Source organism: Cyprinus carpio, chromosome B3 (assembly GCF_018340385.1).
Source record: "Cyprinus carpio isolate SPL01 chromosome B3, ASM1834038v1, whole genome shotgun sequence".
Lineage (NCBI taxonomy): Eukaryota > Metazoa > Chordata > Actinopteri > Cypriniformes > Cyprinidae > Cyprinus > Cyprinus carpio.
In genome coordinates, this window is record NC_056599.1 from 45,248,457 (window position 1) to 45,320,545 (window position 72,089).

Genomic DNA, 72,089 nt, shown 5'->3' on the forward strand with positions numbered 1-72,089 from the left:
TTTTGAATTTCCCCGGCTCGTCGCCATTGTCGCTGACGCTGGCTTGTGTTTATGTGGTAGTCAGAGCATGCAGTGAGACAGCGTGAGCAGGGCACCGCCCACCCAGCCAATCATCGCATTTGCAACGGTGTCATCATCCCCACCCCTGCTCTCTCCAGGCAGCTGATGTGCAGCCAAAGCGTGACACCTCGCGCTTTATTCAACCAAATTGTAGTAACGCGACACTTTACATTCTCAGTAAAGATAACGGCGTTGCAACGATGGGAAAAGTAATTAATTAGATTACTCCGTTACTGAAAAATAAACTCCGTTAGTAACGGCGTTATACTTAAACGCTGTTACTCCCAACACTGCCCACTTTATATAGTGTCCCTAATACTTGTGTACTTACATAGTAACTAAATGTGTACGTAGTATGTAACCACAGTGTAAGTACATATTGGTACATAGTATCTACAGATTTAATATTTCTGTAACTACTAGGGGTTGCACAGACTAGTCGACCGGTCGACTTTAATGCTCTGCCATGACGCTTTTTGACTGACGTTGACTATTCGTGCTGCGTGGATTATGTGATTTGGACATGAACAACATGGCAGCCTTACACACGAGGATTGATCAGGAACCCGGTGGGTCATTTCAGCAAAGCAGCAGTGGCATATCAAGTGTGTGGAAATAATTTTTCTAAAGATGAAGCTGGTAAAAATGTCACTTGCAAAATATGCATGTCCGTCCTGAAGTACAACAAATGTACAAGTGTGATGCACACTCATCTGAAAAGGCATCCGCTAACACTAGATGAGGAACAACGCAAATCATCTACACAGCAACAGTCAATTAAAGATTTCACCAAATGTCCTCCTGTGAGTGCTGTGTAATGTCAGAAAGACATACTGCAGCCAACATTGCTGACCGTCTGTCTGAGATAATCAAGGAATGGGGCATACAGGTGTTTTGCAAGGTCCACGATAATGCCAGTAACATGAACTTAGCCATGGAGCTATATAAACTGTTTCCCAATGATCTGAGTTGAACCGGACACACACTACAGCTGGCAATAAAAAGCGGCTTAGTCTTACCTGACATTGCTAAGGTTTATTGATGCAGCAAGGAGAGTCGTCAGCCACTTTTGCCACTCAGTGGTGGCCACTTGTGCCTTAAAGAGACGGCAAGAACAACTCGGCATAAGAGCCAAAAAACTCCAGAATGACTGTGCGGTCTGATGGACTTCCACATACATAATGCTGCAACGGCTGTTCGAGCCAAGGATTGTGGTGAAGTCTGTGCTTGCAGATGAAACAGTAACCAAGCCATCCATCCAAAAGTCACTTGCCATGAGAGCATCACAGTGGGAGCTGCTGGAACAGCTGATTCCAGTTCTGCAACCTTTGGCCAAGGCCGCTGAAATAATGTGTGGTGAGTTGGATGTAGGACTGTCTTTTATCTTTCCAGTCCTTTTCAACCGTACCAGAACCACTCTGCGCATCGAATCATCTGATTTGACAGCTGTACGTGTCTTTAAGAACATGGTTCGACAGCAGTTGGAAACACGGTTCAAACTCCGGCAATCTGACGCAGTTCATCCACACCGTGGCGTGTATGCTTGATCCCCGGTTTAGACATCTTAATTTCATCCCAGAGATTCAAAGAGATGCCACCAACAGCCACCTGAATGGCCTGATTCAGTGTGAGGAAGAGCTGCTTGCAACAGAAGGTAGGTTCGCCGAATGAAACTGTCCTCACATTATTGAATTTAACACTAGAAAATAATTTAAATGTTATTATTCTTATGTCAGCATCAATGCTTCACATGAACTTTGAGTGAACTTTGAATCGTCACGCAGGTGTCAGCCAGTTGGATCGCCCCATGCAAATACCCTAGACAAGATGCTAGCCAATTGTGTTCACGCAACACTGGAACAATAAAGTGATTTGCTGTTGTCCTCTGCGAAGCATTGACGCTGACACATTTTATGAATGAACCGTAATGCGCAGGTGTGGCAAACTTTAAAGCTTGTGTAAATATCATCCCAGGTGAACTTGGTGAAGATGTACGCAGTGAGGGGACAGCTGATAACCAAGGTGAGCCAGTAATTGGGAAACAGGCCCGACTTGAGCAAGATTTTGAGCAGCTTTTTGGGCCACACTATCATAGCGGGAGGTAAACGGGACACACCACAGCAGCTGAGGAAATACGTGGATATTTCTCAACACCACATATTCCCACCATGCATAACCCCTTGAAATGGTGGGCCTGCAAGCAGGACAATTTTCCCCGTTTGGCAACTCTTAGCATAAGCTACCTGGCTGTTCCATCTAGCAGCACCCCAAGCAAAATAATTTATTCACTGGCTGGGAATATGATAACCTGACAGCGTGCGAGCCTGTATCCAGCACATATCGATGCCCTCATTTTCTTGCACGCAAACCAGGATCAAAAAGTAAAAGATGTGACTGAGCAGGACAGTGAGTAGGCTTATAGCCTTTGTCTTTCATGAGTAATGTTGTTATGAAATCACTTGATATGAATCACTGTTCTATGTGCTAAAAGCAGTATGCATTACTTTTGCACTAAAACTATTTATTGTTACATTCTTAGTGGAACGTGCAGTGTTCAATGCAAAGCAAAAAAGTTAATGAAGAATTGCTCATCATCCCAATTGGGAGTTATTCTGATGTTGTCACGATTTCGCTACAGTGTGGGAACACGGAGCAAGGAGTCCAGGAGTACAAAACCAAGGAATTTATTCATATTGCGGGGAATCACACGTAGCACAAGGAGTAGGTTTTAACAATACCGGACAAACACTAACTGAAAGGACTGGGGTTTTTGAGCACAGGGTAATGATGGACTAACAATTAGACACACCTGGATTCAATGAAAACAAACGGGGAACACCTGGAATGAAATCAACATAAAGATGAAAACTGGGTCAGAGGGAGCAAAACATACACAAAACATGTAATAGAGTCTGACATAACACCCTCCTCCGGAAGGTGTGTCCTCATGCCATACAACATCCAACACATTCGGGCCACCATGGCAGATCTCGAGACTCAGGAAGCCATGGCAGAGCAGGGGACTCGGGAGGCCATGGCAGAGCAGCCTACGGGCTTTACTCTGGGCCTGGAGCCCTCCTTGGGCTTAAGATATATATATAAAAATAAAACACTGCTAAAAACTGAGTTTGATTACACAATGAAAGTATAATGGAAGTAAAGATCAAAGTTTGAAAACCCCAGCTGAATCATTCACCAAAGCTGTGGAGAAACTGAAAAACCTGAGAGATGAAGTGACTGAGAACGCTGGAGCAGACATGCATACTTGGGATTGGTTTGATTCACTTTTTGGGGCTTGGGGAGAATGATTAACCAAAGTGGGGATCATAATAGGCATTGTCGTTGTTGTATTTGTTCTGTTGTGTTGTGCCATTCATCAGATCAATGCTGGCCAGTGCTGCAGCCAAACAGATGATTAACATGTCAGTAAGACCAAATGAAATTGACATTGGGTGTACCAATCGTGCATACAGTGGGACAATTTTATTTTGGCATATGCCCCTTCCTGAAGTCATTTACACCTTAAGTAATTTATTCCTGAAGTCATTTATCTTTGAATCACTTATTCTGAAATTGTTTATTTTGAAAATCATTTATTCAATTAAATCAAATGTAAAATGTGATTATTTTTGGAAAGAAACGGGACGCTGAAGGTCTTAAGCAGGTCATTGTCCGTGTTACGAGGCAATGCAACGATAAAGAAAGATTGCATATTCACTTATTATTTTAAAGTATTTATCATTTAACCTTCATTTATCAATATATAGGCTGTCTCTTTTTAACACTGGAAAAGTCATCAAAGTATGAAAAGAAGAAAGGATCGACGAGCAGCATGAGTAGATTCAACTGGAGGTTTAAAAACCCACTATCTACTCCAACACCAGATAGTGCTGTAGGTCAATGAGATTTGTCTGAGAGCTCCTCTGGCAACAAAGGACAGCATTACCAGATAGCGCTCCAGGCTACCGGAAATGCTTGGGAGTTCCTCTGGCAGTGTGGGATAAACCAGTGCATCATTTATTGCATTACTTTGTTTTTTATTAATTTAGATTTTTGATCATTTTAATCATTTGACTGATCATTCTTGTATTCTACATAACCATGACAACCATGGGCAAGGCTAAGACATCTCATGCACATGCTTTAATACACATTGCTGATTTGTTTTGACTCATTGTTTATTGACCCCCAAGAGTGTATAGGTAGGGAAGCGGATTATTTTACTCTTCTCTAGTCAGTTGTGAGGAGAGATGTTTGGATCTGACTTCCTCTGGAGTGCAGCATCATGAAGAAGCCATTTGTTAAGAAGTAATGGTGGACGATTATAGGTTCATGGATTGCTTCTTGAGCTTTTTGGCCAACTTCAAAAAAGACAATTGTTTGTTCCACGACAATAACGGTTTTGGGTTTTCATAATAAAAAGTTGTTGTGCTTCACTTGCAGGTAACTAAAGATTACAATGTTCAGGAATAAATGAGATTTGAATGTATATTAAAATAGAAAGTCGTCATTTTACATCGTAATAATTTTCACAGTATTAATTTTATCAAATAAACACAGCCTTGATGAGCATAATAAACTTCTTTAAAAAAAAAAACTTGCTGATTTCAAAATTTTGAATGGCAGTGCTTGCATGTGTGTGTAATACACACATACATACACACACACACACACACACACACACACACACACACACACACACATTTTCAGGTGATTAATTTTGCACAATAATGCAACAAGTTACCCATTGACTACCTATTGATTGATGTTTTTTTGTTTGTTTTTTTTTTAATAATCTGTCCCTAATAAAGTTTTTTTTTTTTTTTTTTAATAATCTGTCCCTAATAAAGTTTTTGTTTTATTGACAAGCCTTGTATAAATTATAGTTTTTTGCTATGACACTGGGAAATGCATCAAACAAAAATGACAAAAAAAATCTCTTGTTTTTGGAAGAGAATAAAAGGAAAAAGTTAGTGACTTTTTGTACCCAAACATGAATGAATGATCTATATTTCACCAAGAATAAAATTCTGAATACATGCGTTTCATTATCTGTGTTATTATTATTTTAACATTTAGTGTGTATCTGTATGTAAATTTCCATGCATTCAAATTGAATGGGACTTTTATTTTGGTCTGGTGGTGTGACGTCATACGGCTGCGCTGCGCTCCTGTGTGATTCAGAGCAACGAAGGTTTGTGTTTATAAACCATTTCAAATATATAATTAGATGTAAACCGTTAATTTTATATGATAGATTTACAAGCGATGTAAAGTTAAATAATTATTACTGAATGCAGCGTTGTAATGCTCTATCTAACATTAATCTCGTTGTTTGTGTGAGTAAAGCGCGTCCACACGTGAAGACTCTCAGATCGTGAATCAGTTTACATTAAACACGAGTTCAGACACTGAGAAACTATTCAAGGGACTTCTTATTGATGTGATTTATTCGACAGTTTGGGTTTATTAGTCTCTCTGTTAATGATTCTCGTCTTAAACAGACAGAAAAGCTGCTGAAACAGCTGAGATTCATGACACATTATTATAAAGATGGAGTTTATTAAAGAGGAGACTGAAGATGTGAAGATTGAAGAAGCATTCAGACTGAAACAAGAAGATACCGAGGAACAAACAGGTTGGTTTTCCTTCTCAAAGCTGAACTCATTTGATCCGTATTAAAATATCAGTCTCTACAGAAATTAATATTTTTGAAGAATGCCATATGAATGTTGTTATTAAAGTGGTTTTATTTGTCAAGGGTTAGTTCACCCGAGAATGAAAATTCGTTCATCTTCTACTCACCCTCGAAGCATCCTTGGTGTATGTGACTTTCCTCTTTCAGAATAATCCAGTCTAAATTATATTAAAAACTGTCCTTCCAAGCTTTTCAATGGGGGTAAGCGGGTGTTTGTCAACTGTTCAGAAGACGTGAAATAATGTAAACGTCCCTCACACGGCTCTGGGGGATGAATAAAGGCCCACTCTACCGAATCCATGCATTTTTGTAAGACAAATATCCAGATTTCAAACATATATAATTGGAATAATTCAACAATTCTACTCCCATAAACAATAATGGTATATGTGTTAGCCAAACACAGACATGGAGTACTGATAAAGCACTGCAGTTTGTAAATCAGCCTATCATGACTCAAGGCAGTGGTTCTCAACCCGCGGGCCGCATGCAGCCCGTAACAAATCCAAATGCAGCCCACCATGCTGAACACATTTAAAAAATATCTTCCAGTTTTACAATTCATTTTAGTTTTTACATTAATTTAAAAATGTACTAAACAAATATAAGATATAATGTTTTTACGTAATTTTGTTGTTCATATATTATTTTCAGACATTTGCAGACCTGTGTACTCACGTAATTAATGTTACGCATTTAACGAACACAAGCGCGCACTTTGACAGAATTCAGTTCAACTAGTCATCAGCAGCAGTCATTAGTTCAGTAAAATTGAGCATCAGAATAGACAAATTTGTTATTAAGGAAGAGAAAAAGAAATGTGGAAAATGCCAGCGAAGGAACATATACAAACAAGATTAGTCGCAGCATCAGCGGTGAAGGGAGGAGAATGCTGGACTTTCAGCATCAAATTTTGGTTTGCTCTGCCACTCACTTGAAGATGTTCAGGCAAAAGGAAACACTCACACTACGCGACAATCATCCTTAATTGCAGAAACATGGCAACATCTCTGGAGAGAACCTTAGATTATTAAATTCAAAACATCCAACCATACATCTAAAAAAATATGCCAAACTTTCTAACTCACATTTTCTGCAATGTCGCGCATTAAGACACGCTTCCGTGCATGTCTTACAGACTGCAACTTACTATTAGGGATAGGCATTTTCCACAAATATTACATTCGAATATCTGAGCATATAAAAAAAACTTATTTGAATATTTATTTAAATGAAGTTTAATTAGACAGATGTTCTTTTTCAGTAAAACTTTTTTGGGGTATATACATTACACAACAAGCTAATAGGCATACATTAGGCTACATCCTGTGTTTTGTTGCTGAAAACAGTAAACAGTGTGTGCAAACAAGAAAAAATCATTTAAAGGCAGAGCGCACCCCCCCAAAAAAACACTAATGAAGTAACCTAGGCTGCCGCAGATATTGTACTGAATGTACACATAGCTTTAAACTCTGTCGGCATGTATTGTCTTTATTGTTTAACAAGTTCTTGTTGAGGAAAACAAGCATGTCAACATGATCGGGTGAAAGTCGGCTCCTTAGTCTATTAACAATAAGGCCGGCTGCAGAGAAAACGCGATCCACCAGCACGGACGTTGCCTGGACACACAAATAAGGGTGCACTTAGTGACTAAGTTTCTTGAAGCGCTTTATGTTTTCGTTCCACCACTGAATGGGATCCTCATGTAGTGGAATCCATAGCTCCAGCAAGAACTGTTCTCACTCGTCTCTGCTAGACTCTCTGTAATCATCGCCGAAGAACTGGCTCAGCCATTTCCAACGAGTGGGTATTGCCTCATCATCTTCATCGCTGGTTGCGGTGGCTGCTGCATTCGTGACACTCACATCAAGGGAAATGCTCCGATATTGTTCAAAAACTTTTTTTCTTACTGCTTCTCTCATGTTTTCATCAAGGAACCTGAGGTGTTTGTGCCGAGGATCTAGTGCAGATGCGAGAAGAGGAGTTTTCCCTGCGTTCTCCATGTTAGCGTGTTTACTCATTGCTTGAGAGATGCCACAACAGTGTTTTTGTATTCAGTCACTTTCTGTGATTCTCTGCTGCACATTTGAAGGTGTCTGTAGACAAAGATAAATGAATAAGAATTGTGGTCTTATTCCATATTGCCTATTTATAATTTATTTTGTAAGTAATATTTTAAATAAATACTAAAACATTGGACGAGTTCATTAAATTAATTTACATTTTATTTGTTTTTGTGACTTTATATTTTTAAATGGAAAAAAGAGATTAGTAATCAAATGAACCTTAACTATGTCATTTGAAATTCATTCGAACTAGACGAACCAGCATTGAAGGCTTTGCAAAAGTGGATACACCATGGAGACAGACACGTAGTTTTCGCCACCCAAGTGCTTCATTTGCTGTTTTCAGAGACTGGAAGACAGGTAACATCTCCTCAATTGTCTGCCAGTGATCATCGATTAGCTCCAGAGTTTTAGTGACCTGCAGTTTGGTTAAGGTTCTGTCAGAGAGCATGGCGGTGATGGCCCAGCGCTGTTCATGTAAACGTGCAAGCATATCAGCGGCAAAATCCAGCGTGTTTTGTTGTATTGCACAAACTTATGCGAAGGCAATTCTAACTTTCTTTCTGCTATGGTGAAAATGTCCTACAAGTCTATTACATGCACCAATGAGTCTATTTATGCTTGCAGCTTTAAATCCATCATTGATGGCCAACTGAAATGTGTGCGCGAAACAAGGTACAGATTCCCAGTTCACGTCTCTGTTTGCATCATATTGTTAGCGGTATCGTGTACGTATGCGACCAATTTGCCGTCCAGGCCCCATTTAGGGGTGGGAGATACTGACAAAAATGAATATCTCGATATTTTTTTTCAATATCTCGATATCGATATTCAGACAATATTTTTGCAATCCTTCAACTAAATGTGTGCAAACTGGCAAAGAAGGTCCAGTTGGTCTTTTTACTTAATTAATATTACATAAAAATATAAAAAATTACTAATACAAAAAAATAACAGAAATATTAATAATTAAAATTACAAATAACTACACTAAAAAATATTTAATACAAGAACAGTGCTTTTTCAGTACAATATATGTATGTAATTAACTTTGTGCTTTGCAAACAGTACTCTATTAGTAATAGACTAACAACAATGTGACTACCTCTTTAAAAAAAAGTTGTGTTTTGCAAAATGTAAACATTAGAACACAATATAACATTTTTGCACATTATATTAATATAAAAGATGAGGATAAAAAAAGACAAAAGGAACAAAATAACACAGACACTGCTCTGCAGGTAAAATGTGCAATAAAGCAAACATGCTTTTGAAATTACAAAACACTTCTTTGGTAAACACCAGTGTAAACTGTAAGTGTAAACATGCAGTACTGTAGAGGTGGTCAGTAACAGTAACAAAGTAAATTTACTTGAAAGTTTTTTGTTGAGAACTGATTACTTTTATGCCTCTATATTTGAAAGATTAATATAATACTTTCTACTCTCCTACATTTTTTCCAAAGGTTCCAAAGTAAAAAGCATGAAAGTATTTTCTACAGCAAGTAGAACTAGTTGTACTTTTACTCAAGTATTAAATTATGTACTTTGATCAACACTGGTAATAAGTTTAGTTATACTGCACTGCCTGTAACATAATATGAACATAAAGACCAAAATGTAGATGCCTATAATATAAATATAAATATAAATCTTAACCTTTTACTTTTAAAATTCAAGTATTATACACTTCCACACAAAAAACTAAAGCAGCCAACTGTTTCTTTGACTTACATTTTCTTCATATTGTGGGACAAAAACACCAGCCTGTCCACAGCCTCTGGCTTCAGAGAAGCTCTCTGACATGTAACTACATTCCCACCTGTGCTGAATGCCCTCTCTGAAGGGCTGCTTGAAGCAGGGATGCACAGATACTTCCTGGCTAATTTCCCAATTCTAGGGAAATTTACCTCTTGAGTTTTCCACCAGCTTAATGGATCTGTCACTGTCTATCTCAGATATCATGAGGTAGCTCTGCATTTCCTTTTCAGCTGCACTTTGGAGAGACTCCTCTACCCTGCTGGCTTGCTGTCTTTTTTTTTTTAAATAACTTCCAAAAGATTTCTTTGTCTTTTTTGCAAGCAGTGTCTCACTGTCACTGGTGCCTTCTTCCTCAGGTACTGCTGTAGTGGAATGAGATGCTGCCGCCTCTGTTGCAGCCGGCTTGTCCTCCTCATTTCCCAGGGCCATAAGCTCAGCTTTAAGCGCACTCTCAATGGCCAGGATTTGCTCATCCTTATTGTAGCAATGTTTGAATCGAGGGTCAAGTGTAGATGCCATCCCTAGCAGCTCCACCACGTTGTCTCCTGCAAATTTGCTGTTCAGGTATGTCAGAATGGATTGTTTGATGTCTTTGGTCAAGTCTGTATCATCCGACTGAACTGCCAGGACATCGTTGTTGAACAAGGACAGTACAGGTGTAATGTAAGAAACTGTGACCTGTTGCTCACCGGACAGAGCATCTGTGAACTCCAACAAGGGACCAAGTGCTTTGTAGACTGATTCCAAAACTTCAACATCTTGCCATGTAGGAATCAGGTGCCTGTGCTTTTTGTCTTCAGACAGTACTTGTTGTATGGCCTTGTGCTGCTCCAAAATCATTTCGACCATCCGCTGCCTTGAGCAAAATATAATAAAATATTATTCAATAAAGTCTTTATTGCTCTTTTATATTTTTAACCTGTTAAGCTTCAAACCCACTTTTGAAAAATCCACAGAAATGGCATACCCAAACTAAAACAGATACAGTTCATGAACCCTTGGTACTAAAAGCACAAGTATTCATTTGAAAGCTGACACTTTGCAGTTTGTTGTAAATTTAGAATAAATTATTGCCATAATGAAAAAAATAGTTATAAATATCTTCAAAGTTTTTGAAGATATGGCAATAGTGGCAATTCACACTGTTATAATCCCTAATTTCTTTTATCAAAGTGCTCGCTTCACAGTTGAAACTGTATCAACTGAAAACTAAAAAAGAAACATTTCAGTAAACATCGCTATTATTTTATATATATATATATATAAAAATTACAGCTAACTTAGGTGGCAGATGCATCTGAGGGCTAGGTAGCATGTTAGCTTAGCACACATCAATACACGACAATTTAGGAGATTAAAACAATATTTTTGCTGCAAACTTACTTTGTAACGCAAGTCGAGTGTTTTAAATAACCTTCTTTGATCTGATTTGGCTTCGGATAAAAGCATTTGACTGAAAATATATTATTTTATAGTATTCTGCACAATGATAACGTTTATATCAATTAGCGTTACATTATAAATATAATCTATAAATATATAAATATAATATAATATAAAAATAATTATAGTAATATAATATAATTATCATATAAACATCTCAACAACAATAAAATTTAACTTAAATATCAATAATTGGTTATAGTCCATTTCAAATTTAAAAACTTACCAATGGCAATGTGAAGTCTGTGGCCAAAACATGGAAGTAGCTGCCAGTTGTTGATCCTCAGAGCACTGACCACATTAGCCCCGCTGTCAGTGGTCATGCTAACCATATGTTCATCGTCAAAAGACCATGAGGACAGGGTATCTTTTAGACCTTGAGCAATAAGTTCACCGGTGTGGTCCTCTGGGAAGTAAGATTTCTGAAGGCAAAAGCTCTGTAGTTGCCATTCTTCATCAACAAAATGTATTGTCAGAGACAGGTACGGCTCCGAGGTTCTGCTGGACCACAGATCGGAGGTTGTGGCATAATAGGTGACCTTCTGCAATTTATGGGACAGCGTTTGTCGACAAGACTTGTACAGTTTTGGTAGAGCTGTTTCACTGAAATATCTCCTTGAAGGCAGATTATATCTGGGATCTAAAGTCTGTAACATTTCTTGAAACCCATCCTTCTCGACTGATTGAATTGGCAACATAGACCTTGCAATAAAACTTGTTACAGAGTTTGTAATCATTTTTCCACTTTTTTTGTCATATGGTGTTTTCTTTGTGAATGTTTCTGCCAAGGTCTGTTGTGTCTGTTTTTTTTTTTTGTACCGTGTTTGTAGCAGCAGTGCTGTTTTGTTCAGCACGAAGCCTTTCATACTCTTCAAACTGTTTTGTGCGTGGTACGGAGATGATGGAAGAGGTTGGTTGTGGCGCTCTGTTTTACGGCGATCTGCTTGCGAAAAATTCTACAGATAGGTGACGTTTGTTGCTCGTCTTTTTTGTCAAAACCAAACCATCTCCAGGCTAAAGAGGCTGACCCACGTCTCGCTGTTAGCTCTTCTGGCACTGGTTTTGAGGATGACTGTATTTTCGCTTTCTTCGCTCATTTTTGTGTTGTTGCGCTCGAAGCTAGATAGCAAGTGACTGATGAGTAACATACGCACGGCACACTGTAATGACGTAAGACGTCAGGGGCACTGAGGCATTATGGGCAGTTCCCCGTATTAATAAAAATGTTTTAGTTTGTACTAAAAAAAAGTTTTTCTAAAAGTTAAAAGAAGCCCTGTTCATGTTCGGAGGCTATTTCGGTGGGTCTCTTGGGAAAATGTATTCCATCTTTTGGACTCATCATTATACAATGCAATTTTCTAATGATGCAATCACGAAGCTCACCACTTAAGGACGCCACAGACATTTAAGAAAAACTTTTAAAATACAGACTTCAGTTTTCCGCAAACAACGCATATTTTGCCTTTTCTAGCAGCTATTTTATTAATCGTAGATCGGCTTTACTCTTTACGTTTTTGGATTGTTGCTTCAACCTAAGAAACGTCATAACACACAGGTAAGAACTCCGTAGTTGTAAATTGCAGTAGCAGCTTACTCTCGTGCAATTGAGGAACGATTGTGATTTTGTACAAAAAAAAACAAAAAAACAAAATACAGTCAAACAAACCCTACATTATTAAAATCGCTACATATAATTGCTTAGAAGGTTATAATGTGCGTTACTTGTTTTCTCTTTAACTTCCTTAAGCTCTTTTCATGTTTGGAGGGTCTGATTGTACAAATTATGAAATATTTGATATCCCAATTTTGCATATCGTCTAGACAACAATTTGGATATTATCGTCTAAACGATATATCGCCCACCTCTAGCCCCATTGCTCTGCAGATGTCATCAAATAATACGCCAGATTGGCAGCCGATTGTCATTTTTACAATGCTCAGTTTGCAGAACTTAAGGATTCCTCGTTGTAGTGCTATTATGAAAACTTAGTTTCACCTGACTAATTTTGCACGACATGTTGATCATTTTGATCAAAGTAATTCCAAACTTCGCTGCGCTTAGAGGCAGAGGATGCCATTTTGTCATCAAATACAATCAACTTGTTTCCACTGCGTGCTCCACATCTCCATTCAAAACATATAGGTATAACTGTTAGTTATAGTTTGTGTGCTCAGGTTTCATTATGGATTTACTTCATTTATGGGCTAGCAAAGCAATATTTTATGAAAATCGAATAGTGTTTTTATTTTTTGAATAATTATTGCAGAATGAATATTCGACTATTCGTGCACACCCCTACTTACAATCACAACTTAATTCTGCTGTTACTCCTTTCGAGCTGAATTTCACAAAATTGGTCAGCTCCTGACAGCATCAGTTGTTTTATTAATGGTGAATAGAATTATTTATTTTAATAAATGTAATCGTTTGGATATCATAATATTTAGGCTATAATATCATAACTCTGGTTGGATTTGTTTTGCTCTGGAGTGACGCTAATAAACTCCCTCATGAGGTCCTGAACATTAATGCGATCCAAAATGTCTCTGTGGACATTTAGTAATGCCGTATGAGTCAGTCTCTTCTGAGTGATAGAGTTACGGAGCCAAGTTTTCAGACGGCGAAGCGCGGAGAAGGATCTCTCGGAGGAAGCAGTAGACACAGGTAAACAAAAACACAACTGGAGCAGCTTCTCCATCTCCTTAAAGAGTCCTCTTGATTGTGGTTGAAGGTTTGACACATAAAGTCCAAGTTCCTGGACTGTACGGAGTGTTTCTTTTTTGGTGAGGTCGCCCAGCATCCTTAGTTGCAAATGTAGAGACGCTCTGTCCATGTTACTGGGAAGCTGAAACTAACCCAGCCCTCCCTCCACACACACCCCCCCCTTTGCGGAATCCATGAGAATTTGCTCCCGCTGTGCGGCAATAGTCATATCAGCTTGGTCAAACCTGCGCTCGATTTCTGATGTCACTAGATCAAGTGCCTCATAATATTCACGTCGCCACAGTAATTCACCCTTTTCTGACACAATATCCTCCACCGCTGTTGTGCTGTGAAAACGAGCTGGTGTCCTGCTAGAGTCCGGCAGTAACTTCAGGTTGTTCGCTGATGCACAGGTTTTTGTTTTTGTCAAAATCTCCTCCACAGCTCTCTCATCTCCTAGTGCGCATATGCATTCTTTGAGTGTATATATGCACTGGAGCGCACCAGAAACACTTGCTTGTGCACTCTGCAGACTTCTTGCTACGGCCTCGCAAGGCCCAAAGACCGCCTCACAGCAGAGAAGCCCAAAAACAGTTCTCCCCTTCTTAGCTTGCTTGAGAAGCCCAGCTACTTTTGCCTGTATCTCACCACGAATGCCTGGATCCTGCTGCAGTGTAAATAGTGTTTCCAAAATTGGGCCATAGGCATGGCAAATCCTTGATATTGCTTTTGTCCTCACACACCACCGTGTTGGACACAGCCCAAGAATGTTGCACACAACATCTTCATCACCAAAGAAAGACCGGTACACGTTTTGGCGTTTAGCTGACTCTCTGATGAGTGTGGCAACGCTCTGCACAAAGTTGAGTGCATCTGCTACAAGACGAACATCCCGTGCTACCTCTTGCAGCGCCAGGTCAAGAGCATGGTTGCAGCAGTGTACATATAATGAACCAGGGCAAACCTCCTTAAGTCGTGCTTGAACTCCAGAGAATCGACCAGACATGTTACTGGCCCCATCAAAACAGTAGCCTTGGAGTTTTTCTAAAGGAAGGTTCAGTCGACAGAAGATGTCCTTAATGCAAAGAAAGAGGGTTTCAGATGTTGTGTCAGGTGGATTATAAAATCCCAAAAATACACTCTGCTGGGAAAGGTTTGGATCCACATAGTACAAATGACAAGAGAACTGCTCAGATGATGTAGTGTCTGTTGTTCCGTCAGCGGTCAGCCCGTAGTAATGAGAGTCAGATGCCCCAGCTACTGTCTTGGGCTGAACAGCATGTGCAAAGCGTTCAAGTATTTCATTTTGCAATGTATCTGACATCCAATTCTCCTTTCTGAGCAGCCACTCGCGTGCTGCGGGTAGGGATGATGTGCGTTCCAGCATAAGTTGCCATAACACTCCGTCACGATGGGAGTGGCCTCTCAGAGGTAGCCCTTCGCGGGCTAAAAATTTGATTGACTTGAAAGCCAGCTCGAGAACCATCCGAGCAGTTTTTTGTTCTTTTGCCACAATATCAGACATCAGAGCATTAATTGGTGTGCTGCCTAACGCCGCAATCTTGTTCATAGATTCAAGATGAAAAGAAGATCTTTCATGCTCTCTAAATTTTTCCACAGCCTTTCGCCAGTTTCTAAAACCTCCTTTCACAAATGTGGCGTTAGCTCTTGTACGGTCCTCAATAATTAGCTTCTTTGCAGAGCAACATGTAAAGCACAAAGCTTTATCCGTTTCTTTCACATAATGAAGCCATTTCCACCGCTGAAACCAACCTGAGTTGAATGATCTTGCGAAGCTTTCAGTCCCAAAACGTCTGGATGGAAAGTTAAAATCATTTGGCTGAAAAGGGTCCACAAGTAGGCCTAGGCTGACAGCGGTTTTAGCAGCTCCATCTGCTGGCACTGTAACCGCGGAGGTGGGTTTGACGTTAGCAGACTGGACAGCAGGACCAACGTTGACAGGGTTGCCAGTAGTGGAGCTGGACACGGAGTTGGTGGTAGCTAAATCATCCTCCACGCTCGTCCTTGAAACTTTAATATTTTTAGGGTTTTTGAAAAACTCAGAAATTCTCTTTTGCGACATGCTCAAATTCACACAGTGCTTCGCGTGTCTAACTGTCCCTCGACGTAATCTTAGTTATGCATTATAATTGGCAACAACAAATCTAATTGGTTAATAATACACATCTTGATTTGAATAACTTAACTCATACATAACCAAATTTCTTTTCATTGTCAAATCCCAAATATTCCTGTGTGTGTATATATATATATATATATGTGTGTGTGTGTGTGTATATATATATATATATATATATATATATATATATATATATATATATATATATATATGTATATATATAATTTTATTTTTTATTTTTTTTATTCCGAACAGTTAAACAGGTGCCCACATTAAAAAACAGGGGGTGCTGCAGCACCCTCAGCACCCACATACACCTCACAAGGAGGAACACACAAAATGAGACCAAAGGATGTCACCACAGACAGGTCACAAGGAGGAACACACAAAATGAGACCAAAGGATGTCTAGATACAACAATTTGTATTTTCTTCGTTATAAATCCGTTCAGTCAAATTTTGTTTTATAAACATCCATGACAGCTTTTAACTTAACCATTCTTGTGAGTAATCATGGTCTAACTCTGTGTGAACTATATAACTACTTGTAATACAATACCCGAGGGTCAACCATGTGAATAGTAAAATGATCACAAACAGAATAAGTTTGGGGGTCAGGATTAATATAAACACATATGTGAAAACAGTTAAAAAATCAGGTATTGTCAAAAGACCAAATCGATGCATTAAGCCTTGCAGTGTAAATAGAGCCAGAATTACATCCATGCACTTTGTGAACAAATAAGGTGCTACTGCCAGGCAGAATGGAAGTGACCCTGAGGAACTTCCTGTGGTCTTATACAGTATAAATGAGAAAGTAATAATCTCTCAGATCCACCACGACAAACCATAGTTTGTGTGGGTGGTGGCTGGACCAAAAACTGTTGACAACCACTTGTCTAAAGGACAAGACACACCAAGCCGACTTCAAAGAACTAGCAGCAACAAAAGCAGACGGTGTTGTCACTTTGTGTTGGCAACAGCTTTCCATGCATCAAGGGTTGAGGCTCTAGCTTTCTTTATTCTGGCTGTTGAGAGTTCTAACATTACTATATCATGAAACTGAAGAAGCCATTGTCGCACAAATAAAGAATGTGAAGGGAGCCATCTTTGTGCAATTATCTTTTTGGCAGATGTTAGTCCTGCCAGCCAGATCTTTCTGTGTAACTCTGTGAAACCTAACCTGGAATCATCATTTAGAAGGAGCACAACTGGTTGCACTGGTATATCTTTTCCTATCAAATCAGACAGTATTGATTAGATTTTTTTTCCCCAAAACTTAAAAACTTTTTCACATTCCCACACCATATGCATGAATGTTCCCACTTGTTGGTAGGGACAAAAGCTACAGTTGGGACTAGGAGATGATTTAATGAGAAAACGTTTCTTTGGTGTCCAGTACAATCTATGATAAAATTTGGAATTAATTAATTGGTGGTTTGGATTTTTTGATGCACAGAATATATTTTTCCTGTACCGCCTCCCAATCAACCTGGTCCACAGATAGCTCCCTTACCCCTTAAGTTTGCATAAAAGACTTTAAACTTGCTGATGCTATCTCTTATCAAACATCAAATCTGCAAGTGCATTCATGTCTCCTCCAATAATGAGTGCATACTCATTTTAAAAGCAGCAACTTGCGTGTTAACCATTGAAAAAAGTTTAGACAAAAGCTATTTTCTTACCTGAATATTTGTACAGAAATAGCTCAATCTACCAGATTTATCATTACTACATTTTTCAATAACAAGAGGAAGGTTTCGTTTAAGTATAAGAGGCTCCTTTGTTTTTGTGCCATCACTGGATGCAGCAATGACTTTATTAAATTTGTTTTGTATACGAGCAGCATTGGTTGTTTTTAAATGAGATTCTTGGACTAAAGCCACATCTACGTAGCGTCTGCGTAAACCAGCCAGAAATTTAGTTCTCTTTATAGGGCTATTTAAACCTCTGATGTTGACAGATCTAACTGAAATCTTAACCATTATCAAAGAGACTGTATACTTGAACTACATTAAAGGTCAAATAATAATTTGTTTTAACAAAGTTCTTTGATTGCACATTTCGTTACTAACATAAAAGAGAAAATACATGGCAGGACGAAACTCCCTCCTCCCCCCGACCGCTGACTGTTCCCCCACTTGTGTGTCGAAACCGTGACAGCATCATACGTTCCACTGATCTGAGACTCACCCTCTCCCCCTGTGTGTAGACATCAAAAACCAAAGGTTAAAAGGAACCATAATGCTATAACTTGCACTTTCAACTGAAAGCACGCCTTTCTGCGTCAAATACTTTTAAAACTAGTGGTGTCCGTTCGGAACAGAAAAGCAACCCTGAACAGTAATACCAAACTTAACAACAGTATGACATTAGAGATGAAAGCATTTAGCTTATCGGTAGGTTTATCCAAAGTAATGTCAAGTATCCTCGATCACACAGTTTCATAGACAGGCCTACCAGTATTGATGGCTGGTTAATTATTTTGATTCATGTCCATCTGGTATGGATTGACATCAGTCAAGGTCAGCTGCTGTCTTGCACGCGAAGTATCAGCGATCGGTTGTTGGAACTCCTCTGCTTCTTGTGGCGAAGAGAAAGACAGTTTCTCACCATTGTACATAATGTGCAGAATGGCTGGGTAAATCAGAAAAGACTGGATTCCTGCTGGCCGCAACTCCTTCCGTATTTCAGCAAAGCTTCTCCGTTTTTGCAAAGTGTAAGCACTGTAGTCAGCGAAGAAATTCAGCCGATTTTCGCCATCCAGAATTGGTCCCCTCTTGCTCACCACTCTAGCCCCGTCTAAGATAGCCAGTCGGTCTTGATATCTCAGCTCTTTAAAAATTATAGTGCGACCCGTCTCCGTAGACCTCTGCTGGCCATAGATGCGGTGGGCTTGTTCGATCTCTATCGGCCTGTTTGAGAGCGAAGGGATCCACTTTGGAAGCATTTCTTGGTGAAAGCATATCGTGTCACCTCCTTCACAGTTCGGTGAAAGACCAACAATCTGAACGTTATTGCGTCTTTCTCGATCTTCCGATTCTGCCAGCTTTACTTGAAACTTAGATCCGATTTGCAGCCGTTAGCATCTTGTTCCAGGACTCTCGTCTCGCTCTGGAAATAGTCCACCTTGTCGATAAGCCTGCGCACGATGGTCATCTGTGATTGAAATTCCACAGTTAAAGACTGTATGCATTGTGTCACAGCTTTCATCGCAATATGCACTGTCTTGTTGCTTCGTTAATGCCGCCGAAATGGTGTCCGCCATGTTTTCGCTGCAAGTTGAGGACTTCATCCTTTTTCCAGTCGGGGTTTTCACAGGCGACGGTGCAGCTTTCTTGTTGATATTCATCTTGTTGAAAGGTATATTTAGAATGTTCAATTTGAATACTTTAACCTGTTGAATGTTTATAAATAAGGGAGCGTGCCAGGAGCTCTAAAGATCTGCAGCCATCATGTACGAAGCGTCACGTGATCATCTTTTCATCACTTTCAATTTAATTCTCTGGCAATGACTCCTTCGAGAAACTAGGCATCCAATCAGAGTTCTTACTCATGCTGACGGTCCAGACTCTGATTCAGAATGTTCAAAAATGCCGCTGACGTGAGCCCGATAAGAATTGATGTGAGAAACACCAGACAAACTAGCCCAACAGATGCTCACTGATGGCCTGACGTTGACCGACGGCTTGGTGTGTCCCGGACTTGTTTTGATGTCTGTTGTTTTTTGTCATTACTAACTTTCATTTCTCTGTTTTAACCCTAGACCTGATGCCGCTGAAAGAGGAGAGTCAAGAACTGAATGAAAAGGAAGAACAAAGTCTGTATGAAAATTTAGATTTCACAACTGGAGAAAAAACTTTTGGTTGCTCACTGACTAAAAAGACATCCACACAAAATAGAAGCCTCTCCTGCATTCAGTGTGGAAAGTTTTTATCTAGCCATGCATACCTTGAAGTCCATATGAGAATTCACAAAGGAGAGAAGCCTTTTACATGCAAACAGTGTGGAAGGAGTTTCACTGAAAAAGGAAGCCTTACCAGGCACATGAGAATTCATACTGGAGAGAAGCCGTTCACCTGCCAACAATGTGGAAAAAGTTTCTCTGATAGTGGAAACCTTAACGGCCACATGAATGTTCACACTGCAGAGAGACCTTTCACCTGCTCTCAGTGTGGAAAAAGTTTCAACCAAAGAAGAATACTTAAAAAACACATGCAATTTCACTGTGGAGAGAAGCCTTTCATATGTCCACAGTGTGGAAAGAGCTTCAGGCAAAAAGAAACATTTAACTCCCATTTGAGAGAGCACACTGGAGAAAACATGTTCAAATGTGGTCAGTGTGGAAAGAGCTTCAGACATAAAGTAACATTTAACACGCATTTGAGAGAGCACACTGGAGAAAACCCATACGTATGCGGTCAGTGTGGAAAGAGCTTCAGATGTAAAGTAAATCTTACAATGCACAAAAGAGTTCACATTGTTCACAAACCAGACGGACCTGAAATGTCAGTTGCAATCCCGACAGTAGCATACTGTTTTCTATTAAAATAGTAATATATTGTAGAAAACGATGAATTCTGGGCATTATCTTCCATTTTCTGTGATGGCAAATTTACTGTGAATTAAAGGGAACCTATTATGCCCCTTTTTTTACTAGATGTAATATAACACCGGCTTCCCCAGAATGTGTCACTGATTCAGCTTAAAATACCCCATAGATTATTTATTATATCATTCTGAGAATTACCATTATTGAGCGGAAGCAAAAACATGCTATTTTTGTGCATGTCTTTAAATGTAAATGAGCTGTTGTTCCCCAACCCCTTCCCTGAATAAGGTTATGCCTTTACAGCTTACGTCTTGGATAGTCTGTCAAAATAAAACACATATTTGGTTTTGATTATCATGGGTCTATTCTTCATACCTCACTTAATACATCTGAGATGATTTGACAGATGCCATAATGAACTCATAAAGAACAGAAGTTAAGATCAAAATGAACAAAAAATACACTTGGAAGACGATGTCTGGAAAAGATTAAACTTTTCTTCAAATTCTGGCTACAGTACCACTTGCAGTCTGGGCTTCTTGAAAGGCTGCTATGGAAAGTTTTCAGTGTGCGAATAAGCACACAAATGCATGACTTCCCTTGTGACAAAATAGTATATTTAAGTACAATTTATTCATATGTACATTAGTATAACTAAATATGTGTGTGGCACACTATAAATTGGTAAACTTAAAGTCTGCTAAATTGCAACAACTAATTTTTTACTAAATGCATTTTAGTTGTGCAAAAGCAGTGCTGAATTTAAACTAATGTTGTATTAAATATACTTGTTTTCTGCTAAAGTGGAACTATTGCAAATATACTAAAGTGCACTTTATATAGCCACTCTTTTATTTAATTTTTGATATGCAGAATTAATTCAGCATACACTTCAAATGTATTTTGGTGACATTACAATTGTAATTCAATTACACTGTAAGAGTTACACTGTAATAGTGTTGAACATACATTAATATCACACTAATAACAAACTGAGGCCATACTATCCCTTACTTTTAGTGACTTTAAAATGCATTGCAATTGTATTCCAAGTAAACTTAAAGTGTGCTAATAAGACAATTATTGTGTGCTTCTAATGCAATAAATTAACCTTTATAAATCAAGGTCAAGGTCAAGTTTATTTATATAGCACCTTAAAAGCAACGAGTGCTGACCAAGGTGCTGCACAGCCAAAACATCAGAAATATCAACTAACAAAGCATTAAGACGATATAAAAATTTGAAATCATTAAATAATTCAATAAGTAATGCAAAACATCACCAAAAAAAAAAAAAGCATATCAAAAAAATATAAAAGCAACAGGAAAAAACATATAGATAAAGGCACAATCAATGGATAAAGGCAAAGAGTTCCAGAGTGTAGGACCAAGAACAGAAAAAGCTCTGTTCCCTTTAGATTTTAAACAAGATTTTGGTACAATCAATATCTTCTGAGAAGACAATCTAAGCATTCTCACAGGTGAATAGTAATGGAGATGATCTGAAATGTGAATTGGGGCAAGACCAAAAAGTGATTTAAATACAAAAACTAAAACTTTAAAATCAAATTTAACAGGTAACCAGTGAAGTGAAACTAACACGGGTAATATGCTCCCTCTTTTTTGTCCCTGTCAAAAAACGAGCAGCAGCATTCTAGACCAATTATATATGTGATACTGAAGACTGGTTAATTTCAGCATAAAGAGTATTACAGTATTCCAGCCTGGTTAAAATGAATGCATGAATAACAACCTCTAAATCATTAAAACAGAGAACTTTTTAGCTTGCGAACCCCCTTAAGCTGCAAAAAACTGGTTCTGACTACAGATTTGTCAAATTTCAAAATAATAACTCCCAGACTTTCAACCTTTTCACTAATGTTTTCTTCAAAAAGACCAGAGTAGGTCTTAAATTATGTACAAGTTAAAAAGGGCCAAACAATAAAACTTCAGTCTTTTTTTGATTCAACTGTAGGAAATTGTTTTCCATCCAATTCTTGAGCTCCTCTAAACAAGCCAGCAAGGAGGGCACTGAATCAGAACCTAGAGGAAAATAAAGCTCTGTCATCTGCATAAATGTGGTATGAAACTTTCTCAAACATAAAACGAAGAGGGAGCAAATACAGGGAGAATAAAATTGGACCCAAAATAGAGCCATGGGGTACCCAATAAGTGATGGGAACTGAGCTTGATAAAAAAATCACCAATTTCCACAGAAAAACTCCTATTTGTGAGATACGATGCAAAGCAGTCTAATGCAGTACCACAAAAGCCAACCATTAATATAAAAACAATATTAAGAACAGTGAAAAATCAATCAAACATAACCGCACTCAGGTCCAATAATAAGAGAATAGTACAGTTACCAGTGTCTGCAGATAACAAGAGATCATTTGCTACTCTTAAAAGAGCTGACTCAGTACTATTTTTTGCTCTAAAGCGAGACTGAAAAGGATCCAGAATATCATTAGAATTTAGGTAGAAGTAAATCTGGTTGAATACAACCTTTTACAAAACTTTGTGCAGAAATGGCAGTTTTGAAATAGTCCTATAATTATTTAATTCAGTGGGATCAAGATTTGTTTTTCTGAATAAAGGCTGGACCACAGCATGTTTAAGGCAGGAAGGGACGATGCCTGTCTTTACAGAACTGTTAATAATAGAAAGTAAGCTAGGCAAAACAGAGGGCAGAACATCCTTCAGCAGCTTTGTAGGAACAACATCACAAAAACAAGTAGTTGATTTCATATTTAAAATGTCTGACAACTCAGAAAGTAAGATAGCTCGAAAGTTAGAAAACACAGAGGAGTTAGTAATTTCATATTGAAAATTCTGAGATAAATCACAAGAAATCTGCAGAAATAATGGCACAGCTTAAGAAATTGCCTTTTATTAACATCCCCCAGCATACCAGCCAACTTAATTATCCAGAGAACATCAGTGGAACATTGGACACAGACATATGAAAATTGGTTGAAGGAAAAACTGCAGATTGGATTTGAACCCGGGTTGCTGCCAATCACGTGTACTCGCTCAACCATATGTGGCGCAAAGCAGATGTGTGGTGATAAACTGCGGTTACTTTGTAGTCTTTCTATACTGTTACAAATACTATTATAAGTAAACAGTTTTTCCCCAATCAATGACAGCACAAATTAGGCTATGTGAACTTAAAGACTGCGAATCACCGAAGAGTCTTAATATAGGCGCAGTAAGCAGTGCATGGAAATTAACGTGAAACGGCCTGTATAGAACACAAAAGTATGTTAAACTTGAAGCTGTTACAGTCAGTAGACACCTCATTTAATATCATCTGCAGAATGTTTTGCTTCCCTTTTACCTGACATGATCTGTCATTAACGCTGCACTAAAACCCAACAGTTCCATTAGTTCATGGAAGAATGTGAATGTACAGCTTATGTTTCAGTGCATGCGGAAGGAATAAAACCATCCGTAACGTATCTGCCCATTGTCTCTGCACGTTTCAACTCTCAATGCACTGCATAAATGTTAATGTAAAATGCAATGAAATGTTTTGGCAGTATGATGGTCTTGCAGTACGCTGCGGACTTATATGTGACGTATGAATTGAAATTATTTTAATACATTTTGTTACTTTTCATGTAGTAAACACCTGAATTTATTTGACATTTTAACTTTTTGTGTAGTTTTGAGGGCTGGTCAGGATAATTTTAATAATTAATTTAATAATTCATAAAGGGCTAAAGTCCACATTTCCAAGTGCAACGTTGTTGTTGTCCGTACAGGACATTAAAGAACCATTAATGGAAGAAAAGTGTGTTGGTACAGGGGCATTGGAGTGTATTGGGAATATACAAAAGTAATAAACCTTATGATCAAGTTCTATATGTGACCATGGACCACAAAACCAGTCATAAGGGACAATTTTTTGAAATTGAGATTTATACATCATCTGAAAGCTGAATAAATAAGCTTTAGATTGATGTATGGTTTGTTAGACAATGTTTTGTAAGTCGTTTTGGATGAAAGCATCTGCTAAATGACAATGTAAATTTGGCTGAGATACAACTATTTGAAAATGTGGAATGTGAGGGTGCAAAAAAATCTAAATATTGAGAAAATTGCCTTTGAAGTTGTTCAAATAAAGTCCTTAGCAATGCATATTACTAATCAAAATTTCGTGTAGTAGGTGTATGGTGTCTTATGCAACTCAGCCTTGATCTTTTGTAGAAGTAGCAAGGATGCAAATTCATTCTGAATTTCTGCACTTCCCTGAGAACTGTGGCCATTTTTTAGTGCTTTTGCAACCAAGGCTGAAAGTGGCTGCTACATATAGTGACAACTTGGGACTCCTGCAGTGTGGCCACACTGAGCTGGGCCAACCAATGCGACCAGTCCTCATTCAAGGATATTTTATTGGTAAAACCCCATTTCATCGACAGCCCATCTGGCTCTGGGTATGAGGGCGATGTAGGCCTTCTCGACTGCTCGGATAAAGAGTAAGCCAATCTGTAATTTTAGCCCCTTATTGCTACTGCTTCCTTGCCCCAAATGGGTCACCTTCGAGCAACTGCTTACATAAACATTGAATGGTCCACTCTTCAAAATGCTTCAGACCAAGAAACGGATGTATATGATAGAAAACATTTGGGATCCCCTTCCGGGCTTTTTTGTAGTTTGATGATTTAAAGTTGATGTATTTTTGAATCTTTTGTTTTTATCCAAGTAAAAATATTGCTGGACAGTAATCTGCATAAGATCACGTAGTGTCAATGTGTTATTTGGTATAAGTAGACTAAGCAATATAAAGTATTAATACATTTATATATTTATATACATAATACATTTTCTGATGTATGCCAATAGTGCTGTAGTAATTTGAGATTTAGTTGGCTAGAGTGGGTTATTTGTTTCTAAGACATTGCTTAAAATGTCATTCTTTTTTTGATTTTCTTTATATGATTGTTATTTCTATTGGAGTTCTTAGTCTTCCCAAAGAAAAAATGGATGAAAAACTAATTGTTCATAATCTGTATTAAATTAAAACATACACCCAGCTAACATTCCTAAATAATAAATATAGGCCCTAGATAGGTTTGTCCACATGGGCCCTATATGAATTAGTCCATTTGAATCTCATATGGAACCTAAATGAGGCCCAACTGGGTAACATACATAAAGCTTGACATTGGTTGCACTTTATGAAGCCCATTTGTGGTTTATACATGCATGAAAGAGGAGCTATTTAAAAAAAAAAAGAAATTAAAATGTTGTAAAAGTATATCAAATACTTTATTATAAAACACATTTTCAATAAAACTTTTCATGTTTTTGTAAAGTGTTAAACACCAACATTCCAAGTTTAATTTAAAACAGGGTGATACAATCCCAACAGCTCATCTTACGTAACCAATCTTGTTACATTTAAAAAAATAAAACTAAAACAAAGATAAATCGACAGCATCTGTAAAAGCATAACAGCATAAACATGCCTTGATAAAATAATAACAATTAAACCTTAAATTAAAAAACCAATTACAAATAAAACGTAAAATTAAAAAAACATTTAAAAATAATTTATTAATGTTAATATCCTGTGGATGTGAACCTTAATGTAATGTGAACACCTGTGAACCATTTATTAATGAGTTCTGAACATCAATTACCTGTGAAAGTGAATCTTAACATGAACACCTTAATTTATTTATTAATTATTAATGCACACACAGATGAAATTAAACAATTCAGAAAACAATCAAGTATTTCACCATACTATGCAAGAAACATCTCATAGATGCACTGGGACGTATCCTTAAGCCATAATAGGGCCAGATACTATTAATGCACTTAGTCCGACTAAAAGATGCCAGACCACGTGAGACAGTATTTCAGCCGACCCGGACTCCAACCGATTGTGCCGACACTCTGTGCTGTGCTTGCTATCTGGGTGGTATTAAGGAGAAATCTTGAACAAAGTTGTGTCCTTGACTCTTCTGTAGAACCTTTGCCTTGACATTCACCTGCATTGGGGAGGGGTTAAATTAAGTTAATGTTCAACATGCATGCATTTTACTTTTTAACAGTTTTTGCACTTACTCCCTGGTACGAAGTGTTCATTTCTGCTTCAAAGTATGGCTGTTTTGATCCTTGTATCAGTTTAGTTGTGGATGTAGACAACTACTGACTGGGGGACAGTGTTTTTTGGTTTGCCTTCCATCGCTAAAGAGCATGAAATGTTGAGAAACCTCAAAATGTTTGGGGTATCTAGTAAATTCGAGTTTAAAATGAATAATCTTTACCTTTAGTAAACTGGAGTAAGTTTAGAATGTCAAGGAAGGTCTGCAGAGGACACGACTTTGAACACAATGGAACCTTTCTTCTGAAGAGTGTGGGATTGGTGAAATGGTATTGCTGAGCCTAGCTGAATTGTGCAAATTACTAAGACTAAACAGAGGGAAACTCCGCAAGTAAATGACAGTTTAGTTTTTAGTGGATGCATTACCTGCTTTGTCTGGAGAGCCAAATTGGGTCTGCGGTGTCTGGACAACTAAATGGGGCTGCTTGGCATTGATGAATCGTGTAGAAGAGTAAAATTACACAAAAAGGAAACTTGCTAAATATAGCACACTTTGGTTATTTGTGAATGTAGTACCTGCTTTGCCTGGATACTCAAACGGGGGCTGTTTGGCCTGGACGAATTGTGTATAAAATTAGACAATGAAAAATTAATAAATACATAAAATACAAAAAATAAATAGTAGAGCAAACCATTTGTGGATGTACTACCTGCTTTGACTGGAGAGCCAAATGGGGGCTGCTCTGGTCAGATAAATTGTGGAAAAAGTTAAAATTAGACAATGGAAAATAAATATAGCACACTTCAATAATTTGTGAACATTTTACCTGCTTTGCCTAGACAGCCAACTGGGGCTATTTTGCCTGGATGAGTTGTGTAGACGAGCAAAATTAGACATTAATAAACTCAGTAAATACTAAAATTCAGTTGTTTATGACTATACTACCTGTTACATCTCGACACATAACTGGGTGTAATGCAGAGTCAGAGATGTTCGGATCCATATGCAGTAGTTTATTAAAGAATGGCCAGACAGGCAGAAATCAGGAACAGCATCAAGTGTGTCAAGGGATATCCAGAAACAGCAACAATACCAGGCAGAGGTCGGGCAGGCAGCAGAGAATCACACGCAGTATAAACAGTCCAAAGTCAGACACGGGAGGAACAAACACAAGGTGAACCACATAAAATTGACAGACTGGGCTAGAACAAGACTTCACAATCATTGAGAGTCCAAACACAGTATATATAGGGGAGTGGTAATGGGGAACACCTGGTGGTAATTAGCCCTAAGCATGGGATTATGGGAGATGGAGTTGGAAATGGAAATGGACACCGCATGCAAGAGTCCTGAGTGGAGTGCCCTCTACTGGAGTTCATGAGCACTCCAGCTGACGATCGTGACAAACTCAATTCCTAGACTACAACAGGGGTGCCCAACCCTGCTCCTGGCGATCGACTGTCCTGCAAAGTTCAGCTCCAACCCTAATCAAACATACCTGAAGCAAACTAATTAAGGTCTTCAGGCTCACTTAAAAATTAAAGGCAGGTGTGTTTGATTAGGGTTGAAGCTAAACAACGCAGGACAGTCGATCGCCAGGAGCAGGGTTGGGCACCCCTGGTCTAGATCATTGGTCTCAAACTCAATTCCTGGAGGGCCACAGCTTTGCACAGTTTTGCTCCAGCCCTAATCAAACACACCTGATCCAGCTAATCAAGGTCTTTAGGATCACTAGAAACTTCCAAGTAGGTTTGATTTGGAGCCGGTTGGAGCTAAATTGTCCAGAGCTGTGGCCCTCCAGGAACTGAGTTTGAGACCAGTGGTCTAGATAATCAATGGTCTGGTGTAACTGCACAGAGAGAGTAAATGCAGACATTGGAAGACATTTACAGTTGAAAATGTAGGTTTAGTAATTGCTGGAAGTTTTACCTGGTTAGTTAGGTAAATCTGTATTATGTTGTCACAAGGGGGTTACTCATCCTAACATTTAAAGTGCTTCAAAACATCAATTCATTTTTCAAAGCAATTGGTTCAACTGATTCAATGCTTCGTTTCTCACATCACTAATTAGAAGCAGAAGAGACCAAATCCTTACAAATACAAAGTGTTGTCTCTTTGTAAATCATTGTTTCACTATAAAAAAGTGAAAAAAGAAATAGCATCAACACAGAGCACATCGATTTAAAATACTCATTCAGTAACACTGCACTCACATTTATGCAATTCTGTTTTCTGTCCTTCACTTTTAACATTACTAACCATATTTTATTTTTTATTCTGCCTTACTACTAACATAAAGGATATCTGTCTAGAAATATAGAAAAGAATATTGCAAATACAAATGACAACGAAAAATTTAAGCATAAAAACAGACATTTGATGACACCCATCTTCTTCAACAATTACAGGTAAATAACTACACAACATCTAAATATAGTTTGATTTTATAACTACATTCAGAGCAAATAATTAAATTCTTAACATGTTATAGTTTTATATGTGCAGTAATTGTGATCATAAAATCTTCTTTGAATAGAAAGAGTATCACAAAGCAAAAAATTGTTTCCCGTGTATAGCTATATCACTTTATATTTCTACATTGATTTACAATATCCCACAAAGCTCACGATATATACTAATTATATTAAGTATTTAGTAGTATCTGTTCTTAATTTTTAATTATAAATTAACTATAACTAATTTAATCTGCAAAAGATAAATCACAAAGGCGAATAATGTTATAAAAAAAAATTGTAGCAGGAAAATTTGATAATGGTTCTCATCCTTTTCCCTCACAGAAACATTATCACTTCAAACATCGAAACAATCATTCACACGAACACAGAAAAACACAAAATCACTCTGGTCAATTTAACATTTTCTTCAGTGTAGCGCAATTTTGGCAAATCTAAGCAGTACGCAGGCGGCGTACGCTCTTCTGTGTCTGCCGCACACAGATTTGCCAAAATGCCGCTACACTGATTTAGAGAAACACAGAGAAGAGGAATTGTTAAATAAAGTCGTTATTTTTGTTTTCTTTGTGTACAAAAAGTATTCTCTTTGCTTCATAACATTACGGTTGAATCACTGATGGCAGATGGAGTATTCTGACGATGCTTTTCATACTTTCCTGGATCTTGACACTGTTATTTATTTGGCAGTCAATGGGACAGTCTCAAGGCTACCGGTTTTCATCCAAAATATCTTAAATTGTGTTTCGAAGATGAACGAAACTTTATGGGTTTGGAACGACATGGGGGTAAATGAATAATGACAAAATTTTCATTTTGGGATGGAGTATTGGATTGGTTAAATGCAGAGCACAAATTTCAAGTATGAGACACCATACTTGGCCACACGTCACGTCCTTTCCTTTTCCCTTTCCTTAAGCCAGTGGTTCCCAATCCTGGTCCTGGAGAACCCTCAATACTGCACGGTTTTGGTGTCTCTTATCTGACACACACATTTGAGGTCTTGGAGTATTCACTAATGACCTGATGAGTTGAATCAGGTGTGTTTGAATAGGGAGACATCTAAAATGTGCAGTTCTCATAAAACTCCATAAACACTAAAATTAACCACTGCCATAAGCATTCTGTGCAGGATCACAGCATCGTTTGAATATTCAGTGATTACTATGGTGAATGACGTCATGTTGACCACTACAATATGGCGGACGGCTTATGTATAGCACCCATAGACCCTTTTTCTGTTAGTAAACATTGTGATGTTTTTCTGTGGACAGAGCTTAGGTGGAGGCAGAAAGACTAATGCTAGCTATGAAGTTAGTTATATTGTTTTTTTTAACTATGACTGGAAGAAATCTGGTTTTCCCTGCATATGTAAGGTCACTAGCTGTCTGGGACTGCAATTGTTTTGAAAAATGTAACTTTAATGGAGGAAACCAGACTGACCGACACGCTCACAATGGATGGACGATCTGACAGGATTACCTCAGGTTGAGTGACAAAAAAGTAAAACATTCAATGTGATGGATATATTATTTGAAGATGTATATACAGTGCCTTGCAAAAGTATTCAGACCCCTTAATTTTTTTTTCACATTTTCCTGCCTTATTTTGTGTTAAACTGCTTTAAATTAGTTTTTTTCCCACATCAATCTACACACCATATTTACAAAGAAAAAAAATGATTTGTAACAACTACTTAAATTTATTAAAAAGAAGAAAAAAACCTGAAATAAGTGCATTGCATAAGTATTCATACCCTTAACTAAATATTTAGCTGAAGCACCTTTACAATCTCAAGTCTTTTTTTGTTTGATGCAACAAACTTTGCTCATCATCATTTGGCAATTATCTGCCATTCTTCTCCTCACCACTTCACCTCTCAAGCTCTTTCAGGTTGGATGGGGACAGACACACATTTTCAGGTTACTCCAGAAATATTTGATTGGGTTCAAACCCAGGATTGAGCTGGGCCACTCAAGGACATTCACAGAGTTGTCTATAAGCCGCTCTTGCTGAGTCCTGTTGGAAGGTGAACCTTCTGCCCAGTCTGAGGTTCTGAATGCTCTGGACTGGGTTTTCATTAATGCTATCTCAATATTTTCTTCTACTCTGAGTCCCTCAGTCCCTGCTGCTGAAGAACAGCCCCACAGCATGAGGCTGCTACCAGCACACTTTACTTTTGGGATGGTACTCTGCAGGTGACGAGCAGTGCCTGATTTCCTCCAAACATAATGTTTGGAATTGTGGTTCATCAAACCAGAGAATATTGTTTCCCACAGTTTGAGGGTCCTTTAGGTGCTTTTTTGCAAATTCCAAGTGTGTGTTCATGTGTCTTCACTGAGGAGAGGATTGAGTTTGGCCCCACTGCCATAAAGCCCAGATCGATTAAGTCCTCCACATATGATCATGGAGCTTAACTACACTGTAAAACCTGACAAGTCACAGTAACTCAAACCGAGTGACCATTAGGATCTTGGTCACCAGTCTAGACAAGGTCCTTCTCCATCTGTTGCTCAGTTTGGCCAGGAGCCCAGGTCTGTGAAGAGTCCTGGTGGTTTCAAACGACTTCCATATTAAGGGTAACAGAGACTGGATGCTTCTGTGAGCCTTCAATCCAGCAGAATTTCTTTCTGAACTCTGAAGTAAAGCTTGTCATGGAGCAGCCAATGGGGTTGTTAAGTCTGATGTCACGCGTCACCGCTTCCGTGTCCAAACGCTCTATTATATACCACAAGAAAACAACCAAAGTTGCTAATATACACTCAAATTGTGGTATAATACTACCAAAAAAATGATAATCCTAACCTTTTACTCCATAACCCGATAGCCAGACAATGAAAATATAAATATAAATAAAGAAATATAAACATTATTTGTGTTTGGGACGCTGTGAACATGGAGACTGTATTGTACACCATAAGTTTGAAAAGGTTTAACTTAAATGTTTAATATAAATAAATAGTGCTCATAAACGGCTGCTGAGATAGTATTCTCAAGTGAAGCGAGTTGAGGCTTGGACCCGGAAACAGCTCTTCTTACGTCACCACTTAACAACTCCATAATTCCTAACAACCAACAGTTCCAGCATTGAAGCCCATTCATTTCAGTGCTTCTCAATCACACTCGCCAGAAAGTTGAGGAAATTACAGCAGTTTTTGGCATTTGACATTAGTTTATCTCTCGGAAATCTGGCCAGTAGTTGGATTTTATGAAATGTGTCATAGTTTGTTTATTTTTAGATAATAGGCAGTTATGCTATATTTGCACTAAGATAACGCGAGAAACACCTTAATAGCGTTCATAACCAAATGCTAGTTATCATATTTTTAAGTGTCTAGTCTTTCTGCAATCTTTCTCTTATAAAAAAATGTAAATGCTGTCTCTTCATTACTCCCCAGAATAAAATGCGATTGTAAAACGTAGTCAGCGTCAATACACAATCATTGCACATGATGTGTTAATAACCACTAGAAATTGCTGCAAATATAGTGAAACTGCTGCCTATCCTACTTAAACATATTCAAACATATTGACAGCGCAGAGTTGTTTGGAACTACTGAGAGCTCCATGAACCTTGTGACCATATGGCGGTGAGATCAAAGCGTGTCGCAACTCTGATTCTCAACGGCTCTGATACAGTACATTTAAAGTATGTGAATATTTTCTAGAAATAAAAATTCCAGAAACTGCTAATTTTTTACTTTATATTTTATTATTCTTTCTTACCAAGTTCTTAAAAATTCCAGTGACAATCAATCACAATGTGAATACAATTACAGATGATTATATAAATTGTCACATGCACATAGACATTATTTTATGCATGACATAATCGTGAGATGCATAAAAAAAGTAACAATGCGTAACACAAACCGTAATCCATTACAACAAAAGACAATACTTTATTTACCCTTTTCTTATAAATAGTGTTCGCTGTAAACGCAAGCATTTTTGACGATCGTTTCTGTCCAATCTGCTAATTTTATCGCGTGGCAGCAGGTATGAGTTAAAACGTCAAACTAGAGCCTGTATTACATCGATTCTGGTTCGCAACATGAAATTTTAAGCTCCTTTTGTAGTCAAATCTGTGCTGGTTTGAATTTACTGCCTCCAGTTTTCCCTTTGTTTTGCCTCCAGCTAGCGCAGACACGTAACGTCAGCACAAAAAGTGTCTATAAAAAGTCGCTAATGAGGCATCTACGTATACATGTCTATGCATTAAATTATCTACTCACAACATCGTCAGTACGTCCTCTTAACGTCATAGTATTACCAAGATATGTACTCTATTCATAAAATATATGACTTACTGGCAACGTAACTGCAATGTCTCATGCACTTGATTTCATCACACATTAACTTTACATGCCATGATTACCAGAATTGCTGCTGGCTGTTAAAAAAAGTGTAATTAAATGTCAGACACAAGACTGAAAGTTCCCTTAAAATAAAATGTTTATTTTCATCCAGTCAGAATATAGATGATTGCTTAATATATAACCTAGTGCAAAACAAAGATATACTTTTGTATTGAACTATTTTTGAGTTTACCATCAAAAAATGCTGTGAATGGGATTAAGCTGATGACACTTTCCATTCATTCCTATGGTATGACTGAAATTCAATGACGTCAAGACTATAATGTAGAGCTGTAATCGGGCCTTAAAAGTTAGGTCCGACAGGACCCAAGCCCAACAGACTTCGGCCCGAGCCCAACAAGTACATTTTGATTGACAGCTTTTTAAAAGCCCAAACTCGTTTACAGCCCAACATTTTTCAAATGTGCGCATGCACACAGCTCTTTTGCCTTTTGTCAAGAATCAGTCATTTATACATGTTTTAACATAATTTATTCATTACTAACGTAGGCTATAGGCCACTTGGAGGTCAGCACTCTAAATAGGCCTAGGCATACAATTAGCCTATAAATAGGCCAACGCGCCAATAAAAATGAGTCTTTCTTAAATTAAATTAAGATAAATTCTAAATTAAGATGGGTATTTGCCAATAATGAAATTAAGATAAAAGCTCCGTAGGGTTTTGCTTCGCCACCTCTCTTCACACCCCAGCCTGTATAATTACCATCTGTATGTTCGTCCATACAGATGGTAATTATACAAATAGCACTAATAACACTAATAACTGACCATAGACTGCATTCACAATGATAGCTGTCATACAGCAAGTAATCACACGCTAATTATCAGTATTACAGATGGTAATCATACAGTGACAGCCACATTCCCCACAAAACATACACACATATATGTAAAAATGTACAAAAAAAAAAATTTATTTTAGACAAAGATTTTACTTATTTGCTAAATATGGAAGAGTGCAGAAACAAACAGTGTCGCCACCCATCCCTTAAAATACAGAATTGTGCCATATTTAAAGGAAAAATTACGCGTTCCATATCAAATCAATACAGGACGCGATTTTTTTGAATGTTGTGCCTGTATTTGTGCTGGAAAATAAACCAGCTCTCCTTTGGTCAAGCTGATTCACAAAGCATTTGATAACTACCAGGTTGAAAGTTTAAAAGCAAAGAGTTTCTGATATAACAGAAAACACCTTTTTCAGTAAATTTTGATGTCCTCTTGTTTTTGATGCCTGTTTCTTTGTGCCATTAAACTGGTTTTATATTGTGTTTTTTCACTTTAGACCTGACTGAGGAGAGTCAAGAGCTGAAGGATTTGAATGAGAAAGAGCATATTGAAAAAGATTGTGATTTCAAAATTGAAGAGAAATCCACACAGATTAGAAATTGCTCCACTCAAAAAAAGTGTCCAGCAGACTGAATCTAAGAGCGTTTTTACCTGCCATCACTGTGGAAAGAGTTTCAATCGAAAAGGAAACCTTAAAGTCCACATGAGAGTTCACAATGGAAAGAAACCTTACACTTGCCAACAGTGTGGAAAGAGTTTTTCTCAAAAAAAAAAAAAAAAAAAGCCTTTCAGTCCATGTGAAAAGTCACACTGGAGAGAAGCCTTACACCTGCCAACAGTGTGGAAAAAGTTTCGCTCAAAAAACAGGTATTGGAGTCCACATGAGAATTGACAATAGAGACGTCTGAAACATTACAAGAGGTGGGGAATATATTTGTAAAGAAAAATAGACACAAACTAGTATACCACAATCAAAGATTACTGTTAAATATAGGATGTAAAAATAGGTTTGTAAACATTTAACCTAAAACTACCTTTTAGGACACGCTCTGAGAGCACACAGTGTAAACAAGTGCTAATCACCACAGAAAAAGCAGACCATTTTACATTCATATTTTTTTGAAAAGCATCTTACATACCCTTAGAATAAAACCGACTAATATGTAAATCTCTTTCAATGAAAAGAAATCATTCTGTTGTGTGTCTTGAGAGGCTTCAGATATTCATTACATATTATTCAGTCTCCTTCACTAAAGTGGTGCTGATATAACTGCTAAATAACTTCCGAAAATTAAACATGGTTTTATTATAGTAAACGTGTAGCAACCATGTTTTTAGCGTATTTATTACCATTCAAATAAAACAATTTTATTAGAATTTACACAGTTGAACTATGGCTAGAATAGCAAAACCATGGCTACATTTGTAAGGGAGAATACACTATGGATAGATCTCTAAACAGTGGATGATTTATCATTATATATTAAGCCATTTTAGAGGTAATAGAATAACTTACTATAAAGTTGCTTTGAAACTATGTGTATTGTGAATGCTATAAAAATAAATAACTTGACTTTAATGAATCAAGATGAATATTCCTTACTCTTAGAGATGTTGAACAAGGATGCAAGAGATCAAATAAATGAATAAGCTTAATACATACAAACAAGTGGCCAAGTATTAACGAGCTGCCGCAGATAACATTTCCATCTATGATTTTTTTCTTTATTTGTGGTGTGAACGCTTACAGTTTAATGCAAATCGCTGTATCTATAATATAATAAATATACAAAAATCAATTATATGGCCACATTTTATTTTAGTTGTTTACCATACTGAGTTTCAGTATAATTTTCATAGTGAATGTAGACATTTTATATTATTTTATGTTTATATGACTCAACAGATTACATCGGAATGATTAATGCTTACTGTATCAGTTGTCATAGCCCTTATCAATGTCTGCATGAAATACCATTTCTGTTGCTGAAAATGCAAATTGCTTTGGCCATATGATACAGTAAGCCTTAACCACTTCAACGTGATATTAATTAGAATAATATAAACACTAAACACATAAAATTAAGAAAATAAAAATAATGACTTTATCAATTTGTTTAACAATTCGTTTATTAATGAAAATAATGAATTATTTAGCAATAATTCAATTGTATTTCGAAGATGGATCTGACCTTCGTCCCAACCTCCGGCTTACATGACAGTCCATCATGTCCCTCATCACTGCTTTGAGGTCAGATTCTGATCATGGCTGGGAAAAGGATATCGAGATGCTGGTGTTTCTGTACTGGCTGGCCCATGCAGCATCATATCATGTGGTGTCTCTGGCCTTTGACATCCCAAAGTCCACGGTGCATGACATTGTGCACAGAATCAGCAGGGCAGTCATCTGTATTTTGAGGAGGGTGATTGCTTTCCCAAACCCTGGATGACCTGGAGGCAGTGGGACCTTTTGCCCAGCTGGCTGGGTCTCCAGTTTTCTACATTGTAGCTGGTGCAATAGATAGATGCCACATCCGGATCAAGTCACCAGCAAGTGAAGCCCTATGCTACTTTAACAGAAAGCTGTTCCACTCAGTCCAGCTGCAGGCCATCACTGACCACAAGGGGAAGTTCGTCGACATTTTTGTTGGATATCCCGGGTCTGTGCAAAATGCCAGGGTGCTGAAGAACAGCCCCGTTTACACTGGCCGCCTTTATCCACCTGCGGGAAATGCATCCTTGGAGATGGTGGTTATCCCTGTTTGAGTGTGCGCCCATCTGCCTCATCACACCATACAGAATCCTGTACAGTCTCGCTTCAACTCCAAGCATGCTCGTGCACGTAACATTGTTGAGAGAGCCTTTGGGATGCTGAAGACACGCTGGCGCTCAATCTTCATCAAGGCCCTGGAAGTGAGTCCTGCCTTTGTGCCAGATGTTGTTGCATTCTGTGCGGTGCTCCACAACCTCCGTCTTCAGAACGGGAACATTGTTGATCCAGAGGTTGTGGAGGATCCTGTCAATGACCCACCTGAGCCCCAAAACACAGAAGCCAGCACAGGAGAGGATGTGCGGGACAATCTGGCTGCAGCTGTGTCAGCACCAGACAACTGTGCACCTGCTCTTCAAGAGCATGATTACCTGTGAGACAGTTTAACAGGTCAAGACTCTGCAAATCAGTTCATGTTCTCAGATTCCCATTGTTTAAGCTTGTTAGCTGGTTAATATGTGAATAGGTGTGTGCGGGTGTTGTGATGTGAAAAAGTGCATAGCAGTAGCTAGAGAGAAGTGGAAGTGCATAGCTACACTGTAAAAAGTGAAACATTGGATTAACTTAATAAAATTGAAGTAACCATTCACAATAAAGATTTTACATTGACCTAATGTTCAGAAACCATTCAGTTCAAACTAATTTTCTGCATTTCATGCAAACTCTTTTCTGAATTTGGTGTAAATCAATATTTTAAATTGGCTTAAATAAAAAAAAAAGGTTTTTAAAAGCATTTATCTAAATTGAATTTTCTTCAATCTGAAATATGTATTCATTGCAAGTAATATAAAAGGCTTCACAATTGGCATAATCTAAAAAAAAAAAAATTATCTTTATATAGTTCATAATAATTTTATATATATAAAATATATATATATATATATAGATATATATATATATATATATATATAGGTATCTATATATATATATACATTTTTAAAATGAGTCAGATCAAACTTTCTTTTTAAAGATTTATTCAATCTTGTATGAAAACAACCCATCACTGTTTTTTTGATAAGATTAGACTTTTTTTTGGCAAAACAAACAAACATTGTTTTTACAAATGCAAATGTAATTGAGAGTGATCAAGTGATCAGTTCATTTCAAGTTGAATTCCATAAAGCAGTATTAAAATGTGAATATATCATAAGAACAAATAAGAACAAGAATAAGAAATAAGAACAAATACCTAAAAACAATTGGTCTGCTTCTCTCAGGAATTAAAATTTTTGGCAGAAGAAATAAATGTAAATCAAATACAAAAAACATAGATATTGCCACATCCAGTAAACAACAAACAACTACTGAACTACTAATACGATGTAGTGGAGACTGGGGTGAAAGCATTTCTGCCATCCTGTGTGCCTGTGTGTGTGTGTTCATCAAAGCACTGAATGGAGGCTGTCAGTCAGTCACTGACTATGCAGCAGAGTGCAGAGGCGACATATCTTAGGGGTCATTTTTCTTGTGTCAAGTTCCATTAAAACTTTCTGAAAAAACTCAAAAGTGATTTTCAGTTCTTTTGGATACTCGACGTTTAGCACATATGTCAGTCCAAATAGCATTGCTACAGCAGCTGCGGTTGAGGGCATGTTTCTGAGGACCTCTGTGCCCTCAATGAGAACCCTGGTGTCTGTCTCACTGATTAAGACGGCCATTGTTTGCTCCAGTCCATCACCTGGCATATCCTGGTGAGACAAAACATAGTAATAAATAAAGAGTGCTGACCAGACCCAGTTGAGTGTGTGACTGACACCCCTGCTGATTCTGCATTTCCTGAACTGAGTGAGTGTGCTTGTTTTGCATTTCGTGAGCTGCATGTATATGAGAAAGACCCTGTTATGTGTGTGTGTGCCTGTGTTTATATGACATCCCTGCTTGAGAGAGAGAGAGAGAGAGAGAGAGAGAGAATAAACAGAAACCTAATTATCATGAATCAACTTTGTGACATGCTGATGCGTGTGTCTTAAACTCTCTCTCTCTCTGTGTGGGATAAAAAATTAGAATATAGTCAAAAAGTTCATAAATTTCAATAATTCAAGGTAAAAAGTGAAAACTTGTATATTACATTGATCCATTACACATAAAGTGAAATATTTCAAGTAAATGTGTGTGTAAATGGAACAATGGTAATATCACTCATATTAACAAGTCATTGTATATGGAGAATTGGGCTCGGCATAACATATTAATTGTAAACCAGCTTATTGACAAGAATGGAAAATTATACACTTACCCTAATTTTATTTAAAAATATGGCTTTTTTGTAAATGAAAAAGAATTTAAAGTAATCAAGGCTATTCCTAGTGGCATAATAATTTTAACCAAATTCTCTGATGTAATTATTAATAATACAAGCCAACAAAATCTCCAACTTTTTGTAAATGGTCTCTCCATTTTTGACAAGCGTTTTAATAACAGTTTTATAATAAACTCTCTTAATGTCGGATCCAGTCCTCCATGTAAATCAAAATGGCTTAAACCTCACTGTATATCTTGGTGCAGCATTTGGATGTTACCATATAAATATGTAATTCCTAATGAAGTAAAAGAAGTACTTTACAAACAGAAAACACACACACACACACACACACACACTAACGGCTAATATTGCCCGTCGAGGGTTGGACGAGGATTCGGTTAGAACTACAAACACGAGTGAAAAGTGTTAAAAAACGACAGACATGGAGGACACGCGAGTCCGGCGGTTAGAGGTTTAGATAAAGGGGTTTGAGTGATTAATTATCAGTATCTTACCTGGCGAAAATGTATTTATTCAATGTTATCTACATTATATTGCATCAACAACTTACCAGTGTCAGCGAAGACTTGACAGACAACCAAAACTGGCACCAGGAACTACATTAGGCCTACCAAGCAGCAGCTTTCCTAAAATTCAAATCCAAACATTAATTCATTTTAGTTTTACAGTTTCAAAGTGTAAATTATTTTTCCTCACATTCATTTCGCAAATTTAAAACATAAAACATATAAAATCCTCGTTCATATTGGCATTGAGCGCCCGGAGCAGAGCCAGTTAGCTTAGCCTAAACTCTGAGCGGGAAACGTTAACTTGAACGTCACTCGCATACTGAGGCGATTCATTTAACGTGACGCCTTAGTCATAAATACAACTTTTTTTTTTACAACATTCAGAGCGAGAAAATATTTTTTTCCTTTCATAATATCCGTTCAATCAGTCTATATAATATTAAGTTCTTGGATTTCCAAGGAAAATCGTTAGCTGTAAAAGGGCACCATGTTATACCGCTATACCGCTAATGTCAAAATTAACGTTATAATAACTTCTAATCTGCGTGTCTGTTCATTAAAATGATATGACGTTAATGCTATTCAAGTATTTAAATGCTAGATAGGTCGCGCTAGCCTGTAAACGCTTATGTTAACGGTCACTGCCATTATCTAACGTTAACCTGGCTATCAGTAAAACTGTGCCAAGGAAGTCCCCTTATAAAAACTGACCTAGTCACCTTATAAAAAATTATAGTGTGAGTGCTGAAATAAAGGGCAAGGATAATGCAGACGTGCAATTTTGGTTAATTCCTCCCACAAGAACAAATATCTGCTTGTGTGCTCAGAAAAATCTTCATACCAATAGAAAAATAATTTTCATACCCCAGTGACAGATATTGTTCTTGTTAAGTATAAACAAGACAGTTTATTCATTTTGCATCTCAAATAAATGTATCTTGATTTAATATTTATATTCAGTATTTGTATTGGGACTCAGGAAGTAATTTTTTGGCAGTGCATGTACATTTATTGCCTTGATGAACTTAAGACTTTCTGCTCTGTTTTAAAACCTTTTAAGGCTTAACATTGTGGAAGGATGAATTAAGAATATTTAACCCTGTTTTTCCTCTGCCAGTGCACAGCGTCTCCATCACCAAGACTCCTGTCGGGCCTCCTCGCGGCTGCACAGGGTAACTGGGGATATCGCAGCTCAGGCTAATCGACGGGATCTCGGCGCTGCAGTGGTCCCCAGAGGTGGCACCCACCAACCACTGTCCCACTGCCTAAGACCGTGTGTGTGAATTTGCATAACAGTGTTTTGACATTCTAGCTATCACAAATGTTACTTGTGGGTTATATTTATTTCAGCTTAATTTTACAAATGACTTTATTCCTGGGGTAATTAAGTGAAGCCCTATAAATGAGATTAGTAGATGATATTACTACATGTTAACCTCAAGAAACTTGAAAACTGTCTGTGAAAGTTACCTGTCTGAAGATGCTGAAGTTCATTTTCCTGGCACCATTATTAAATGTTTTAAGAAATTTCCATTTGGTGTTGCTTTAAACTCTATTATACTACTTGATGCAAAGGTGAATTTGGCCTCGTTTACACTGCAGGTCTTGATGCCCAATTCTGATTTGTTACCTATATCCGATTTTTTTGGCTGTCCGTTTACACGTTCTTTCAATTGTGACCCATATCTGATTCATGTGTTTACACTTGCTACACCATCTGAAACATCGCGCATGCGTTGTTTTCATTTACTGCCTCCACGTGTGCTTCCTCATGAGAATAATGTGACTTGTGCTGCCAAAACGAGTCACAATGCGCAATTAAAATAAAAATAAAAAAGAAATTCTCCATTAAAAGACCTACAAAATTATTTATGATTTGTTGGAATCGGATAAAAAATGAGTCACACCCATTTTAAGTCAATATGTGAAGTCTTCTGTCTTTTCTTATTATTAATCACTATATTTATAATCAAAATCCATTTTTTTTTTATCTTTGCTATTATAAATAAGAACATATGCAAAAACAAAAAAACAGTAGAACAAATAGCCTAGAAAGAAACAAATATTTCATCTACGAAAAAAGAATAATCAAATTTAAAAATAACTTAAGTGTGTTCATTACAAATAAATTGATTATTCAAACTACAAAAGCAGTTCAATGAAGTGCAGCGAGTGATTCGCTCTTTTCTTTTGTTGTTAGATTAACACTATGATAATGATACAGACGTCCTATACTGTAATGCATGGCTCTAATATAATGTTACACATCAAGATGTTTTCCCCCAACAGTTCCCTAAGCATTCACTTAAGACAGAGCAGATTATGTTTGCATGAATTCTGAAATACTGTAATTCTGTATATGTGTGTATTTATCAGGATCGTGTGCCATCAGAAGCGCCGTTATGTGCACACACTTCGGCTCACAGTAAGCACGTGCGGAGAAAAGGTAGCTACTGTAATGTTAATCCTCTCAAAAAATGTACAAATAAAGATCATTTTAGATGTTTAATTACTACTTGGAGCAATTTTCCCTTTTTTGCTCAAAACAAATTTACACTCATTTTGCCAGCACAGGTCACATATGATGTCATTAAACCGTGAAGAAGTACCAAATTGTTGCAGTTTTAATGACGTACAGAACGCAATGCCTCAGAAAATCAGATCTGCCTGTTTACATGACAGTCCCATTGGCACGTATCTGATTTATATCTGATTTATTTCCACATATGAATGAGGCCTGAAACCGATCTCGAAATAACCGAATGCATGCGTTTTTTTCCTGTTTACACCGTCATAGAACAGATCCGATCTGTGTCACATATGAGCAAAAAATCGGAATTGGGTCACATTTAACTGGCAGTGTAAATGAGGCCTTTGTCTTAAGCTTTGTGCTCTTATTCACATTAGGCACTTTACAACTGACAAAATCTAGCTACTGTAAATCCCTGGAAACTAACATTGCAACAAAACTTGATAAAACAGCACGAATCAAATGAAAACCTCAGCATAAATAAATGGAAAGAAAGTGTAGTTTATTAACATTCTTTATTTTTTGCCATGAGCTCTAAAAGCTGAAGAAATCTCTGCTTTGTCTCCCTGTCTCGTCTTTCCTCTCTCTCTCTCATTTCTCGGTCTCTTCTTTCTTCTCTATCCTTGGCCTCTCGTTCTAGTCTCTCTCTTTCTCTTCTTTCCATCATCTCTCTCCATCTTCTCTCCTCCCTTTCTACTGCTTCCCTCTCCTCCATCTTGTGGATTGGCTCCTCTGTTTCTTTCCTCTTCCTCTCTGCTCTTTCAGCTGTTGACCTCACCGAGGATGGTGAGGTTACATCAACATCTGATCCGGATGAGGCAATAATGTTGGGTGGTGTGTGATGGAGGGTCTGCTCCCTAATGCCTCATCCGAGACAGAATACCACTTCCAAGATGCTGCTGTAACCTCCCCATCCTCTGTGCTCATACCATTCTGTGGACATTTAAGATCCTACAAACATTTAAAAGCAAAATACCAAGACAGTCAATTATATTCATTAGATTACTGCATTACTATAACACAGAAAATTCAGTAAGACCTTTACTTGAAGTATTAGTATGTACTACATTCAGTGTCAACAGCACCTGTATAAAATGACATTTTACATCATTTACCATTGCACGATTAATAACATCACAGCATGTCTATTGACTGTTGAATATTTGCTTGTATTTGAGTTTTTGAGTAATCTCTGGCCCTAACAAAAGTTCATTTTTATTGACAAATTAACCATGGTTTTATTATATTAAAAGTGGAGTATTGATTTTGGTGTATTGATAACCTGTTGTATAACCACAGTTTTACTATACATACGATGGTTAAACTTTGGTTAGTGTAGCAGAACAATGGTTAACTTGTGGCTACCATGGTTTAACTATAGAAACCATGTTTGTTTGTTGTTGTTTTTGTTTTTGTAGTAAAAATAGTAAAAAAAAAAAAAAATGGAAAAAAATAAATGGTTCTAAATTCTTACAATAATAATATATTAAATGGTTAGAAAAGGTTCTAGCCAACATTTATTTAACCAATAATTCAACTTCAAATAACTCATAAAATACTGAATAACTGTTGAATAACTGCTTGATTTGTTTAACGTGTGATGGACTTTTATTTTGGTACACCGCTGTGACGTCATAAGGCAGCGTCGCGCTCCTGTCTGTTGTGATTCGGCTGAAGAAGGGTTTGTGTTTTTAAACATTTACACTCTTTACATCAGTGTAAACCGTTGAGTCTTAGTTTTTACAAGCGATAATTCATTAATATTGACTGTAACATTGTACAGCTTTATCTAACGATTATATACACGTTATTTTGAGCGCATCCACTCATGAATCAGTTTAATCTAATCGAGTCCCTTACCAGTGTGCTGACTACTGAACTAGGGATTGAGATTTAGTTTGGATTGATTTCTCTTTGTTAATTATTCTCATCTTAAACATGACAGATTGTCCAAACTGCTGAGATCAACTCCTGAGATCCTCACACTGTTATAAAGATGGAGTTTATTATTAAGGAGGAGAGAGAAGATGTGAAGATTGAAGAAACATTGAGAGTCAAACAAGAAGATACTGAAGAACAAACAGGTTGGTTTTCATTCCCCTTTGATACTTATTAAAAAAATGTCCAGGTGTGTAAAATACTTGAGAAAATTACAGAAAATGTAATTTTTTGGATGCAGTTCTTTCTCTCTTTCTTTCATTCAGTTAAATGTTACAATTCTGCAAAAATTGGATGACAATGACATATTGAGTAATAATTAGGGCTGTCAGTTAATTATTTTTTAATCTAAATAAGTGCATGATTTTTTTAATGAATGAATCCAAACACAAATAATTACATAACAATAATTGTGGAGAAAAAAAATCCTCTAAATGCCCCAAATAAATATTTAAAAGTTAATTCTTTCAGACATGGACATTGAATACACAAAACAAAAGTTGGTCTTTTTAAAACATTTTAATTCTGTCACTCATCATTAAGGGTGTATTCACAAGTGTCCTGTTTGGTTTGATTTAATCAAACTCAAGTTAATTTCCCCTCTTAGTGCGGATCTTTTGGGCAGGTGTGAATACAGCAAACAACCGAACCGAGAACCAGCTCAAGAGGTGGTCTTGGTCCACTTCCAAAATAACTGGCACAATTCGTTTAAAGCTGCAGTCTTGCAAGTTTTAGCGGTAAATAAGCAGAACTGCATGCGTCTTGCAGAAGAAGATTGTAGCCAGAGCTACTTCTCTCTGTTTATGTCTATGACGAGTCACGCAGGTCTGGTCTACACTGCAGTGGTTCCTACTCGAACCAGTCTAAAATAGTCTGAATATAAACACTTATTATAGGTGTACCGTAGTGATTCAGGACAAGCCAAAAACACGGTTTGGAAAATGGATTCATGGTGTATTCGGTTATGTAACATTTGAACACAAAGTTATGGACTGCAGCTTTAAGGTCCCCCTCGAAAATGAGATGGAGCATTTCAAGGGGTTTTCCCTCTAACAAATTAAAATTTAAAGTATTAACATCAGTGGTGGACGAAGTTTACAAATCAAGAACTTGAGTAAAAGTACAGATAGGTATAATAAAATAATACTCCAGTAAAAGTAAAACTACTCCTATTTAAATTTCACTCGAGTGGAAGTACAAAAGTACTTGATTTTTACTGGTAGATAGGTTTATTTGGCGATTTTATATAGGCTACTTAATTTAATTTTATATTAGCACATTTTTTTTTTTTATATAATCCTACTGCTCAAAATACCTGGTATTTTCCCAAAACAACCACTATATGGAGTCTAGATATATTTTTGTTGTTGATATGGAATACGCTGATGAGAGTGATGTAGTAATGTTCACTGTGAAGCTTACACTGCGATGTACCTGAGAGAAAACAGATTTGTGACCCTGGAACACAAAACCAGTCAACCATGGGTCAATTTTTCGAAATTTAGATTTATGGATCATCCGAAAGCTGAATTAATAAACTGTTAGGAAAGGATGATATTTGGCTGAGATACAACTATTTGAAAATCTGGAATCTAAGGGTGCAACAAAATCAAAACATTGAGAAAATCACCTTTAAATTTGTCTAAATTAAGTTCTTAGCAATGCATATTACTAATCAAAAAATTAAGTTTTGATATATTTATGGTAGGAAATTTACAAAATATCTTCATGGAACATGATCTTTACCTAATATCCTAATAATTTTTGCCATAAAAGAAAATTGATACTTTTGACTCATACAATGTATTTTTGGCTTTTGCTACAAATATAACCCAGTGACTTAAGACTGGTTTTGTGCTCCAGAATCATATTTGACCTTCAGATCTTGACCAGTAAGGAAAAAAGTGTTTTAAAGTTTGCTGTTTTGCAGAACATCACAGTTACATATGACATGAGAATAAGGCCTGAAGTTAGGAAGAACATTTTAAGGAAAAAATTATTATATTTTCATAATGATTTTTTCCTTCTCAAACCTTGTCTGTGGTGTAAAAACACCCCTGGCCAAATGCCCCCAGAGGACATCACTTCCCACTTTGATAATTACTGTAGTTACTAGGGGTGTCGCGATATACCGGTATTGATGGTAACCGTGATATTCAAAGCAACAATTATCGATATCGTGTTAATTTAGTGTGTGACGATATACCGGTATTAGCGATAACCGCAATATTTAAAATAAGCAGTTCCCTTATGATAATACCACATGTAAATACTCCAGCACCAGAACCTGGTTGAGCACCCAGGTGGCAGTATTGTGCCTTAACGCTGACACCTGTCACACAAGAAGAAGCGCAGCTTCTCTGAGGAGAACCATGTTTGTCAGAGTAAGATGCCATTATTTTACTAGTCATAGAATGGGAAACGTTATATTAACCTGTTAACAGCGGTTTTCAATTATTTTAATAAGTACTGCATTTTCTTTACTCATCTTATTTTTGTATTTGCAATCAATACGGCCTGTGCTTGGTAACACTTTATTTCTTTGTTCAAATCTATTAACAGTTACATGATTAAAACTGATCTTGAACAACTTAGACCACATTGCTACATTAATCTCTGTAAAATGTTATGTTGGTCACAAAGCCATGCACTTAATGCCTCATCTGCGGTCCTTCTTCACTAAGGTTCATTAGTTAAAGGGATAGTTCACCCAAAAATGAAAATTTTGTCATTAATGACTCACCCTCATGTCGTTCCAAACCCGTGAGACCTCCGTTCATCTTCGGAACACAGTATAAGATATTTTAGATTTAGTCCGAGAGCTTTCTGTCCCTCCATTGAGAATGTATGTACGGTATACTGTCCACGTCCAGAAAGGTAATAAAAACATCTTCAAAGTAGTCCATGTGACATCAGAGGGTCCGTTAGAATTTATTGAAGCATCGAAAATACATTTTGGTCCAAAAATATCAAAAACTACGACTTTATTCAGCATTGACTTCTCTCCCGGGTCTGTTATGAGCGCGTTCACAACACTGCAGTTTAGTGATATCCGGTTCACCCAATGAACATAAGGAAAACATCAACAAAAATACTTACATTAACCTTAGCATAACAACAAATTTCATTGTATGCCACATTTCAGTCTGATGTGGACAAACCTATTATAAACTTTACTCAATATCTTTCACAGGTGTAAAAAAAAAATCAGTCACTTGTTGAAAATATTAAAAATATCAAATGAAATAAACACTTCAGTAATAATAAAAATATATAATTTCTCTATCAAAAAATTACAAATTGGGTGCAAGGAACACCCAATTTTTCTTTCTTATGGCACTTTTCCACAGCATGGTAAGGCACGGTACGGCTCACTTTTAGGGGGTCTTCCACTGGGTACAGTACCTGGGTACTTTTTTTAGTACCACCTCGGCCAAGGTTCCAATCAAACCATACCGTTGCCAAAACGTGATGTATAAACTCTGCTGATCACTGATTGGTTGGAGAAAATTGTCACTGCCTGAACTTGCGGCAGAAGACACAACAGACCTGCTAGATTTAAATCAGCAGTCAGCGAAGGATTTAACGTAACTGTTTTGGATGAGCGCACCTTTTTTTTAACAACCAAAAAACCAAAAAATTGTCTTTTTATCAATTAAAGAATTACATACCATCCACACATTAGAAACCCAACCAGCGAAAACAACACGAAACGAACTCATAAGTTTACTATTGTATGGTCATTTGCCATTTATTGCTTAACTTTTAAATTCACTTGTTGGAAAAAAAAGAAAAAACAGCAGTAGTATTCTACATCGCAATCCCCATGAATATACTATATGATGTTTTATTAACAAGGTTCGGGAGGAGCACGTCAGATACGTAGCCTAATTAGCACAGGTGGAGCTCACTTAAGATAATCAACACTAGGTTATAAATACAGCTGACTTACCCCTATCCATTGACGGTTTATCAGCATTCGGTTTGCACCTTTTGCCATTATATGGCAGACTCAGCTTTTCTTATTTTGAAAACGAGGTCTATATTGGGGATTTTTCAGTTCTCTGGCCAATCTGCCGGGCCCAGGATCGCTCCTTCTCCGCCAGACACCGCCACAAGCTCCGTGCTCCATTGCGGCCGCTGCTCTGCTCGACCAGCCACACGCTCCCCATGACGCCAAGACTTAACCTCGCATCTACCGGCGTCACGTCCATTTTTTTCCCCCGGTGTCCTTTTATCTTTAGGCTGTGCCTACAATTCCTCTAATCGGAAGTGGACCGCACGTAATCCCGAGGCAAAAGGCGATTAATTCCGACGCTCCGTCCTCGCGAAGGTAAACAAAGCGGATCTGTACGATCTAAGTTATTAGTCTCCCAGCAATCCGCCAAACCTCACTCCTAAATCCACAACAACAGGGAGGCCAATATATCGGGTTAAACTCGCAAGGCCCCGAACTCGCCTCGCTCGACACCTCCATTGCCCCGCGGCACATAAAAACGGGTGTCCTTAAGCGCGGGCTCGCAGCGGCAGGCTGCCAACGAGCCTGGGCAGTGCCCCCGATCTCACCGCAGCAAAGCCCCACTGGCTCCCCGCTTCAACTCAACCTTTTACCGTGGCTCATCCAGCCGCAGCGTCATCATACAGCCAGGCCTCAAGCTCTCGCGCTAGCGGCACAGTAAGTGTTGCAAATACATTTTTAGGTAAGTCGCTAAAAGGTGCCATTGGTTGCTGAAAGTTGTTAAAGACGTTGTGACACAAGGATCTTGATATTATTTTCAGCCACGCCACAAACTTCATAGAATACAAAAACATTTCCTGTATTTTAAATTACACTTCATAATTTTTCCTGTATTTTAAATTACACTTCACTCAGATAAACGGATGAAAAAGATTGATTTGCGAGAAAATTATTTCAGCTACAGGTCCTTCTCAAAAAATTAGCATATTGTGAAAAAGTTCATTATTTTCCATAATGTAATGATAAAAATTAAACTTTCTTATATTTTAGATTCATTGCCACACCAACTGAAATATTCAGGTCTTTTATTGTTTTAATACTGATGATTTTGGCATACAGCTCATGAAAAACCCAAAATTCCTATCTCAAAAAATTAGCATATCATGAAAAGGTTCTCTAAACGAGCTATTAACCTAATCATCTGAATCAACTAATTAACTCTAAACACCCTGCAAAAGATTCCTGAGGCTTTTTAAAAACTCCCAGCCTGGTTCATTACTCAAAAACCGCAATCATGGGTAAGACTGCCGACCTGACTGCTGTCCAGAAGGCCATCATTGACACCCTCAAGCGAGAGGGTAAGACACAGAAAGAAATTTCTGAACGAATAGGCTGTTCCCAGAGTGCTGTATCAAGGCACCTCAGTGGGAAGTCTGTGGGAAGGAAAAAGTGTGGCAAAAAAACGCTGCACAACGAGAAGAGGTGACCGGACCCTGAGGAAGATTGTGGAGGAAGGACCGATTCCAGACCTTGGGGGACCTGCGGAAGCAGTGGACTGAGTCTGGAGTAGAAACATCCAGAGCCACCGTGCACAGGCGTGTGCTTTTGAACCAGAAACAGCAGCAGAAGCGCCTGACCTGGGCTACAGAGAAGCAGCACTGGACCGTTGCTCAGTGGTCCAAAGTACTTTTTTCGGATGAAAGCAAATTTTGCATGTCATTCGGAAATCAAGGTGCCAGAGTCTGGAGGAAGACTGGGGGAAAAGGAAATGCCAAAAATGCCTGAAGTCCAGTGTCAAGTACCCACAGTCAGTGATGGTCTGGGGTGCCATGTCAGCTGCTGGTGTTGGTCCACTGTGTTTTATCAAGGGCAGGGTCAATGCAGCTAGCTATCAGGAGATTTTGGAGCACTTCATGCTTCCATCTGCTGAAAAAGCTTTATGGAGATGAAGATTTCGTTTTTCAGCACGACCTGGCACCTGATCACAGTGCCAAAACCACTGGTAAATGGTTTACTGACCATGGTATTACTGTGCTCAATTGGCCTGCCAACTCTCCTGACCTGAACCCCATAGATAATCTGTGGGATATTGTGAAGAGAAAGTTGAGAGACGCAAGACCCAACACTCTGGATGAGCTTAAGGCCGCTATCGAAGCATCCTGGGCCTCCATAACACCTCAGCAGTGCCACAGGCTGATTGCCTCCATGCCACGCCGCATTGAAGCAGTCATTTCTGCAAAAGGATTCCCGACCAAGTATTGAGTGCATAACTGAACATAATTATTTGAAGGTTGACTTTTTTTGTTTTAAAAACATTTTTCTTTTATTGGTCGGATGAAATAATATGCAAATTTTTTTGAGATATAGGAAATTTTGGGTTTTCATGAGCTGTATGCCAAAATCATCAGTATTAAAACAATAAAAGACCTGAAATATTTTCAGTTGGTGTGCAATGAATCTAAAATATATGAAAGTTTAATTTTTATCATTACATTATGGAAAATAATGAACTTTTTCACAATATGCTAATTTTTTGAGAAGGACCTGTATGTACCTATCGATTATCCACCTTTTTCCTCAACGCTGAAGTGAGCCTATGGGTGAGACTTCCATTTCATTAGCTGCTATAGGTAAATAACGAGGAGAATAACAACGTGCAGTAAACAGTAAAACTGTTTGCAGTACAAACTAGAGTGTTCTTAATTAAGATAACAGATTAAAATAATACGATAGGACACATCAATTGTCAATATCAAGCAGCTAAACCAACTGTTTTGTAAAAAAAAAAATGTTTACCACTAAGAAACAATCAACAAGCGCAACCTAATTCACATGTGACGCGAGTATTATTAGGCACCTCTCTCCAAGTCTAGCCAACGTGCACATCGGCTAGTTTTTCAATACTTTTTTTATTCGTGTGATTAAGAGGAAATGCATGTGTCTTTAAACCTAATAACCTTAAAGTTGCACATTCTAAAAAAACAAAAACCAAAAAAAACCCTGCTGCAGTTCTCGCTCCCTCAGGAGCTTTTCCCTATTTTCTCCACTGCCGCTGCAGCGTTCGCTCCCGCAGGAGCCTCTATCTATATTTCTCCACTGCCGCTGCAGTTCTCGCTCCCGCAGGAGCTTCTATGTATATTTCTCCACTAACGCTGCACTGTCCGCTCCCGCAGGAGCCTCTATCTATATCTCTGTGCTCCCTCAGGAGCTTTCCCTATTTTTCTCCACTGCCGCTGCAGTTCTCGCTCCCGCAGGAGCCTCTATCTATATTTCTCCACTGCCGCTGCAGTTCTCGCTCCCGCAGGAGCCTCTATCTATATTTCTCCACTGCTGCAGCAGCGAACGCTTTCACAGAAGCCAAGGAAAGGAGAAAGAAGGAAGAGAAAAAGAAAAAAAAAACCTGGCCCTTATCAAACAATAGCCTTTAAAAATGACCTGAAATACATATATAATAGCAATGAGGCCTCGGTGATCGGGTTAAATGAGGTATGAAAAGCAATTAACGATACTGTTCTATTGAACAAACTTAACGTACTTTAAACAATATAATGTACATACATTGTCAAAAACCTTCAAAGGGCCCAACTTCCCGATGATTGTTTCTCCATGTCACTGCAATTTAATCCTCGTTTGGCTAAACATTTAATTCAAATGTACACTTAATCTTGAATTTTTAAACAATTCTTTACAACAGAGGTGCTACGGCAATCATAAATCCTTGAATGTGGACATCAAAAGTTGCCATTTTTCATCCGAGCCCTCTTGATGTAAAAAAAAATAATAATAATAATAATAATTTGACTTACTGTAGCAGGCAGATCACTCACTGTTCATGATGCACGAACTATTGGAGGAAAATCCCCAATACTGATTTGGGTGTTTATATGAACGTGTTTTGAGGGGAGCTGACTGTCTAATAAAAAGTTTACGTGGTATAATTTCACAAAGCTTGTGAGAACATTCTGGTTTTGCTTCAAATTGGGTTATTAAATCAGATTAGGTGTATGATTATTGTTATAAAACTAAATGATATGAAATGATATGTACATGTATTATATAACTAAAATTAACTGTAATTACATATTTAGGTTAAATAAAGATGTCAGTCTTCATTTATTTATTTTTCCTTCTCCTTTTTAGGAAACAAATTAAGGAAACAAACCAAATGACTTACCCAGTCATTTATATATATATAATAAAAAAAAAAAAACATACTGTAAAACAGCGATATTTTTGGCTTAAGGCTATCATACCGGTCCATACCCATTAACGATCAGCCCTTTCGATGCCCCGCCTTCTCAGTTTGCATTAGCCACTGGTGTGGCTACTTGGGAAATTCTAGGGTAAGAAACTCCTAATCGATCCATCAGCTCCGTATAACTTACCGTTTTGAAACATAATCACCTCGATTACTCTTGATGATTTCAGAAATTCTGGAGAAAAAAATAAATAAATAACCTTATATATGTCATGGGTCTTAGCACTTGGCTGGCAAAAGTCGACATCACCTCAGATTTCAGAGTTATGCCTATGCATCCAGATTCATAACACTTATTTTGGGTACACTGGCACAGAAAATTCTATTTATTTAATTTTTTGTACGCTTAACTTTCGAATGCAAAGACCGCACCAAGATTTTTTGACATGTTATCGGAAACAGCTCATCGGATTTTTAAACAGTTACACAAAATAATCCTCATAGCATCTACCCATTTAGACAACCCAAATCGTTCTTAGTATTGAACTCCCTGGCAGGTGCTGCAAGAGCTTTCCCGGTCGAGTGAATGTTTTTCTTTCAACTATGGGTGTCGCTTAGCCGTCCGCGCAGTGAGTATTGAACTCCCGTCGAATGCTGCAAGAGCCCTCCCGGTCAAGCGATCTTGGCCTTTCCATCCGACTACCGGCGAACCTGACCAGTCCGTGTCGTGAGTATTGAGCTCCCACTAGATGCCGTCAAGAGCCTCCCGGCTACACTCCCTTACTTAAATAAATAAGTAAATAAAAAAAAAATATAATAATAAAAGCTTCACTGTCTGGCCAAATACTGGCCAGTCAACTTTACCTTTCTGTCTTATGTTCGGAGAGGCTTACCCGTTTGAGGTCGCGAGTATTTACCTCCCATCAGACGTCGGGGAGAGCCTCCTGTCTAGACAACATTACTTTTCCTTTCTATGGTCGGCGAGGCTTACCCGTTCGGCGCTGCGAGTATTGAGCTCCTGTCGGATGTCGGCGAGAGTCTCCCGGCTAGACAACTTTTTTTTTTGATCCTATGGTCAACAAATGCTTACCCGTCTGATGCTGTGAGTATTGAGCTCCCATCGGACGTCGGCGAGAGCCTCCCGGCCACACACCCTTACCTTTTCCTCCTTTGGTCAGCGAGGCTTACCCGTTCGATGCCTTGAGTATTGAGCTCCCATCAGATGCCGGCGAGAGCCTCCTGGCAACACAACTTTACCTTTCCGTCTTGCGTCCGGAGAGACTTATCCATTCGATGCCTTGAGTATTGAGCTCCCATCGGACGTCGGCGAGAGCCTCCCGGCTAGACAACCTTACCTTTTCCTTTCTACGGTCGGAGAGGCTCATCCGTTCGATGCCTTGAGTATTGAGCTCCCATCGGACGTCGGCGAGAGTCTCCCAGCCACATAAACTTTACTTTCTCCATGCTATGGTCGGAGAGGCTTACCCGTTCGATGCCTTGAGTAATGAGCTCCCATCGGACGTCGGCGAGAGTCTCATGGCCACCTAACTTTTCGTTCCTGTTTGACGGGTGGGGATGCTCAGCCGTACGACGTTAATTGTCTCGACCTCCTGCCAAACGCTGTCCAAATCTTTTCCCCCCGCCTGGTGAGGCTTACCCGTTCGATGCCCTGAGTCCTGATCTCCCATCGTATGCCGCAAGAGCCCGCGCAGGCGGGTTTTCCTTTTCCCGCTCCCCGGCCGGCGAGGCTTACCCGTCTGATGCAGTTGAGTATTGTGCTCGTGTCAGATGTCGGCGAGAGTGCTCCCGGTTGGGCTTCTTTACTTGCTGCCCACAAACAGGTCTTATCCATCTGATGCCGTGAGTATTGATCTCCCGTCGGATGTCGCTAGAGTCCTCTTTGTCGGCGGCCCAAAGCCTGTTTATCTGCTCAACTGAGAGGACCTACACGTCCATCGTCCTGAGTCTCGATCTCAAGTCGGAGGCTTCATGGGCCCTCTCGGTCAGTTATCTGCCCTGGTTGCCCACTGATTAGCAGGGGCTCATCAGCCAGTAGGGCCCGTACGCCAACACTGCGACCTATTCCAGTCGAGGCAACTCGGGCCCTCCTGGTCGAGCTGTTCAATCACACTGCTCCTCCTTCATCGGCCGGTAGGGCTCATCCGTTCCAATGCAGTGAGGTGCTCTGGTTGAGCAACGGCTCGAGACCTCCCGACCGGGTGGCACAAATCACGTAGTTCGATACCAGCAGCCGGTAGGGCCTACCTTTCCAAATGTATAAGTCACTCCCACCGGAGTACGTAGGCTCTTCCGGCCTGCCAACCTGCTGACTTTCCAAATATCAGCCCCCGCCAGATCTCAATGCTATTGTGGGGGGGGTCCATAGTCTGGCGGCTGTCTGTCCTTTGCTATTGCCTTTTTGGGGGGATGTTTTATGACTCTAGGTTTACGGGAGCCATTCCCGAGCTCGGAGCCCTTCCCCGGACAGCACGCCAAATATGCATTATATACTTCAGCTAATTATATGTAAGTGTGAACTCGTGAACTAGCTCAGGGGTGTCAAACTCAGTTGCTGGAGGGCCGAAGCTTGGAAAGTTTAGTACAAACCCTGCTCCAACACGCATATCCTTTTCAAATACGCCTTAATGACCTGATTAGCTATATCAGGTGTGTTTAATTAGGGTTGCATCTAAACTGTGCAGTGCTTTGGCCCTCCAGGAACTGAGTTTGAAACCCCTGATCTAGCTTGTTGGTAAATGTTTTGATGTCTGTTTCTTTGTGCTAACTTTCATTTGCCTTTTTTCATCATAGACCTCATGCTGCTGAAAGAAGAGTGCATAGTACCGAATGAAATGGAAGAGGAAGAACAATTTGAGACTCGTCCTGATTTTAAAACCGAAGAAGAATCTTTCAGTTGGCTGCAGATTAAAGAGACTTTCTCACAGAAAACAGCTCATAAAACAGGAACTAAAAGTTATTTCACCCCTCTTCACTGTGAAAAGAGTTTCGGTGAACATGGAAACCTTAAAGTCCCCATGAAAATTCACACCGGAGGGAAGACATTCTCCTGCCAACAGTGTGGAAAAAGATTCAATAGAAAAGGACACCTTAATGACCACATGAGAGTTCACACTGGAGAGAAGTCTTTTTTCTGCCAACAGTGCGGAAAGAGTTTCAAGCATAAAGGAGATCTTAACAGGCACATGAGAATCCACACTGGAGAGAAGTCTTTTACCTGCCAACAGTGTGGAGTCAGTTTCACACATAAAGGAAACCTTCAAGTGCACATGAGAATTCACACTGGAGAGAAGCCTTACACCTGCCAACAGTGTGGTGTCAGTTTCACAAATAAAGGAAACTTGTACAGGCACATGAAAATTCACACTGGAGGAAAATCTTACATCTGCCAACAGTGTGGCGTCAGTATCACTCATGAAAGAAACCTTAAAGAGCACATGAGAATTCACACTGGAGAGAAGCCTTACACCTGCCAACAGTGTGGAGCCCGTTTCACATATGAAGGAAAACTTAAAGAGCACATGAGAATTCACACTGGAGAGAAGCCTTACACCTGCCAACAGTGTGGAGTCAGTTTCACACATAACGGGAGCCTTAAAGTGCACATGAGAATTCACACTGGAGAGAAGCCTTACACCTGCCAACAGTGTGGAGTCAGTTTCACAAATAAAGGAAACCTTTACAGGCACATGAAAATTCACACTGGAGAGAAATCAATAACAGATAACAACTTGCTGTCTTAAGATAACCTGCTCCGGAGTAGGTTCTGTTTCAGGTTTAGCTTACTTCAGAGCTATCAGCGCATGTGTGCGTGACTTATGAATGATATCTGCATTTTCCATAATGTATTTCTATAATAAAAATATATATCTGATATGACTTGTATAAAGGCATTAAACAAACAATACAATTCTTATTTTCAAGGATTAAAGATTTAATTTACAGGTTCAATGGGTAAGCTGGTGCATTTTGGCTGCCGCTCCGGTGAGGATTTATGCTTTGCTGGGGTATCTGCCACAGCGGATGCGGCTTCGCTGAACATGCTATTACGTTACACTGTGCACCAGCTTTTATCCATAAAACGGAACTATCGTCTGGCCAAAGACATCTGTGACTGTTGCGGCCAAATCAGTACATTCGCCGGAGTACAGAACATAGATACTCAACAACATCTTCTATCCTTCCGATCCTTGATTCCCAACGGACGACTAAAAGACTGGATTATCCTGGTGTTGTCCCTGATAATTTACTACCATTGCCCTGGGTGGAGTGAAATTCCAGTGCAATAGTGCCTACTAGAAGGGTTATCTACAGCTCCCCTTGAGGATAAAATTTGGACACTTTTGCTCCTCTAAAAACACGCACTCTGTTTCGTACACTTGCGTCTCTTTCGTACACTCAACTCCTTGGTAGAGTGATGAACTGTGCTCAAAAAAGGTTGCTTGCCGCAAACGAGCGTAAGTGGTGTTGCTCTGGCTTGAGTGTTGTTCATCAGGCTTGGAAAGCATCTCTGGGTCAATATAAAGTAGCACTTGAAAAAGCAAGAGCATCCTACTTTTCTCAGATTATTGTAAATAGCCAAAATAATCCCATGCAGCACTTTCACACTGTTAATTGTTTTCTTAAAGTGATGGTGCTAATTCTCAAACTGCTTCAGTTCAGTTGTGTAATGATTTTCTCACACATTTTAGTGCTTAAACTGCTTGTGTCCGTAAACATCCATTTTATTTCTCCGGCTCACAGATGTCGGCAGTCAATTTTTCATGTTTTTCTGTAACTCCTCTATCTATTTTCTTCAGTTCACCCTGGATCACTCTGTGTGCAGGTATCTAATATGAAAGCTACCACTTGCGTACTTGATCCCCTGCCAACTAGTTTATTTAAATCTTGTTTTGGCATTTTGTGTTCTATTGTTCTTTCAATCATAAATTATTCTTTGTCAACTGGTGTTGTGCCAACAGCACTTAAAACTGCTGCTATCACCCCTGTTCTAAAAAAGCAAAATACCGATGTGAACAATTTTCGTCCAATATCAAATCTTCCATTTTTGGCAAAAATTTTAGAAGGTGTTGTTGCTTCTCAATTACACAATCACTTGACTGTTAACAACCTTTTTGAGCCATACCAGTCTGGGTTTCGGAAACTGCACAGTACTGAGACAGCCTCGGTCAAAGTTACTAATGACTTGATATTAGCATCTGACACTGGATCTGTGTCAGTTCTTATCCTTCTGGATCTAATTGCAGCTTTTGATACCATTGATCATACGGTATTACTTAGTCGACTTGAATTGGTCTATGGGCTGACTGAGATTTCTCTGGATTGGTTCAGATCCTATTTAACTGACCGTAGTCATTTAGTTTTTTATGGATGGTCACGGGTCAGAGGTCGGTCTTGTTAGTACTGGTGTCCCTCAGGGCTCATTACTTAGTCCCTTGCTTTTCAGCATTTATATGTTTCCTCTGGGGCAATTATTAAGACCTCTCTAACCGAACTATCATTTTTACGCTGACGATACGCAGATTACATCCACTCTTATCCAGGTCAAGATGTGAATATTTACCATCTTTCACACTAGGGCTGTGACTGTTGCCATGACAACCGCATCACTGCGATGTTTAGTTGCCACCGCGGTGTATACAAGTGTTATAACAGACGTCTATAGCTCACAAATTACCTCAAACACCATACACAGCGTTTCCTTTGCAAATTGTTTTATTTTGACTTCACAAATTACCTCAAACACCATACACAGCGTTTCCTTTGTATTTTCCTCCACTCAAACCTGCCATCTAGTTTATGCATTCAACAAATTAATTTTGTGTTGGGCGATGACCTTGTTGGGAAACCAAATACTACCTCGGCGATCTGGAGCCATCTCCATTCATGTCACCCATCCACGTTTGCACAAGTTCCCATGATCGCAAATGCCTGTCTGGTCAGATTTGGTGAGGCTTTCTCCAAACTGGCCAAATACAAATGAGACCGTGATAAATGAAAGATGTTAACAAGAAACATGGCAACGTGTCCTATTTCAAAAAGAGCGCATGCAGACAATGAGTTAATGCGCTGCTTGCTTGGCGGCGGAACCGTGTGACACCGACGAAACACCACTGCATCGCGACAGTCTAGCGCAGTGGTTTTCAAACCGGTCCTGCGAGCACCCCCAGCACTGCACATTTTTTCTGTCTCCCTCATCTATCACACCTGATTCAACTCATCAGCTCATTAGAAGAGACTGCAAGACCTGAAATGGGTGTCAGATATATCTAAAAAAACAAAAATATATATAATAAATGTCCTAAAATGAATATTTTGAAAACCACTGGTCTAGTGTCTAAAGGACATTTGAACTCTGTGTCAGTACCTCATAAACAGGACAAGGCAGTATACTGTCAGGGATTTGTCATGTGTCGTGCTGTATCCAGTGTAGCATCGCTGATTATAATGAGTATTTTGTTGCACTGTGCCGCTCGCGTCCGTTAGACAGGGTGTATTTAAATTTCTTATTTAGGCTACTTTCTTGTTTAACTATTATTTCTTTCATATTTATTTTAGTGTTTTGCAGGCTGTGTATTCACTGACGGAAGTGCTAAAATAAACACGAGCTGGTGAGTTAAATCGAGTGTGTTAGATGAGTGAGACAGTGCTGGGCTGTTTTCAGAGACATGTATAAAAAAAAATATAGGGTCTGGGGTGATGGGATGGGGGCTTCTATGATATTAGACTGTGTAGCCTATAATTAAATATAATGAATTTCAAAGCTGAACCAAACATATTTTTATTCAAAGATCAACAGTCTGTCATTAGTCTTTAGTCTGCCACAAAAAAACATGAACTCCAATGTCATAGTGAAAAGAAAAAAAAAACATTGACTGTTGTAAGTAACAGTGCGTAAATCAGACCTTTCTGTATAGCCTAACGTGGGGGTCGGCAACCCGCGGCTCTAGAGCCGCATGCGGCTCTTAAGCGCTGCTCTAGTGGCTCCCTGGAGCTTTTTCAAAAAAATAAAAATAAATAATTCATATATTATAATTTCTGTACGATATAAATTAATAAACATTCTTAACGTTTTTCAACGTTGTAAAAATGTGTATAATATTTAATTTCAACATTTCTGTCAACGAAGATTTACGTCATAAACTGCGACACACGTTTCTGTCAGATCGGCGTGATGCTGAAAAACAAACAAACAAACCGGCGGGTGTGTCATGGGCCATGGATCCCAAGGGGGAAAAAAAAGATAGCTGAGGAGAACAGAGGATTCAACAGTTCTCGGACCGAATCATTTGCTTTCATTGCCAATGCGGAAGGATTGCCTGCATGTTTGCTTTGTAAAGAGAAGTTGTCAAATAACAAAAAGACTAATGTGGAAAGACATTTCCAGGGAAAGCATGCTACATTTGCAGCCAAGTACCCAGTTGGGAGTGAGAGAAAAAGTGTGATTGCATTACTTCTGGAAAAAGTAGAGGAGTTTTGTTGCATCCCGGGAGATAATAAAGCGTGGGAAACCGTTCACAGATGGTGACTACATGAAGGCTTCATTCATTAAAATTTCAGAGCACCTATTTTCAGACTTCAGAAACAAAACCGAGATAATACAGAAAATTAAAGACATGCCTCTCTCCGCAAAGACAGTGAAGGAAATGGCAGGCAACATCACCAATCAGCAAATCAAGGACATTAATTCAGCTCCAGCATACTCAATTGCCTGTGATGAGTCATGTGATGTGATCGATATATTATACAGGCAGCGCTGTTATGCAGGTACGTTAACTCTGATGGGCCGCAAGAAGAAATTATCAAATACCACTGAAAGGTCAAACACGCGGGGAAGACATATGTGAGGCTGTGCTGAAGTGTTTAAATGACAGTGGAACAAAAACACCAACCACCTGATTTCAGTGGCTACAGATGGGGCACCCAGTATGAGGGGATCACAAAAGGGGTTTGTGACTTTATTACAGAAAGCGTTGGATAGAAATCTGCTTGCATTTCACTCCATCTTGCAACAAGAAGCACTGTGTGCAAAAACATTCCCACCGGTGTGTATGAAGGTGATGAACCTTGTCATCGAGATGGTGAACAAGATAATTGCAAAAGCATTAAACCACCGTCAGTTCCGTGCATTACTAGATGAAGTTGACAGCGAATATTCCGATCTCCTGCTACACAATAAGGTCCGATGGCTGTCCAGAGGTGAGGTTTTGCGTCGCTTGTTTGCTTGTTTAGAACATGTGAAAACATTCCTGAAAAGCAAGACTTATACCTTCATTATAAGGCTTATATAAGGCGTTTAATTTTTTGCGGTTCCAGACAGATTTTTTTTTTTTTGGTCAATATGGCTCTTTCAACATTTTGGGTTGCCGACCCCTGGCCTAACACTAATAAACTTAAACGAAAATAACAAAATAATTGTGTAGTGAAGTATTTTTTTGTACACAGTGCCGCGAACAATCAATCACTCCTTTACGCGTGCATCACTGTCCTCCTCGCGGCTGCAGCAACTTGCACTCTCTTCCTCGTTTTTGCCTTTTAGCAGCTTGTTGGGGTTCCGGTACACCAGCCATGCCAACGGGATGAATGAAAATTAGCTTATCAATGCATATCTAAATTCGCGCCTAGCTGCCTACGGTATTTTTTTTAGAACGTAGAAAAAAAGATGCTGCAACCAATGAGCAGCCGGCGGGGGCTGGTTGCAGAACGACTCAACCTCCGCAGACAGTTTTTAATGTTTATCAGACAATAACTACTCAAGATTTTGCTTTAGTATAATTTTTGGGACAATTAGGGCCATAGGTGTCATTTACGCTGGGGACATGTCCCCACCACTTTTTCAAATGGCTGATTTTGTCCCCACCACTTTTTTAAAGCATTTGGTTAAAATGTTCTAAAAAATCAAGCAAACCAAGAAATGTTAAAGGTTTATTTGCACAAAATAAAACATGCAATGCAGTTTAGATTCAGAAAGAAACAATGTACATTGTCCAAAAAAAGTTACTTAAACAAAATAAACTATTACTGATTCTAAAATGACCCAAAAGCATGCATGTGCCGATCAGTAACTTGAACAAATTCTTGACACAGTTTCTTCTTGTCCAAGTTATACATTCTCTCTCTGTGAACATGACAAACAGCCACACTGTTGAGTCGGGTTTGTGACAGCGCAGAGCGCAGCCAGGTCTTCAGGCGTCTCAAGGCATGGAAGCTTCTCTCTGCTTCAGCAGATGAGGCAGGAGCAACGAGCAACAAACGCAGAAGTCACTTCTGAGCAGGTTTTGTAGGTGTAATTGGCAGTGAACATGGCCAAAAAATGTTAACCCAAGACCTAATCCTTACAGTAGGCTACACTATCAACAGTGGCGCCCATAGAAAATTTTAATAGGGGTGGCCAGATGAGGCCACAGTAAATCTTGGGGTGGCACACACACACAAAAAAAATTAAGGGTTTCAATATTGACAAAAAAATTATATCTCTGCGATTTCTGGGATTTTATCGTTAATGAATAGACAATATTTTGCTGAGTGTGTTATTGTGCTGATATCTTATTTCTAATTGTGCTGACAGCTGACTCCTGAATTTTTTATTTTTACCTTTACACCATTTTTTTCTAAAAGTGTGCCCCATCTTTTAGGTCAAATACTTGCATTTGGGATTTTACCAAGCAAATGCAATCAGTATCAACAAAACTGATCTTTGCAATGCAGAGAAAACAGAAGCTGCATCTGAAGTGCCATTTAGATGTTTTTACACACTGTTTAATGCAATTCACACCTCCTGCAATGGAATACTTTAACCTGCAGTTATGCTGACTTTCACACCATTCACAACTCTTGCAACCCGTCCTGAACACCTCTCCAAACAACCGCCCTCACCATTCACACCTCCTGCATAACGTAAGTCCTCCTGCATCCCCCCTCTTCCCCATTCACAACTCTGCAATACAGACCTCTCCAAATTGAGAGAACGAGGATGAGGTGCGCCAGGTCTTCCGGAAGCAGAAAAGGAAAAAAGCACCAGGCCCAGACTGTGTTACACCAGCTTCTAAATCTGACCTCAGAAGACTACAGAGGGTAGTCCGGACTGCTGAGAGAATCATCGGTACAACCCTCCTGTCTATTCAAGAACTGTATTTATCCAGAGTGAGCAAAAGGGCTGGCAAAATCACTCTGGACCCCTCACATCCAGCACACTCCCTGTTTGAACTGTTGCCATCTGGTCGACGCTACAGAGCACTGAGCACCAGAACGGCCAGACACAGGAACAGTCTCTTCCCTAAGGCAATCCATCTAATGAACACTTGATAATAACTGTGGAACACATTACACTATTTATATTTATAGACACATACACTTATCTAACACACATTCTTAGTATACACTTAAATTATTATTTTTTTGCACATAATGTACCTTTACATACATAACTGCTCATTGTAATATATCTGCCATACAATTGTCAATTTGTATATTGTCATTCCTTACCTACTTATTTGTATTTTTTGTATTTTTTTATTCTTTTATTGTGTGTTTTTTGTTCTGTCGCTGTCATTCTGTTGCACTGCGGAGCTTCTGTCACGAAAACAAATTCCTTGTATGTGTAAACATACCTGGCAAAGAAGCTCATTCTGATTCTGATTTTGCAGAAAAACGTCACTCTTCATGTGAAAGTAACTATATGAAATTATATAGATCTATAAATTGTCTGCCCCATATATCTTGAAAAATGAGATAATTCTAAATTTCCAGTGAAAGAACGCACTGAAAATGCGTATGCGAACTAGACTCTTGACCATCACGTAATGTATGTACGCACTCTGTGTTTTGTTTGACTGGGGAGGGCGAAGGGCAGCAACTATGGTGGCGCCAATCTGCAATATTTTTTGGTGGCTGCAGCCAGTGCTGCATTTTTTTTTTTTTTTTTTTCACTTTTTTAAACGATTGTTAATTGCATGAAATATTTTTAACGCGTTAAACAGAAAGAAAATTGCATTTGTTAACGTGTTAATTTTGACACCACTAATATATTTGTTTAAATAATATATATATATAAAAACTTTTTTTTTTTTTTTTTTTTTTTTTTTTTTTACCGTGCCAGTGGCAGTTGTTGGTCCAATTACCACCGCGGGTGGTAAAAATCTGCCACCGTCATAGCCCTATTTCACACTGTCTTTCTGAGATTAAGTTATGGATGTCTGAAAATTTATTGTGTTTAAATCAAGCGGCAACCTCCTGCTCTCTCTCTTGAAGCCTACACGGAAGTGACTAAAACTGCATTTCATCGACAAGCCACTAGAGGCCGGCTCCAAAAGGGACTCAGTCCCGTAGACTCCTCATGTTAAAATGGCCAACATTTTACAGCAGAATTTATTTTTAGCAGTCTGGTACAAAAAGTGGTTTTGGTCTACATAGCTAATTTTGCCCTTCATGACAACTGTGAGGGGGGTGAATTTTTTTAGAACCCATCCGTCTAAATTATATTAAGCCTTAAAGTTTTGTATAATTAAGGGTGTGGCAACTTGAGTGACAGGTGGATTACCGCTGCTGTGACCGTGGTTGAGATAGGTGGGTGTGGTTTCAGCAACCAGCTCCCGCCTTTTTGCCCATTTTCGATTATCCTGGAGTGATGCATTGGTGATGTGTTGCCAAGATGGTGATGGCCCGCTCTGCCCAATTTGAGCTTCAAAAAAGCTCTTCAGGATTCTTTCTTGTAATGCCCTTCTTATTGGAGTCTCAAAATCTTGTATTAACAAACTTCAACATTTACAAAATTCAGCAGCCAGAATTCTTTCAGGGGCCAGGGTTGTTGATCATATACTGTATATTTGTCGCTTTCCGCATGTCATCATCCAAACAAACCAAAGTCTGATGTCAATCGAACCCAGGTGCATACCAAAAGTGCTAGTGTGAAAGCACCCTATCTTGCAACACAGAAGTAAATATGATTACTTCCTTACAATGGGTTAAACATCTGTTTCGCTAGCACGGTATAAGGAACGTATGGAGCACTGTGGTAGGAGCACACACAGAACACCATTAGACACCATGATGGAAAATATTTACCCGTGGTGTATAACACAGTGGGAGGATGAAATGAAGAAGTGACCTGCCATAACTTGAGGACATTTTGAATTATTTCGTTTTGAGAGAAGAGTATTACTCCGGTTAGGACCCTAAAGTTCCCAATCTGGGTTGTGCACTGTTCTCAACAAATTCTTCATTTTAATTGCTATTAATATGAAAGCACTTAAATAATTAAACTTGAAATTATTTTTATTGAAAGCCTTATGAACAAATATTAAAGACATACATACTCTTTCATTTTGCTGTGGTCCCATAACATGCTCAGACTCATAGATGGAGTGTTTGGAACAGACATGAAAAGCAGAAAGTTTGAGAAACTTTCTGTTTGCTGTTATGCCTCTGCTTCTTTTTTTCGCGGTGGCAATGTAGCTAAACCACAATTTTAAGAACTCTGTAAAAACAATATGAAAACAGTAAGGTAAGTTAACCCTTTTAAACCGGCTGTGGATGTGCTCCGGTTGAATTGTAAACAGTGGGGTCATGTATATTGCTTGTCAATTTGAGCCTAAATGAGACTCTGAAAATATTATTGAAGAGGATGGGGCAGAACCTGTGCCAGCACGGCTCTTAATAGTATGTTTGTTGTGGTCTCATACTTTTAGATACACTGTTTATTGTAAATGCTACTGCTTCTGTTAGCTTCTAATATACGATTTTATTTTGATTAAAACGTTAATACAGTATGGAAACTGCTCACAGGTCCATGTATAACGCTTCTCACAGCTATGTGAAATTTAAGCCCTATTTTAACATCAATAGAACTATCTAGATACCTAAATTAACCTCCAAAATAACAACCCAAATCTGAACATCATCACGTGAAAACCCAAGCGAAAACCGAAACCTTACTTATATTTCAACTCGAAAAAACAAACTTATCTCCCGGATACCCGGATGTCAAGGGTTCTATGGTTCAGATGGATTAAAAAAAAAAATACAGTTTCTTGCGCTGTGTCATTTACATTTCACCAGGTTAAAATAATATCTCAAGCTTTATGATTTATTGATTTGTAACACATTAACCTCAAAGCCTTTTCAGCTTTCTCTTTCTGCAAATTGTATGGTGTAGCTATATGACAGCACCCAACATACTATTAAACACTCCAACACAGCTCCATTCTTCGTGGAAGATGGATAAAAAGGTGCACAGGAAACAAAAACCTCGAAAAATGAAATACTACCTGCCAAATCCAGGCCAAATCACAGAGATGTTGATTCGCACAGGACTAATATTATCACAGGACCTCGGTGTTCGGCGAAATATGGTAGGGCTTTTGCGGGGGAAATTTTACTTTACAAATTACAGACATGGCCGATTCCCACGGGATTAAGATCACAGACAACCTCCGCAATTATTACAAATGACTGGAGATCACCAGGTAATACTAATTCCGTGCAAATAGGGCTTAAGTGTATAATTGGAACAGTTTGTTGGAGCTGATCTGACGATCTGAATGAGAGAGAGATGCAGAGTGTGTGCAGAGCAGGTGATGCAAGGAACAGTATTAAGAGCCGATGCTTAAGAACATTGATTTTGAAACTTGTAAATCCTTTGAAATCGTTAGAAGACAGAATCGCAATTCAAATATGAACAGATTTTACATGCACCCCTAGTTTTCTCTTCCTCTACTCTAAAGCAGCACAGCATGGCCTCTCCCCCTTCACTGCGTGTCCCCGGGGGCAGGGTTTATCTGGGTTTGTGACGTAATGGACCTGGGAGGATGCTCGTTGTAGTCCCTTACCAGACGTTTTTGTAGGCATTAAACTTCTAGAACTTTAAATGACAGAATCTCTGTTTGCATTTAACTTTCAATTTGATTATGCTCAAACAGCAACATTACACACAAACGTTAAAAAAGTGAAATCGCAATTAACCACCCCTTCAGCCTATGCTCTATAACAATGGTTTTCAAACCAGTTCTGCAAGCACCCCTAGCACCTCACATTTTGTATGTCTCCCTATATCTGACACCCATTTCAGGGGTGCTTCTCAATATCCCTCCTCGTCTCCTTGCTCCTCCGTCCTCCATCCTATGACCCGGAAACCGATCGAGCACAGCCATCTTGAAGGACATCTCAATTCTCTAATTGCACCACGAGGAGGGAGGAGGCTTCATGAGGAGCGATGAGCGAGGATACACAGGTGTATCCCATGCAGAAGTCTTGTATCGACTTAATGTGACGCACGTATAAATTCTCCTCCCCTTCACATCTGCTCCAAGTGCTAACCATGGCAGAAAATTCAAATGTGAGTATTAGGCATGAATGTGGGTTATTTTTTGACAGTGCCTTTAATTTCGATGTATAATGTGTACTTTTCAGCCAAGTTTTAATTTTGTTTATTACGTTTCTTGATTTTACTGGCTTATTGTTTTTACTTGTTTAATTAATGCCTCTTATATTGATAAATGGGGAATAGAGAATGATTTTAATTTAGGCCTGTAGTTAATTCTTTTTAATGTGTTGAGTATTTGTAGTTTATGCCTGCAGGGGTTAATATGCAACACATTAACATTTCGAACTGCTTATTTTCCAGTATGTGTAGAAAAATATGCTTTGTCATCACTTTTTAGATAATATTTATAATAATATTGTTACACTATCTTTGTCTGTGTTTGAGTAAAATTTTTTTTTGTTTTTTATTGTGTAGTAAAGTTCTTCAGAGGATTGGTTTAGATGGAAAAGTTACACCATGTCAGATTTCTAAAAAATGGGACAATCTAAAAAGAAAATACATGTACAAAATGAATGCATGTATTTCATTTGGTGTGAATTTTCTTCTTGCTAGTTTAATAGAGAATGGATTCATTTTATTTTAGGAGCTCCGCTGTCCTCATACCGGAACTGGAACAGATAGTGGGGAGGCCACAGCAGCCACATGGCCGTGGTTTTCTGCCATGCATGAGGCTATTGGGGGGAGGCCATCTATTGATCCTCCCATCCTGATAGACTCATGCGATGCAGAAGTCATTAGCTGTTCTGCTGTGTCCAAAGACCCTGGCTTGTCACCATCCACATCTGTTGAGGAAAGGGAGGAGGAGGACACAACATCCTATGCACCATCTGGCAAAGACAACTTCCAGGAGGAAAGGCCCTGTACTTCTTCGGGTCCCCCGCCACCTAAAAAGAAAAGATCCAACAGAGTGCTAGATTTTCTAGAGAAGGAGGCTGAAAAAGAGGAACGTCTTCAGGCCACGCACAAATTAATGGAATCTACTTCAAATAGGTTCCTTGACCTCTTTGAACAGTTGATTAAAAAAAACACTATCTCTGAACACTATCTCTGTTTGTCGGTTTTGCTTTGAGTATTTTTTTTGTGGCATTGTATGCCTTAATAGATGTTTTATGGTAAACACAGTTGCCAGATGAGTACAAAACAAAAATATTGGCTTAATTGGAAAACATGTTTATTTACATTAAACTATTTTATCTATTGATAATGTGGATATTGCAAATATTTTAATGCATGAGGCTAGAGACATGGGGAACTTTTTTTATTTTTATTAATCTGAACTTAAACATTGTGTGTAGCAACATCTTTGTCTTTCTACAAATAATCATGCTCATTTAACTCCACTGGATATACCTGAGGAGCTGACAGTTTTTCTGCCAGTTTATCACGCCAGGCATTCCCACCACAGACCCCTCTTACTGGACGGGGTGGAGGTAAACCAACATCATCCACAACTTCAGGGCCTTCAATTATGTCTCTTGTTGTCAGGCAAAGGTTATGCAGAACTGCACAAGCCATGATAACTGTTGGGGCAAAGGTGTGGTCCACCTCAAGAGACTTGAAAAGCAGGGACCTCCAATGTGTTTTCATCATACCAAAGACCCGCTCAATTATGGAGCGAGCCTTGGCGTGGTAGTGATTGAAGCGGGCCTGCACTCTCCCTTGCACTGGCTCCCGGTACGGAGTAATGATGGCCACAGGATGGGTGATGCAGGGGTAGCCTCCATCCCACAAAAGGAAGTATCCTTGTGGAGGATACAATGCCTCTTTATATATCTTGCTGTTTCTCAGGACTCTAGTGTCGTGGACAGAACCAGGATATCCCACAAAAAACATTAAGGAACCGGCACGGCCCTTCCCATCGCATACTGCCTGCATCTGAATGGATGGGAAAAGTTTTCTGTTGATGTAGTCCTGGCCAGTGGGTCCAGCTGGGGTCTTGATGCGGACATGACATCCATCTATAGCACCCACACACTTGGAGAAGATGAGGCTGCTGGCCAAATTTTCAAAACCAAGGACAACCTCATCAAGGTCTTGTGCATCTGGCAACTGTATGACCTGCTGGCGCAGGGCTGCAATCTTTATGCTTCCTGTGTGAACCAGCCTGCAAACAGAGGAAACTGGCACCTGAAAGGCCCGGGACACCACACTGTATGACAGACCATGTGCTAGCCAGTACACAGTTATCAGTATGGTTATGTGGTGTCCCCAACCATGTGCTTCATCTTGTGGCAGCATCCTTATCAAAGCTTTCATAGAGTCGCTGGTCAGTCGAAAGTCCACCTTGAGGTTCTGCCTACCATCAAAGTATAATTTTAGCAGTAGTATGGTGGCATTTATTTCAGCATAAATCGGAGTAGCTGTTCTTTTAACCTGTAGTTAAAGATAGCATGTAAATATGTTTATTTCATGTATAAGCACATAGCACTGATCAGTTTAAATTAAGAAATGATACACAACAAAGAAGGCTGTGAATCTGAATTCAAATATTAACCCCACAACATATCTGCACATAGTATTTTTAACAATACATCAGCCAGGAGTAGGATACAATGACGCAATCGTGCTTTCCATCTGCTTGTGCGACGCTGTTCATGATGTGCAATTTGGTGAAGAATGTGGTGTAATGATAGGGCACAGGATATACCTACTATCGTTTTCATCGTAATTGTAGATGGAAATGTGTAATGCAGATTGGTTTATATAGAGAATACACACCTGACTCTTATAAAAGTCCAATGATGATGTGATTGAATTAACAATGATACTATTAGGCTAACAAGTAGTGTTGTAAACAATTGATCCATGTTTGCATATGCAATATATATATATATATATGTGTGTGTGTGTGTGTGTGTGTGTGTGTGTGTGTGTGTGTGTGTGTACAGTATGTATTGTGCATGAATTCATAATTAAATAACCCAGACCTTTTGCAAACTTTTATTTATAAAAAATCTTTATCAAAAAAGTTTATCAATCAACATTATAATAATTATCATTATTATTAACATGTACAATACACAAATGTAACGGTAACAAATGGGTGAGGAAGCAAATGCAAGAGTTAAATGTAAAGTTTATTGAGAACAGGAATGTATAACTGAGTCCAAGGGAAACAACAGGTGGTAACAGCGATGGAAGACGATGATCCAGGAAGTGGAAGAGAGTACAACCAGCATCATACCGTGACACAGGCCTGAGATGAGCAGTCCGTGGTGATAGTAGGTGCATCCGGTGGTGAAGAGTGGACGGGGTTCCGGGGAAGACAACAGCGAATAAAACAGCACAGAGAAACAAGGACGAGAACCAGGCAACCAGACGGGAAACTGCATAAAACGCTCTGACAAACACAAGACGAAAGACAGGGCAATAAATAGGGATCAGGTGATGAGTAACAGCTGGTGCAAATGAACAATCAACGGCGACGCCCACATGAAACAATCAGTGCAGACTAGCGACACACAAAACTCCACCCACATAGTGAAAACCTGAGACCACGGTTTACCAACCATGACAGTACCCTCCCCTCTAGGAACGCCTCCTGGCGTTCCCAGCCGACCCTACCTGTCGATTGTAATCATCAATCAGGGAGTGATCCAGTATGTCCCTAGCAGGTACCCAACTCCTCTCCTCCGGACCGTAACCTTCCCAGTCCACCAAATACTGGAATCCTCGTCCCCTCCGTCTCGAGTCCAGAATACGATTAACCGAATAAGTGGGTTCCCCATTTACGAGTCACGGCGGGGGGGGGGGACCGGGGTGGGCGGGTTAATTAGTGAATAAAACACAGGTTTAATTTTGGACACATGGAAGGCGGGATGAATCCTCCTGTACGCCGGAGGTAGTTTGAGGCGGACTGTCACCGGACTAATGATCTTGGTGACAGGAAACGGGCCCAATAAACTTGGGAGCTAACTTATTAGAAACGGAACGGAGAGGAATGTTCGTAGTAGAAAGCCACACTTTTTGACCCACGACGTATACGGGAGGCTTAGACCGGTGGCGATCGGCTTTGGCCTTGGTACGCACCCTCACTTGGAGCAGAGTCTCACGGGCTCTGGTCCACGTGCGGTGGCACCTCTGGACAAAAGCGTGAGCGGAGGGGACCGCGACTTCAGATTCCAGACTGGGGAAAAATAGGTGGCTGGTAACCTAAACTACATTCAAACGGAGAGAGGCCCGTGGATGACACTGGTAACGAGTTATGAGCGTACTCAACCATAGAGAGTTGTTGGCTCCAGTAAGAAGGATTCTTGGAGACTAAACATCGCAATGTTCGCTCTAAATCTTGGTTGGCTCGCTCCGACTGACCGTTGCTCTGAGGGTGGTAACCCGAAGACAGACTAACCGTCGCTCCTAGCAATCTACAAAACTCCTTCCAAAATTTGGATACAAATTGGGATCCCCTGTCAGAAACCACGTCTACCGGGAGGCCATGTAACCGAAAGACGTGATCAATAACAGTGACCGCAGTCTCCTTGGCTGAAGGTAATTTGGGCAAGGGAATGAAATGTGCCGCCTTCGAGAATCGGTCCACTACGGTTAAAACAACCGTCATGCCATTAGAGGGCGGGAGGGCGGTAACAAAATCTAGAGCGATATGGGACCAGGGTCTCGAAGGGACAGACAGCGGCTGAAGAAGCCCATCCGGAGGTCGGTTTAGACGACTTACCACTGGCGCAAACTGAGCAAGCCAAAACAAAATCGTGAACGTCGCGAGCCATAAGTGGCCACCAGAATCGTTGCTTAACTAAACCCTTGGTTCGGCTTATCCCTGGATGACAAGCTACATTAGAGCAGTGACCCCACTGAATAACGTTGGACCGTAACTCCTCCGGCACAAATAAGCGATTCGGTCGGGCATCCGGGCGGAGGCGTTACCCCTTCTAAGGCCGTCCTGACCTTCGATTCGACCTCCCATACGAGTGCTGAGACGACTATATTCTCAGGTAAAATACACTCGGGAGTCACCGAGCGTTCGGAAGGATCAAAAAGACGTGACAAAGAATCGGGTTTGACGTTCTTGGAACCCGGGCGGTACGATAGAGAAAAATCAAAATGACCGAAAAAGTGCCCACCGAGCCTGCCTGGAATTGAGTCTTTTGGCAGTTCTAATGTATTCTAGGTTCTTATGATCGGTCCAAACGATGAAAGGTACCCCCGACCCCTCCAACCAGTGACGCCACTCCCTCTAATGCTAATTTGACGGCCAACAATTCTCTGTTACCAATGTCATAATTGCGTTCTGCAGGAGATAACCGATGCAAAAAAAAACGCGCACGGATGCATCTTGTCGTCTGAGGCAGCACGTTGGGAAAGAACTGCACCTACTCCCACCTCTGATGCGTCGACCTCCACCACGAACTGCCGTGTGGGATCAGGGGCTACTAAGATGGGAGCCGAAACGAAGCGGCTCTTGAGGTTGGTAAATACAGTTTCGGCTGTATTAGCCCACCTGAACGGAGT

General features: G+C 39.1%; 2 protein-coding genes and 1 long non-coding RNA gene across 5 annotated transcripts; 2 read left to right on the forward strand and 1 right to left on the reverse strand.

Annotated features, from left to right (window-relative positions):
- The first annotated feature begins 5,206 nt into the window (after nucleotides 1-5,206).
- Nucleotides 5,207-20,776, forward strand: LOC122136665 (gastrula zinc finger protein XlCGF7.1-like). Of its 2 annotated transcripts, XM_042721069.1 has the most exons (3): nucleotides 5,207-5,254; nucleotides 5,565-5,698; nucleotides 19,637-20,776. In XM_042721069.1, exons 2-3 carry the CDS (start codon nucleotides 5,614-5,616, stop codon nucleotides 20,422-20,424), a joined length of 873 nt encoding a protein of 290 aa, XP_042577003.1. In that variant the 5' UTR covers nucleotides 5,207-5,254; nucleotides 5,565-5,613; the 3' UTR covers nucleotides 20,425-20,776. The 2 variants fall into 2 exon arrangements, with proteins under 2 accessions (XP_042577003.1, XP_042577002.1); XM_042721068.1 differs by lacking the exon at nucleotides 5,207-5,254 and having other exon boundaries at nucleotides 5,305-5,698.
- A 5,228-nt stretch (nucleotides 20,777-26,004) lies between these two features.
- LOC122136666 lies at nucleotides 26,005-27,684 on the reverse strand. Of its 2 annotated transcripts, XR_006154303.1 has the most exons (5): nucleotides 27,307-27,684; nucleotides 27,190-27,222; nucleotides 26,703-27,092; nucleotides 26,500-26,622; nucleotides 26,005-26,423 (listed from the first exon to the last, which is right to left on the reverse strand). It is a non-coding gene; the product is annotated as an uncharacterized LOC122136666 (long non-coding RNA). The 2 variants fall into 2 exon arrangements; XR_006154302.1 differs by having other exon boundaries at nucleotides 26,703-27,684.
- A 16,483-nt stretch (nucleotides 27,685-44,167) lies between these two features.
- LOC122136663 (gastrula zinc finger protein XlCGF8.2DB-like) lies at nucleotides 44,168-57,199 on the forward strand. Its single transcript, XM_042721066.1, has 2 exons — nucleotides 44,168-44,275; nucleotides 55,097-57,199. Exons 1-2 carry the CDS (start codon nucleotides 44,188-44,190, stop codon nucleotides 56,044-56,046), a joined length of 1,038 nt encoding a protein of 345 aa, XP_042577000.1. The 5' UTR covers nucleotides 44,168-44,187; the 3' UTR covers nucleotides 56,047-57,199.
- The last annotated feature ends 14,890 nt before the right edge of the window (nucleotides 57,200-72,089 follow it).

Coding starts and splice junctions, on each gene's coding strand:
- LOC122136665 (XM_042721069.1), top strand. CDS start 5,614: ATGGAGTTTATTAAAGAGGAGACTGAAGATGTGAAGATTGAAGAAGCA. Junction 5,699..19,636: donor AGATACCGAGGAACAAACAG/GTTGGTTTTCCT, acceptor TTTTAACCCTAG/ACCTGATGCCGCTGAAAGAG.
- LOC122136663 (XM_042721066.1), top strand. CDS start 44,188: ATGGAGTTTATTATTAAGGAGGAGAGAGAAGATGTGAAGATTGAAGAA. Junction 44,276..55,096: donor AGATACTGAAGAACAAACAG/GTTGGTTTTCAT, acceptor TTTTCATCATAG/ACCTCATGCTGCTGAAAGAA.